At 40.1% G+C, this 72,089-nt stretch overlaps 3 protein-coding genes and 1 long non-coding RNA gene across 4 annotated transcripts in view; 1 reads left to right on the top strand and 3 right to left on the bottom strand.

The window, feature by feature from the left end:
* LOC145867006 (uncharacterized) overlaps positions 1-2,919 on the bottom strand; it is a 6,035-nt gene extending 3,116 nt beyond the window's left edge. The window contains exons 1-2 of the long non-coding RNA XR_014383188.1: positions 216-2,919; positions 1-28 (exon numbers count right to left, since the gene is read on the bottom strand). The exon at positions 1-28 is cut by the window's left edge and continues 3,116 nt beyond it. This is a non-coding gene — a long non-coding RNA (uncharacterized LOC145867006). The remainder of the gene's footprint in view (positions 29-215) is intronic.
* Positions 2,920-26,872: 23,953 nt separating this feature from the next.
* Positions 26,873-28,768, bottom strand: LOC145866975 (uncharacterized). The gene is made up of 3 exons (XM_082971031.1): positions 28,751-28,768; positions 27,699-27,753; positions 26,873-27,663 (listed from the first exon to the last, which is right to left on the bottom strand). The coding sequence occupies exons 1-3, from the start codon at positions 28,766-28,768 to the stop codon at positions 26,939-26,941; spliced, it is 798 nt and encodes a 265-aa protein (XP_082827157.1). The 3' UTR covers positions 26,873-26,938.
* A 21-nt stretch (positions 28,769-28,789) lies between these two features.
* Positions 28,790-39,519, top strand: LOC145866974 (uncharacterized). The gene is made up of 2 exons (XM_082971030.1): positions 28,790-28,817; positions 36,455-39,519. Exons 1-2 carry the CDS (start codon positions 28,790-28,792, stop codon positions 37,948-37,950), a joined length of 1,524 nt encoding a protein of 507 aa, XP_082827156.1. The 3' UTR covers positions 37,951-39,519.
* Positions 39,520-50,867: 11,348 nt separating this feature from the next.
* On the bottom strand, positions 50,868-56,809 carry LOC145866973 (uncharacterized). Its single transcript, XM_082971029.1, has 2 exons — positions 56,785-56,809; positions 50,868-52,310 (listed from the first exon to the last, which is right to left on the bottom strand). The coding sequence occupies exons 1-2, from the start codon at positions 56,807-56,809 to the stop codon at positions 51,427-51,429; spliced, it is 909 nt and encodes a 302-aa protein (XP_082827155.1). The 3' UTR covers positions 50,868-51,426.
* Positions 56,810-72,089: the final 15,280 nt, after the last annotated feature.

Below are 72,089 nucleotides of genomic sequence, written 5' to 3'. Positions count from 1 at the left end.
TCTGCTAGGTACCACCCCATACTCACACCTACATTACATTTTAGTCATTTAGCAGACGCTCTTATCCAGAGCGACTTACAGCAGTGAATGCATACATTTCATACATGGCCCCCCGTGGGAATCAAACCCACAACCCTGGCATTGCAAACACCATGCTCTACCAACTGAGCTACAGTTGGCTCTACCAACTGAGCTACCAACTGAGCTACAGCTACCTCTAGGAGCACACACAGTGATGAACGGTCGGGATAGGAAATCTTCGTTAAGGAGGTAACCCCCGGACCCTGTTGGTACTCGGTTCTTCTCCTAACTCTGTGTGTGATCAGCAGTGCTCATATGTGTACATACCTTCTTGCAGTGGATAATGTGGACCCAAGTGACTCTCTCAGCTTTTCTAATGGCAAAGGCAATGGTTTAACAGCACCTGGTATGGGCCTTCCCAACGGGACTGCTTCCAGTTTTTTTCTCCTCAGGGACTGGATCCACACCCAGTCTCCTGGTTGGATTGAGTGAATCACCTTCTCCTGTAATTCACCTGTTGGACACAAAATCTTGGACATACGGGTTTGGTTAACAAACAGTCTTCTCATGTCTCTGTTAGTATTTCTTCAACTTCTATGTCTACCTGTTCTGGTATCTCTAACTCTGGCATTCTATAGGCTCTACCTGATTAGCTAAAATGTCATCCATCATTTAAAGAGATCCCAGTAAACCAACTCTAGGGATAATATCTTGACTTAATATTTTAGTTACCATAATCATGTCCACCAAGTAAGTTGGGAACGCTTCTACCCATTTGCTATACTTATCTATTATTGTTAAACACCCCTCCTTCCCCTCAAATCTGAATAGTTCACTAAGTCCATTTCCAAATGTTGGAATGGATATTCTACAAAAATGTTTTTGTTTAAGTAATTATCCTTGTTTATCCTAACCTGTTCTATCACCTGCTCTACCATACTCCCCCTATTTATACATGGCTCAAGCCATGTATCAATATTGCTGCATATCTAAACAAATTATCCTTATGTCAGCCCTTCTCTTGTAGGATTGCCCCCTTTCATTTTCCACATGTCCAATTCTCCCTGGGGCATTCACCCTTAGCTACCCTGTAACAATTCTCTGTCAAGTGTCTTATTTAAGATTTATCTGTGCTGCTTTGTATGGTTTTAAATGCCTATGTGCTTGTCTGTGTAAACAGTCATATCTCTTCTTAGCGAATTTACCAAACATAAACTTAAAATCAAAACTAAAATACATGCCAAATGGAGCCGATAGTCTCTCCATGAATTAATATCCTAACTAAGCGAACCAAACTAAATTCTCTTCCTATCTTCTCTTCTTATTATGTATTTTCTGTCTGTCCCAGTATTATTTCTGTCCTCACCTGTTTATAATTGAACTATGCTGGTCCGTTGGCTTAGAATATATCCTAATACTTGACATAAGTCTACCATTATTAAACTTATTCAACAACAAAATATAATAATACTATTATATTAATTCCACAGCCTTGTTGTGTTAAATCTCTTCCACTGAATACAACCACAGCTGACTTCCTAAGGGAAAATAAACGTATCTAGATAATGTAAAAAGTACCCCTAATTATCAAACGATATTCACATAACATAATCAGATCAAAATTATTAATCTAAACTACTCCACAAAGAAAAATTATTGTACCCTTATCGTCATTCTGTCTTCTCATTGGTTCAAATTATCAATTGTGTCTAAGAACTTTAACTCCATCATAATTATCAGTTCTACAAATGTCCTTAAAGTCAGTATCACAAATGACCTTAAATTCACCATCCAAATGGCTTTTCAATGTGGCTGATCAGACCACACAGGGAAGCCACTAGAGGGGTCAAAAGTCATACCACCCTTTCAGAACCGTGTTTCTTACTACATTAGACAAATGAAAGCTAAGAACTTTATCTACATTTTGTATCCCAGGTTCCCAGGACATTCCCTATCAAAAGAATTTCACGTGTTTAATTAAAACTCAGAAAATAAAACTTAAACGATTCCATGGGTGAATAACTTCTAAGATTCCATGTGTGTATACCCATTTAAGATATCCTGTCCCTTGGAATTTGAAACGCTCCTTTTTCCAGAAAATACAACCACTTGGTCAGCATTTCATCCTACTACACCGATTCAAAAACCCAAACGTTGACTACAATAAAGCCTAATGATACTTATAATTCCATTGTACTCCCCCCAATCATTAGTTTTAAACTTAATTGAACATGCGCTACCCTTGGATACAGTATTTACTTCAATCTATGAAACCCCATATTTTAACGTACTACTTGACTAATTTAACCCAAGATTGCTTAAAACCTTAAAACCTGTTAGGGCTAGGGGGCAGTATTTGCACGGCTGGATAAAAAAAATGTACCCGATTTAATCTGGTTACTAATCCTACCCAGTAACTAGAATATGCATATACTTATTATATATGGATAGAAAACACTCTAAAGTTTCTAAAACTGTTTGAATGGTGTCTGTGAGTATAACAGAACTCATTTGGCAGGCAAAACCCTGAGACATTTTCTGACAGGAAGTGGATACCTGATGTGTTGTATTACCTTTAAACCTATCCCATTGAAAAACACAGGGGCTGAGGAATATTTTGGCACTTCCTATTGCTTCCACTAGATGTCACCAGCCTTTACAAAGTGTTTTGAGTCTTCTGGAGGGAGATCTGCCCGAACAAGAGCCATGGAACGATGATGTCCCATTAGACACCTGGCGCGCGAGTTCATGTTGGGTACCCTCGTTCCAATACGTTATAAAAGAGTATGCATTCGTCCACCTTGAATATTATTCATGTTCTGGTTAAAAAAGTCCCTAATGATTTATGCTATACAACGTTTGACATGTTTGAACGAACGTAAATATATTTTTTCCCCTCGTTCATGACGAGAAGTCCGGCTGGCTTAGATCATGTGCTAACAAGACGGAGATTTTTGGACATAAATGATGAGCTTTTTTGAACAAAACTACATTCGTTATGGACCTGTGATACCTGGAAGTGACATCTGATGAAGAGAATCAAAGGTAATGGATTATTTACATAGTATTTTCGATTTTAGATCTCCCCAACATGACGTCTAGTCTGTATCGCAACGCGTATTTTTCTGGGCGCAGTGCTCAGATTATTGCAAAGTGTGATTTCCCAGTAAGGTTATTTTTAAATCTGGCAAGTTTATTGCGTTCAAGAGATGTAAATCTATAATTCTTTAAATGACAATATAATATTTTACCAATGTTTTCTAATTTTAATTATTTAATTTGTGGTGTTGACTTGACTGCCAGTTATTGGAGGGAAACGATTTCCTCAACATCAATGCCATAGTAAAACGCTGTTTTTGGATATAAATATGAACTTGATAGAACTAAAAATGCATGCATTGTCTAACATAATGTCCTAGGGGTGTCATCTGATGGAGATTGTAAAAGGTTAGTGCATCATTTTAGCTGGTTTTATGGTTTTGGTGACCCTGTCTTTGAATTGACAAAACATTACACACAACTCTTGTAAATGTACTGTCCTAACATACTCTAAATTTATGCTTTCGCCGTAAAACCTTTTTGAAATCGTAAAACGTAGTTAGATTAAGGAGATGTTTATCTTTCAAAGGGTGTAAAATAGTTGTATGTTTGAAAAATTTGAATTTTGACATTTATTTGGATTCAAATTTGCCGCTCTTGAAATGCACCTGCTGTTGATGGCGTCCCACCTAGCCCATAGAGGTTAAAGCCCCTTCAGTTTGTCTGCAAACCGGCCCATTCTGTTTGCTCGGAATACCCTGCCATTATACACAACTGTGTTTAATGTGCACCGTCCCTGTAAAAATAAAATTAACTCCACCTTTAATTCACTTTAATGACTTGATATTTTTCCATGCAATGTTCAATTCACCGGTGTTACTAAACAATCAATACCACGACTCAATAACCAGAATTTATCACAAAACTTTTACGATTCCATTATTCAGACCAGAATCGCTTCCAGCCACATACTCATAGGAGTAAAATATTACCTCTTTTCAAACAGCGTTCTGCCTTTCCTCTATCGCAAGATTAATACCAATGTTACAACTGAATCTCTCATTCGGCTTCACACTTATGAAATGTCTATGACCTTAAATGTAACATGTAAATCGCAAAATTTATAAAATACTTACTACAACTTAATACTACTCCCTTCAAACCTATCCGCTCATTATAATTCATTAGATTTCAGTAACTGTCTCTTCAATTTAAACTAAACAAGCCATCAAAACGTTTGGTTTATACCTTAACAACCGTACCTTTCCAGGCAAAACACACCAACAGTTGAATAACAATCAGCACCTACATTTTTTATCCACTGATACATAGGCTGAGAAGCGAACCCGAGTCTCCCGCATGGCAGGCGAGACTTCTACCACAGAACCACCAACGCGCTATTGAACTGATGGACACTCCTCGCAAATAACCTTATTTATCAATGTCTGTAGTCATACAATTAGGCACGTACTATCGATACAATTTCCAGAATATTGCCCTAATGTAAACGTCTAAGCCTTTCCCATGCGACCGTTGACTCTGCCTCTCTCTCCTTCTACACTTGCCTTCTTCTGCGGGCTCCAGACAGCCACACCCTGGCTATGTCTAACCCTCGACATGCTGTTTCCCTGTCTTGTCCCCACATACCTTATGCATCTTTCTTACCATTAGTACCAACTTTTCCACATCCAAACTTCCATCAAATTCATACTTCCTTCTCCACATTGGACCGAAATAAATATTTATTTTATAACATTTAACTCCATGTATCGCTCATCTCCCGTTAATTCCTGCACCTCCTTTAAGGTGTTTGTTTGTTAAATTACTATCGTAGTTATTCTGCTCCTTTTCCCACTCTAGAATTTTTAGAAGGAGTATTCGTATGAATCTTAAATTATATTTTATTCTATGTGTTTTTTTTTAAACTATGATTCAATTACAATCTGTGTGTACTTGCTATTGATCTCTATGTGTGTGCTGTATTTTCCTTTGTCCATGTCCTATTGGTAATTTCCTCTAGGATCCCAGAATAATTTCTTTCATGACTTTTGATAGATCCATTAGGTCTCACATGTATATGGCTTTTGACCCTCTTATCCATCTCACACGCAATTATCCTCTTACCCCTGTGGAAACTTCTCAATGTGTCTATGTGTTGCAATATCTCCTTTATTCTACACCTAATTTGGACATATAATTTTATCTTCAAACTTCTATTATGCTATCCTTCCCTTGCCTTTAAGTTCCTAATTTATTAGCCCCCTTTTATCTCACCTACAACCTCACCTCCTTTCCTAAGAATTACTCCGCCGAACCCAACCGTACCCTTAATGTTACGGATCTTGCCGGTCACCCAGTATTCTAAAATTTCCCGATCCTTGCCGGGGTAATGCCTCGAACCTAATCGTACCCTCGAAGTTACGAATCTTGCCGAAAGATTTCAGTATTCTCCCTGAACCTAACCGCACCTTTGTATTCACAAATCTTTCCAGTGGACCAATACTCTATGGTACCATGGTACTAACAACACATTCACCACAGGTTTGCATGTCACATTTACATTTAAGTCATTTAGCAGACGCTCTTATCCAGAGGGACTTACAAATTGGAATTGGAACTCACAATTATGACTCTATAATATTTCTTATCTACTCATAATAATTCATAATTTGGTTCACTTACATCGAACAGGTGCTTCACAAAATTAATTTGGTTAAAGCCAATATGCAGATCTTTAGTTATTATAACAATAGGTGTCTGCTTACCTGTTTTTAGTTGTCCGGACTCTTTGTGAAGCACACCGTTCCACGATAGCGATGTCCAATTGGCTGATCAATACTCAGCGAAGTCCCTTTACCAGATCACGTCGGGGTCACCATGTTAGGTCGCGTCAATTCGAATCTGGTATCAGAACAAAATAGTCAGCACATAGTAACTTCTGATTTCTTTGTACTTTAATTAATGCAAACACTTGAAGGGTAAATAGGTGGTTCGTATATACGGGCTCCCTGTAACACCTCGCAGGGCAAAACAGAGAACTGAGTTTCACATCCTTTGCTTTTCATTAAATACTCTGACAGAGATAGTTCCCGCTCACTGCTGGCCTGTCAGAGGGAGGATGAGCGTGGTTTAAACTTACTCATCCTATCGTTGGCGTGCAGGTTGGTCCCAACCTCGAGACGCCTCCTGTTGCCGGGCGTAGTTATTATCTTTGGCAGTCGATTTATCTTGTGACTGCACAATGCACAGTTCTCTAAAACCCCGACACCCCTCCGCATATACATTTCACCCATATCCTGCCCTTATCTTTTAACAAGCTCTTCCATATCCCTGATTTACAGCATCTGCATTCTTTCCATATGACTCAACATCCCATGAGCCCCTTCCTCTCACACAGCAGTATGCTCTTATCATATAGAGTATAAACTTAATATTATAGCATAGCTTCTTTGTTATATTATTTAGGTTATGCAAACAAATAGTTGGTCAAACCCTAACACTCACAAGGGGGCATAACGTTACATGTACAATACTATCCCATTTTGGAAACGTTACATGGACAATACTATCCCATTTTGGAAACGTTACATGTACAATACTATCCCATTTTGGAAACGTTACATGGACAATACTATCCCATTTTGGAGACGTTACATGGACAATACTATCCAATTTTGGAAACGTTACATGTACAATACTATCCCATTTTGGAAACGTTACATGTACAATACTATCCCATTTTGGTAACGTTACATGTACAATACTATACCATTTTGGAAACGTTACATGTCCGCCCCCTTGTGGAGGGAAATTAATATCTTAGATGGTAGCTGTAGATGGGATTCAAATGCATAATGGTATTAATACAGTGTCTAGACTACCTCTTTTGTATGAATGCCCTTCAGAATCCAAACACAGTATTGCCACGCAGCAAAATGTTGCATATAATCTTTCAAGTCAGCCTGATAAAATATTGAACAATTTGTGTACAAAGATATCTTGAAATGTGATATTAGGGCTGTATGGCAGTACTGTTACTGTATGGCAGTACTGTATTGGCTAGTGCTTTCTCCAATATGTTCTTCTATTTTACATTACATTGTATGTCGATGACATTTATCTTTAAATATTGATGTAGTACATTTACAATTACGTAATTTAGCAGACGATCTTATCCAGAGCGACTTACAAATTACAAAGTATATATATATAGATATATATATATATATTAATGCTTGTAAGACTATTCTTTGACACATTTTCTCTTCCTTTGAAATTCTTATAGGACAGAACATGGACACAATGCAATTGGGATCAAGAAGAAGGTACAGATATGTTGTAGGACAGCTGCATTTGAAGTGTACATTTAACCTACATAGCAGTCAATACAAACTGAAATCTATTAGCATACAAATGTGTGCAAATGATCTTTTGAGATCTTCTCAGAAATGAATCAAGTCCATGGAATGGATATAGACAAAAAGAGAATTCAAGGACTATCAGAGGTAGAGAGGCGAGGCAGGGGTGAGGACATCATCCTGCTATTTTGACAGTCCCTGAAGGACAATACAGAAGAGGTATCTGCTCTTATTCCTTCCCTTTCTCTAATGAATTTGGTAATAAAATTAGCAAGTGTAGTAAGATCATTGCTTTACTTTACTAGGACTGGAGACCACAGCAGCGATTCTGCTCTTGCCCAACCTCTTCAATGAGGACCCGAGTGGCCTTTATGTCCGTGACAAGGTATGTCTATGCACCAATCATCTGTTTCTTCATAAACATAGGTGTGCATGCTTATATAAAACTACAGCTGAACATTTGTTATGTTCTTTGTTAATTGTATGTGTATTAATCTTTTCTTACTTTTGTTGACACAGATTTCACCGCTCTTCACTCCTTTACTGCACATCGGTGGAAATCCATTTCACCATGAGAGTGAAATCCCGCTGGCCTTTGACGGGGAGAACATCCAGGCCCTCGAGGACGTCCCCATGGGACTTGGAGCTCTGCTACGGCTGGATTTTTTATTTTCCCTTCAATTTCCCAAAAATGTCAGAAAAACACTTATGTTGTTAAGTTACTGTGTTCTGGGGATCAGAGAAGTTGGGGTGAAGTTACCAGGGCCGGTCATAAAGATGGAAAACTTCCTAACATAACTAAGTGGATATGATATACATTTACATTTACATTTAAGTCATTTAGCAGACGCTCTTATCCAGAGCGACTTACAAATTGGTGCATTCACCTTATGATATCCAGTGGAACAACCACTTTACAATAGTGCATCTAAATCTTTTAAGGGGGGGGGGGGGGGGGGGGTTAGAAGGATTACTTTATCCTATCCCAGGTATTCCTTAAAGAGGTGGGGTTTCAGGTGTCTCCAGAAGGTGGTGATTGACTCCGCTGTCCTGGCGTCGTGAGGGAGCTTGTTCCACCATTGGGGTGCCAGAGCAGCGAACAGTTTTGACTGGGCTGAGCGGGAACTGTGCTTCCTCAGAGGTAGGGGGGCCAGCAGGCCAGAGGTGGATGAACGGAGTGCCCTTGTTTGGGTGTAGGGCCTGATCAGAGCCTGAAGGTATGGAGGTGCCGTTCCCTTCACAGCTCCGTAGGCAATCACCATGGTCTTGTAGCGGATGCGAGCTTCAACTGGAAGCCAACTGGAAGCCAGTGGAGAGAGCGGAGGAGCGGGGTGACGTGAGAGAACTTGGGAAGGTTGAACACCAGACGGGCTGCGGCGTTCTGGATGAGTTGTAGGGGTTTAATGGCACAGGCAGGGAGCCCAGCCAACAGCGAGTTGCAGTAATCCAGACGGGAGATGACAAGTGCCTGATTAGGACCTGCGCCGCTTCCTGTGTGAGGCAGAGTCGTACTCTGCGAATGTTGTAGAGCATGAACCTACAGGATCGGGTCACCGCCTTGATGTTAGTGGAGAACGACAGGGTATACACACTAAAGCTGAAAAATCTGTATTTAGCATCAAGTCTACAATACTGTTAGTTTACCTATGATTCATCTTTAATGTTGTTTTTATTGTACATCATTATTTTATATATTTTAAATGTCATGAAAAGCACTATACAAAGAAATGTATTATATATTATGGTCTGACATGTCTGCAGAAATGTTGCAATATTGTAATGTGTTTTGTTTGGTAAATTGTTTTGTAAATATTAATTCATATTTGTGGTGGCACTAAATAAACAATGCATTATTTAAATCCATATTGTCAATATTATTATTATTAAAATATTTCTTATAAGGAGGGAGGGTGGACAGGGAGTTTAAAAAATGAACCCCAAAAGGTTCTTTGAGGAACCATGATAAGGGTTTCTTCAAATAACTTTTAGGGGTTTCCCCACAGTTTCAATTTGAAGAACCCCTAAAGGATACTCCAGAAACCTTTACTTTTTAGAGTGTATATTGATAAAAGTCACCTGGTCCGAGAGACATTTACATAGTTATACATATATAAACCAATTTGGGATGACTATTTTGGGGTGAAATAGCGGCCACAACAGACAGACCTGATATCGACCATAATTCGACGTCTTTGGACGTCATGTGCTGACTGGGTATGACCAAAGTTATAGGGATCCCTGGTGCACCATTTACCCAGGTCGTCAGGAGCGGTCACCAAGTCAAGATTCACATCGCCAAATGTGGTGGTTAATTTCTTTAATATCAAATGAGAAGAGAAACTTATCACACAAGTCAGAGTTATTCTTAAACTAAATCTTTATTCACTTATTAATAAGGGAGCAGATCAATACAACACACATACAAAATGAATCGATTGGGTGCCCTACGATAATGATGGCTGGTCGACGAATCACCCCCAGATGATTCATTGAGAGACATGAGACAAAAGTACCAAGGTCTTTTGCACCCCTTTCAACCTACATGACAAACAACAGATGTATAGAACGGGTCACAAGGTTAAGATTTGTATGAAAGATACTTATAATTCTCAGCAGACAGTATCTGCTGTAAAAACAGTACTCTTTGTGTAGAGACCAGGGTCTGGCCCTGAGGTCATCTCTCCCTGGTACCATATAGAACAGAAACATTAACTCATGTTCTGGAATGCAGTCTCTTTAGGTTTTATCACCCAAAAGACATTGTAAATCTCCTGTCAGTGTTTTCTCCCAGAGGCCCATCCTCAGTAGAACACACAGACACAATAGTTCTAAGAACCCTCTATTCTGTTGCATAAAACAACCATTTGATGCAATAAAAGTATTATAACATGTAGTTTTGCTCACAGTGTCCACTGAAAGTTGACTAGTAACAACAACTGGGACCTAAAAGACACCCACCATGAGACCCACTAAATCTGCCCAAGAAGAGGAAAACAAAAGAAAAACCCACACCAAACTTAAAGACAGGAAGTAAACCAAAAAGGTGGAACAACTAAAGGTGTTGACTCTCCACATGTATCAAGACAACTGGAGCACTGGGCCAGACACTCTTAAATAGAACCTGGACCAGCTCAGGTGAAACACCTTCCCACTAACGAGATGGACAAGCCAGCACAGGTGTAACACATACTGACTAACGAGGTGACACCAATCAGTGCGTCCTACGTGCTAACGGGCTAGACGTGCTAACGAGGTAGACGTGCTACGAGCTAGACGGGCTAACGGGCTAGACGGGCTAACGAGCGAGACGGGCTAACGAGCGAGACGTGCTAACGAGCTAGACGTGCTATCGAGCTAGACGTGCTAACGAGCTAGACGTGCTAAAGTCCAACCTCAAAACATAAATGGAAAAACCAAAGCCTATAACACCTTAAGACAACAAATATATCCTATATTTTTGTTGGAAAAGTTTGCTCACCACCAACAGAAAACAACTTCCATTTCATATTAAAATCAACTACAATGATTCACCTTCACCAATATAAACATGGTGTCTACTGGATGTCAACAATTAAAAACAAGAAAAAAACGTATTTCTAAATAATAATTTACAATAGTATTATTTGTTTCTCCTTTTTCTTTCTATAGAATCCTAAATCCCACTAGCTTCTAGAACTCTCGTCTTCCTAAAACTCACTAGCTTCTAGAACTCTCGTCTTCCTAAAACTCACTAGCTTCTAGAACTCTCGTCTTCCTAAATCCCACTAGCTTCTAGAACTCTCGTCTTCCTAAATCCCACTAGCTTCTAGAACTCTCGTCTTCCTAAAACTCACTAGATTCTAGAACTCTCGTCTTCCTAAAACTCACTAGCTTCTAGAACTCTCGTCTTCCTAAAACTCACTAGCTTCTAGAACTCTCGTCTTCCTAAAACTCACTAGCTTCTAGAACTCTCCTCTTTCTAAAACTCACTAGCTTTTAGAACTCTCGTCCCCTTGGAACGAGCCCAAACAAAACTCATCTCCAATACGGAAAAACGTGCAGTCAAAATAAATAAAGATCCATAGCAACGCACTGGCTAAACGCAAAACACAAATCTTATATCCATTTGGGGGGAAATCAGGTTGAATCTGCTCCTGAAACTAACACAACAAAACAAAAAACACATGGAGATATCTTTTGTGCAGAGAGGAGGGAGATGAGGTTGCACGTCCTGTTAAAACTAACAGCTCAAAAACCACACAGAATCTGGGAATAATGTGTACATCCCTGGTTAGAGGACAATTTGTAGAAAACAGCCAGATACATTTTGATTCAAGTGGGTCACCAACGTAAGTGTAACACAACTCTTTTTTGTTAAATCTCATAAATAGTAACTCTTTCAATTCAGAGCCTGTATTTTTCCATAAGGCTGATATCCATATCATGTTGAAATCAATAGAATAGGGGACAAACGTTTAGGTTTCTACATTGTGACACTATTAAAATATTCCTACTACAATGTTAAAACATTCTACATTGTGACATTAATTCATTGCTATCATGAAACAATTCCTTCATGTATTTTCTGATGTTTGATCAGATAACTTTTATATAAGTATCTCTTCCCACATTGATCACAGCTATAAGATTTCTCTCCTGTGTGTGTTCTCTGGTGTGATACCAGATGGCCAGATTGACAAAAACTCTTCCCACATTGATCACAGCTATAAGGTTTCTCTCCTGTGTGTGTTCTCTGGTGTGATACCAGATGGCCAGATTGACAAAAACTCTTCCCACATTGATCACAGCTATAAGATTTCTCTCTTGTGTGTGTTCTCTGGTGTAGAGTCAGAGTGAAAGATGCCGCAAACCTCTTCCCACATTGACCACAGATATAAGATTTCTCTCCTGTGTGTGTTCTCTGGTGTGCAGTCAGATTTCCAGATAGACCAAAACTCTTCCCACATTGAGTACAGCTATAAGATTTCTCTCCTGTGTGGATTCTCTGATGAATTTTAATGCCTGATGGGGAGGTGAATCTCTTCCCACAGTCAGAGCAGCAGTGAGTTCTCTTCCCTGTGGATCTCTGCAGGTGTTTATTGAGGTGTTCTAATGTGGAGAGGCTCTTCTCTGCCTCTTCAGCATCAAGAGGTTGTTGAGGCGCCCCAGAGGATCCACGATAGTCCCGTATCTCTCCTGTGTGAACAACAAAGTCAGACAGATGATTAAAGGCCCACAACAGCGGTAATCCACTGTAAAAGGTGATGCCAACAGCGGAGCCATGATGTTGGACAACAATTGACATCTGTAATGTCATGTTAAAATTATTTGACATTTGTCTTAAAATGAGCAAGAATAGTCATATTTTGTCTTGTTTTCACATTAGTAGTAACATCGATGATTGTAGGCTAGAAATAAGTTATTCATGTTGTTGAAACTCTAAGCAGTGTGCCAGACGACTTTTGGTCTCCAATATAGGCCCCATTCTGTGTTTGCTAAAATTGTGGCACGAGGGCAATTTGACTTATGAGTTCATTTCACACTACCTTGGATTATAAGCAGGTATATCTCTCTGGTCACCCCTAAAGCCAACTCCTCCTTTGGTCGTCTCTCCTTCCAGTTCTCTGCTGCCAATGACTGGAACGAACTATAAAAATCTCTGAAACTGGAAACACTTATCTCCCTCACTAGCTTTAAGCACCAGCTATCAGAGCAGCTCCCAGATCACTGCACCTGTACATAGCCCATCTATAATTTAGCCCAAACTACTACCTCTTCCCCTACTGTATTTATTTATTTTGCTCCTTTGCACCATATTATTTATATTTTAACTTTGAACTTTCTTCAAATAACATATCTACCATTCCAGTGTTTTACTTGATATATTGTATTTACTTTGCCACCATGGCCTTTTTTGCCTTTACCTCCCTTATCTCACATCATTTGCTCACATTGTATATAGTCTTATTTTTTTGTACTGTATCATTGATTGTATGTTGTTTTACTCCTAGTGTAACTCTGTGTTTTTGTATGTTGTCGAACTGCTTTGCTTTATCTTGGCCAGGTCGCAATTGTAAATGAGAACTTGTTCTCAACTTGCCTACCTGGTTAAATAAAGGTGAAATAAAAATAAATAAAAAAATAAAAAATTGTAAGGATATTTGAATGTCCTGTTTAATATAATGTTTGCTAAAGCATTAAGAATTATGTGTAATTATTGAAGAACTGCGTTAATGACAGTATCCATTTGGGTGTTGTCAATAAAGTTAAGATTTTATTTATTTATAGAAACTAGAATATGCATATAATTATTAGCTTTGGATAGAAAACACTCCAAAGTTTCTAAAACTGTTTGAATGGTGTCTGTGAGTATAACAGAACTCATTTGGCAGGCCAAAACCTGAGAAGATTCTGTACAGGAAGTACCCTGTCTGACCATTTCTTGGCCTTCTTGATCATCTCTATCCAAAACAGGGGATCTCTGCTGTTACGTGACACTTCCTACGGCTCCCATGGGCTCTCAGAAGGCGGCAAAAAGCTGAATGGTGGCTTTGCAGGCCATGGCTGAAAAACATTAGCGCGTTTGGATAGTGGTCGGTCAGAATACTATGAGACTGAGGCGCATGCACGAGTCGACTCCATGTTTACTTTCTCTCTCTTTGAACGAAAACAACCACTCCCGGTCAGAATATTATCGCTTTTTTACGAGAAAAATGGCATAAAAATTGATTTTAAACAGCGGTTGACATGCTTCGAAGTACGGTAATGGAATATTAAATTTTTTTTGTCACGAAACGCGTCGGGCGCGTAACCCTTCGTCACCCTTGGATAGTGTCTTGAACGCACAAACAAAACGCTGCTATTTGGATATAACTATGGATTATTTTGAACCAAACCAACATTTGTTATTGAAGTAGAAGTCCTGGGAGTGCATTCTGACGAAGAACAGCAAAGGTAATAACATTTTTCTTATAGTAAATCTGACTTTGGTGAGGGCTAAACTTGGTGGGTGTCTAAATAGCTAGCCCTGTGATGCCGGGCTATCAACTTAGAATATTGCAAAATGTGCTTTCACCGAAAAGCTATTTTAAAATCGGACATAGCGAGTTCATAGAGGAGTTCTGTATATATAATTCTTAAAATAATTGTTATGTTTTTTGTGAACGTTTATCGTGAGTAATTTAGTAAATTCACCGGAAGTTTTCGGTGGGAATGCTAGTTCTGAACGTCACATGCTAATGTAAAAAGCTGGTTTTTGATATAAATATGAACTTGATTGAACAAAACATGCATGTATTGTTTAACATAATGTCCTAGGAGTGTCATCTGATGAAGATCTTCAAAGGTTAGTGCTGCATTTAGCTGTGGTTTTATTTTTTGTGACCTTATATGCTAGCTTGAAAAATGGGTGTCTGATTATTTCTGGCTGGGTACTCTGCTGACATAATCTAATGTTTTGCTTTCGCTGTAAAGCCTTTTTGAAATCGGACAGTGTGGTTAGATAAAGGAGAGTCTTGTCTTTAAAATGGTGTAAAATAGTCATATGTTTGAAAAATTGAAGTTTTTGTATTTTTGAGGAATTTGTAATTCGCGCCACGCCTATCATTGGATATTGGAGCAGGTGTTCCGCTAGCGGAACGTCTAGATGTAAGAGGTTAACACAGTGTCCAAAGAAGGGCCAGATGTATACAGAATGGTGTCGTCTGAGTAGAGGTGGATCAAGGAATCACCCGCAGCAAGAGCAACATCGTTGGTATATACAGAGAAAAGAGTCGGTGTGAGAATTGAACCCTGTGGTACCCCCACAGAAACTGCCAGAGGTCTGGACAACAGGCCCTCTGATTTGACACACTGAACTCTATCTAAGAAGTAGTTGGTGAACCAGGCGAGTCAGTCATTTGAGAAACCAAGGCTGTTGAGTCTGCCGATAAGAATACAGTGATTGACAGAGTCGAAAGCCTTGGCCAGGTCGATGAAGACGGCTGCACAGTACTGTCTTTTATCGATGGCGGTTATGATATCGTTTAGTACCTTGAGTGTGGCTGAGGTGCACCCGTGTCCAGCTCGGAAACCGGATTGCACAGCGGAGAAGGTACGGTGAGATTCAAAATGGTCAATGATCTGTTTGTTAACTTGGATGTTGAAGACTTTAGAAAGGCAGGGCAGGATGGATATAGGTCTGTAACAGTTTGGGTCTAGAGTGTCACCCCCTTTGAAGAGGGGGATGACCGTGGAAGCGTTACAATCTTTAGGAATCTCGGACGATACGAAAGAGAGGTTGAACAGACTAGTAATAGGGGTTGCCACAATGGCAGTGGAACATTTTAGAAAGAGAGGGTCCAGATTGTCTATCTCAGCTGATTTTTACGGGACCAGGTTTTGCAGCTCTTTCAGAACATCTGCTATCTGGATTTGGGTGAAGGAGAAGCTGGGGAGGCTTGGGGAAGTAGCTTCGGGGGGTGGGGAGCTGTTGGCCGGGGTTGGGGTAGCCAGGAGGAAAGCATGGCCAGCCGTAGAGAAATGCTTATTGAAATTCTCGATTATCGTGGATTTATCGGTGGTGACAGTGTTTCCTAGCCTCAGTGCAGTGGGCAGCTGGGATGAGGTGCTCTTATTCTCCATGGACTTTACAGTGTCCCAAAATTTTTGGAGTTAAAGCTACAGGATGCAAATTTCTGTTTGAAAAAGCTAGCTTTTGCTTTCCTAACTGACTGTGTATTGGTTCCCGACTTCTCTGAAAAGTTGCATATCGCGGGGACTATTCGATGCTAGTGCAGTACGCAACAGGATGTTTTTGTGCTGGTCGAGGGCAGTCAGGTCTGGAGTGAACCAAGGGCTATATCTGTTGTTAGTTTTACCATTTTTGAAAGGGCCGTGCTTATTTAAGCTGGTGAGGAAATTACTTTTAAAGAACAACCAGGTATCCCAGTTTAGGTCACCTAACAGAATGAACTCTGAAGATAGATGGGGGGCAATCAATTCACATATGGTGTCCAGGACACAGCTGGGAGCTGAGTGGGGTCTGTAACAGGCGGCAACAGTGAGAGACTTATTTCTGGAGAGAATCATTTTTTTAATTAGAAGCTCGAACTGTTTGGGCTTAGACCTGGAAAGTATGATAGAACATTGCAGGCCATCTCTGCAGTAGATTGCAATTCCTCCCCCTTTGGCAGTTCTATCTTGACGGAAAATGTTGTAGTTGGGGATGGAAATTTCAGAATTTTTGGTGGCCTTCCAAAGCCAGGATTCAGACACGGCAAGGACATCAAGGTTGGCGGAGTGTGCTAAAGCAGTGAGTAAAACAAACTTAGGGAGGAGGCTTCTGATGTTAACATGCATGAAACCAAGGCTTTTACGGTTACAGAAGTCAACAAATGAGAGCGCCTGGGGACACACAGGGCCTGGCTTAACCTCTACATCACCCGAGGAACAGAGGAGTAGGATGAGGGAATGGTTAAAGGCTATCAGAACTGGTCATCTAGTGCGTTTTGAACAGAGAATAAAAGGAGCAGATTTCTGGGCGTGGTAGGATAGATTCAAGGGATAACGTACAGACGGGTATAGTAGGGTGCGAGTACAGTGGAGGTAAACCTAGGCATTGAGTGACGATAAGAGAGGTTGCATTTCTGGAGGCACCAGTTATGCTAGGTGAGGTGTCAGGGAAATTGCAAGATTATGTTATAATGCTTGTATTGCATTATAATGGTTGTTTTATTTGACAGAATAGAGTATTTTGTTAACTATTGTGTGTGTTTTACTGAGGATGGGCCTCTATGAGATAACACGGACAGAAGATTTACGATGTCTTTGGGTGATAAAACCTAAAGAGCATTCCAGAGAACATGAGTTAATGGTTCTATTCTATACCGTACCAGGAAGAGACGGTTCCAGTTTGGAGTAGGAGGACCAGACACTGGTCTTTACAATGAAAACTGCTGACACAGCAGATGCTGTCTGCTATGTATTATAGATATCTTTCATACAAATGTTAACCTTGTGACCATTCTATGTATCTGTTGTTCGTCATGTAGGTTGAAAGGGGTGTATCTTGGCTATAAAAGATATTTGTACTTTTGTTTTGCCACTCTCAACGGATCATTAGAAAATGGTGAATCGTTGATAAGTCATTGCTATTGTAAAGATCTTATTATTAAAGATTTAGTTTAAGTATAACTCTAACTTGTGTGAAGTTTGTCTCTCCTCATTTGATAGTAAAGAAATTAACCACCACAGAGGTCACCGCATGTGTGGGAGGTGGGACAAAAGAGCTCTCTGAGGCATGTTGAGTGGGACGAGGGGCTCCGCAGTAAAATAAAACAATGATAACTACCCTAAACAACAGTATACAAGGCATATTGACATTAGAGAGACATAAAGCGAGGCAAAAAGCAATCACAAGTGTTTATTGGGAGAGCTAGCTAAGACAACAACGGGTAAGACAACAGTTAATCAGCTAAGACAACAACAACAGGTAAAATGGTGATGAATGGGCAGAGAGGGTCAGTTAACTACACACAGGGCCTGAGTTCGAGGCTGGGGCCGACAGATAAACAAAACAAACAAAATGGAGTACCGTGATTAATGAACAGTCCAGCAGGCATCAGCTATGTAGCCAAGTGATCATAGGGTCCAGTGAACAGGAATATATGAAACAGGGAAGCAGTTAGGTAGTCGTTACTACGCTAGCCGGGAGATGCGCCTGGCTCGAGACTAACTGGAGCTAACTTCGGGACAAGGGCGTCACCGACGTCTGGCAAAGGCCGGTTGAGGGCACATCGGACGGAATTACGTCGGCAGACCAGTCGTGATGGATCGGTGGAGCTCCGTGTTGACAAAGGGTACAGGCCAAGTGGCAAAATAGCTATTGTAGCTGGAGTAATTTTGTTTGCTAGCCGGGAGAAGCACCTGGCTCGAGGCTAACTGGTGCTAGCTTCGGGACAAGGGCGTTAGCCACTATAGCCAATCTGGTGCAAAGGTCCAGAGCTTACGGCAGGAATCCGGTGATGTATTGGCTTCTAGTCGTCTTAGTGAAGAGTCTGGGAGGAATCAGCTGTGTAGCCGAGTGATCATAGGGTCCACTGAGCAGGCTGGGAGATGGGCCTGGCTCAAGGCTAGCTTCGAGGCTGGGCCACTCGGTAGCAGCTAGCTAGCTGCGATTATCCAGTGTAATGGTCGGCTTGTCACCAAAAACACTCACAAACTTTTACAGATGCACAATCGAGAGCATCCTGTCGGGCTGTATCACCGCCTGGTATGGCAGCTGCTCCGCCCATAACCGAAAGGCTCTCCAGAGGGTAGTGAGGTCTGCACAATGCATCACCATCACCAGAAACGTTAGGAGCATAACATCAACATTTACGAAGGCAAGCAGCAGCGGGAGGAGTAGGCTAAGGAAGAGGTTTTTTTCTGATGGTTAGGCTCTTATTTCAGAGGGGTGTCATCAATAGCCCATAATGACAAAGTGAAAACAGGTAAAAAACAAAAATACCTTATTTACTGAAGTATTCAGACCCTTTGCTATGAGACTCAAAATTGCTTTCAGGTGCATCTTGTTTCCACCTGTCTATATAAGGTCCCAGAGTTGACAGTGCATGTCAGAGCAAAAACCAAGCCATGAGGTCGAAGGAATTGTCTGTAGAGCTCCGAGACAGGATTGTGTCGAGGCACAGATCTGGGGATGGGTCCCCAAGAACACAGTGGCCTCCATCATTCTTAAATGGAATACTCTTCCTAGAGCTGGTCACCCGGCCAAACTGAGCAATTAGGGGAGAAGGGCCTCGGTCAGGGAGGTGACCAAAAACCTGATGGTTACTCTGACAGAGCTCCAGAGTTCCTCTGTGGAGATGGGAGAACCTTCCAGAAGGACAACCATCTCTGCAGCACTCCACCAATCAGACCTTTATGGTACAGTGGCCAGACAGAAGCCACTCCTCAGTATAAAGCATATGACAGCCTGCTTGGAGTTTGACAAAAGGCACCTTAACCTCTCTAGGGTATGTGGGACGAAATCGTCCCACCTACTCAACAGCCAGTGGAATCCCGTGGCGCGATATTCAAATACATTAGAAATGCTATTACTTCAATTTCTCAAACATATGACTATTTTACACCATTTTAAAGACAAGACTCTCGTTAATCTAACCACACTGTCCGATTTCAAAAAGGCTTTACAACGAAAGCAAAACATTAGATTATGCCAGCAGAGTACCCAGCCAGAAATAATCAGACACCCATTTTTCATACTAGCATATAATGTCACATAAACCCAAACCACAGCTAAATGCAGCACTAACCTTTCATGATCTTCATCAGATGACACTCCTAGGACATTATGTTATACAATACATGCATGTTTTGTTCAATCAAGTTCATATTTATATCAAAAACCAGCTTTTTACATTAGCATGTGACGTTCAGAACTAGCATACCCACCGCAAACTTCCGGTGAATTTACTAAATTACTCACGATAAACGTTCACAAAAAAACATAACAATTATTTTAAGAATTATAGATACAGAACTCCTTTATGCAATCGCTATGTCCGATTTTAAAATAGCTTTTCGGTGAAAGCACATTTTGCAATATTCTGAGTAGATAGCTCGCCATCACGGGCTAGCTATTTTGACACCCACCAAGTTTAGCCCTCACCAAACTCAGATTTACTATAAGAAAAATTGGATTACCTTTGCTGTTCTTCGTCAGAATGCACTCCCAGGACTTCTACTTCAATAACAAATGTTGGTTTGGTTAAAAATAATCCATAGTTATGTTCAAATATCCTCTGTTTTGTTTGTGCGTTCAAGACACTATCCGAAGGGTGACGAAGGGTGACGCGCCCGACGCGTTTCGTGACAAAAAAAATCGAAATATTCCATTACCGTACTTCGAAGCATGTCAACCGCTGTTTAAAATCAATTTTTATGCCATTTTTCTCGTAAAAAAAGCGATAATATTACGAACGGGAAACCCTGTTTTCGTTCAAAGACGAAAAAATAAAAACATGGTGTCGGCTCGTGCACGCGCCCCCAGTCTCATTGTTCTCAGAGCGACCACTATCCAAATGCGCTAGTGTTTTTCAGCCATGGCCTGCAAAGTCATCATTCAATGTTCTGCCACCTTCCGAGAACCTATGGGAGCCGTAGGAAGTGTCACGTTACAGCAAAGATCCTAAATGTTCAATAAACAGAGCCAAGAAGTCCAAGGAATGGTCAGAGAGGGTACTTCCTGTTTGGAATCTTCTCAGATTTTTGTCTGCCATATGAGTTCTGTTATACTCACAGACACCATTCAAACAGTTTTAGAAACTTTAGGGTGTTTTCTATCCAAATCAAACAATTATATGCATATTCTAGTTTCTGGGCAGTAGTAATAACCAGATTAAATCAGGTACGTTTTTTATCCGGCCGTGCAAATACTGCCCCCTACACTAGAGAGGTTAAGACTCTAAGACCATGAGAAACAAGAGTCTCTGGCTTGATGAAACCAAGATTGAACTCATTGGCCTGACTGCCAAGAGTCACGTCTAGAGGAAACCTGGCACTATCCTTATGGTGAAGCATGGTGGTGGCAGCATCATGCTGTGGGGATGTTTTTCAGCAGCAGGGACTGGGAGACTAGTCCGGAAAGTATTATGTGAAATTATTTTGATGTGATATTTAAATATTGTGTGAAATTATTCTGAATTGATATGAAAGTACATCAATTTATGCTTCTAGAAATGTATCTTAATTGAGAATCGATTCACATTTAGATGGAATAGTTGACTATTTTAGCTACCAGAGCCAGTCTACCTCTGAAAATAACATACAGTCCTTGGACCTTGAGGAGTAACGGGGGCAGCAATCAGCAGTAGAAACAATAACAAAGCGAACTCCCTGCCCGTTTCAGTAAAAAGCTGAGGGATGGGGCTGGAGAAATGTAACCATTCATGATATCAACATTCTAGTTTTAACCATGTTTTGAGGATATACAGTGTTTGTTTATATTTACTGACAAACATTGGAGTGAATAAAAGCTTATATTTTGGGTTCTGATGGGGTATGACAGTTGAACTAAGCTCATGAGGCATTTATAAGTGATTTCTTCAAGAAACAATGGGTACATATCATTAATGTATAAGTCCCAAAATGGATGTAACAACTGCTGATTGCCCCTTTAAGAGAACATCTTGGGCTAATCTAATAGGAGATATTGAGGACTACAGTATTTCAGGCATTGTCATTGGATGCATTTGATCAATTGTTAACGTTTTGTTGATGGTCCACTCTTGATGTTCTACACGTTACAGTGAAGCTTCAGCCATTCCTACAGAACAACATTAAAGTGTAGAACCCCTTTACTGCATATTGGTTCAACGACTGCAGAGACGGTACTTACTGGTGTTAAACAGATCTCCAACCTCCTCTTCTTCCTCCAATGTAACAGTCATCTCCCCCTCCTCCTCTTTCACTCCAAAAACTGCCTCCTCTTTCTCTTCCTCCTCGTCTTTCACTCTGAACGCGTCTTCTTCTTCTTTCACTGTAACAGCCTCACCCTCTACTTCTTGTTTTTGTATTGTAACATCTTTCTCTTCCTCCTCCTCTTTGACGAGAGTTTCTTTCTCCATCCAGCAGACCTCCGCTTCTTTAGCAGGAGGAGAGTAGCTTAGTGAACTCATGGTCGGGGATGTTAGCTAGTTAGCATTAGCGACTAGCTTAGTTCTAAGCTAACTTAGCAAACCAGCTAGCTGACAAACAACGTAAATATATAATTAAATGGGCCAACAAGTACATACGACAGAAGTGTGTTTAATACACAGCGACTAATATACACCAAAACAGTGTAAAGAGCGTGAATGTTGTAGCTATGTTTGCTAGAAAGCTACCGAGGTGTCTGACTAGCTGTTGTTGTTGAAGGAGCGTCCCGTCCACTAGATTATACGTCACACTGGCAGCATCGCCTGAACCTAAAAGACGCACATCGCCATCTGCTGACTGGAGTGGGCAACGCAGTTGAGGAACCAAACGTTTATTTTTCATTTATTTCAGAAAAGTTTAATATTATATTAAGTCGTTCAAAGAGAAGCATGTGTTGATTGATTCGTTTTTAATGAGTGAGAATTTAAAACAAACTTTACACCCACTACATATTTGCATTGAACCATACTTCTGACATGGATCATTTTGACCCCATCTTTTATCATGGCCAAAATGTATTTTATTCAATTCTTCCAATTTTTCATGACTTTGTCAATCAACTGGTTGTTAATAAATCTAAATCATGGTTTAGTGTTTCTGTATCAATATGGACTTTTAACAAATTCAAATCCTTTGGAGTCATTTTGACCCCAGACAAAAGCACCTTTGATAAATAGGACGTTTATTTCAAATCAAAATCACATTTTATTGGTCACATACACGTGTTTAGCAGATATTATTGCAGGTGTAGCAAAATGCCTGTGTTTCTAGCTCCGACAGTGCAGTAATATCTAACAAGTAATATCTAACAATTTCACAACATATACCCAATACACACACATCTAAGTATTTGAATCTAGGTTTCTCTGTAGACATGATCCATCCCACCAGAGGGTGGAGGGGCTCCTGTAACAGTGGTTTTGACCAGATAGACACCTGCAGACACACAGTATAGTGCCTCCCATGTACTCTCCTAAGATTGGGTTTTTCTTTACCATGTCTCACGTGACTGTGTACAAAACTGCCAATGGTAGAAAACTCTGCCAGCGGTATACAGCGCATTTGTAAAGTATTCAGACCCCTTCACTTTTTCCACATTTTGTTATGTTACAGCCTTATTCTAAAATGGATTAAATAGAAAAATGTTGAATAATTTTTAATCCTCATCAATCTTCACACAATACCCCACAATGACAAACCCAAAACAGGTTTTTAGACATTTTTACAAATGTATTTACTTAACTATTCAGAACCTTTGCTATGAGACTCGAAATTGAACTCAGATGCATCCTGATTCCACTAATCACCCTTGAGATGTTTCTACAACTTGATTGGAGTCCACCTCTGGTAAATTCAATTGATTAGACATGATTTGGAAAGGCACACACCTCTCTATATCAGGTCCCACAGTTCAGTGCATGTCAGAGCAAAAACCAAGCCATGAGGTCAAAGGTATTGTCCGTAGAGCTCTGAGACAGGATTGTGTCGAGGCACAGGTACCAAAAAGGTACCAAAAAATGTCTGCAGCATTGAAGGTCCCCAAGAACACAGGAACACAGTGGCCTCCATCATTCTTAAATGGAAGACGTTTGGAACCACCAAGACTCATCTTAGAGCTGGCCGCCCGGCCAAACTGAGAAATCGTGGGAGAAGGGCCTTGGTCAGGGAGGTGAACAAGAACCCGATGGTCACTCTGACAGAGCTTCCAGAAGGACAACCATCTCTGCAGCACTCCATCAATAAGACCTTTATGGTAGAGAGGCCAGACAGAAGCCACTCCTCAGTAAAAGGTATATGGCAGCCCGTTTGGAGTTTGCCAAAAGGCACCTGAAGGACTCTCAGACCAAGATTCTCTGGTCTGATTAAACCAAGACTGAACTCTTTGGCCTGAAATCAAAGTGTCATGTCTGGAGGAAAATTGGCACCATCCTTACAGTGAAGCATGGTGGTGGCAACATCATTACTGTGGAGATGTTTTTCAGCAGCAGTGCAAATTGTCCCCTGATATTGGTGTAATTTATCACCCATTTTGTCTGTATGAAAGTTAATTTCCCCTCAGGCACACATGAGTAATTTGTTATTCTTTGTCATATCTTACGCATATTCAGTGGCCTGACTGCGTCCAGACTACATCAAAGGCCCGTCCTGATAGATCTTAACGTAATGCAGCTTGGAGTGATCGGATGACGGAAGTCACATTTAGGTGCCAGGTGTAACTGAGGCCATAGACTATCCATTACTTTGAGTGTTTTATAGAATATGACTAAATGTGATTCTGTGTTGCAGGGGCATTTATCATTTTCAGCAAATCTACTGGGTTGGTTGAAAAGTGATACTAAATCTACATACCATGCACTATTTTGACATAGTGGAAAATATACTGAATGTATATTGTTTTTCATAGTAAGTTATGTGTTGCTTTTGCACATTTGTTCATTGGTTTGCTTAGTGTTGATTGGTCAGTCATTGGGTTTATTTGTTTTACAACATGTTCAAATCAAGCTTTATTTATACAGCACATTTCAGACATGGATGCAACACAATGGCTTGACAGGAAAAATGAAAAGAAGAGGATTAAAAAAAAGAATAACATCTGAAAGACTAATGAAGATTCTAAGGAAAATCCATTGATTAAAATATTTATTGGATGGATCCAACCCATAATATAAGGTTGTTTTACTCCATTGTTTGTTGTTACGTTCACCAGCAAGAAACCAGAAACGTCCCTTAAATTGAAGAGGGAACTAACAAAGAGTCACTGACAACAACCACAACTAAACAGGTGGGTTTTAGGAGGGGTTCTGAAAGACACTATGGGGGTGTCCACTGGAAGTTGACTAGTAACAACAACTGGGACATAAAAGACACCCACCATGAGACCCACTAAATCTGCCCAAGAAGAGGAAAACAAAAGAAAAACCCACACCAAACTTAAAGACAGGAAGTAAACCAAAAAGGTGGAGCAACTAAAGGTGTTGACTCTCTCATAACGAGATGGACAAGCCAGCACAGGTGTAACACATACTGACTAACGAGGTGACACCAATCAGTGCGTCCTACGTGCTAACGAGCTAGACGGGCTAACGAGCTAGACGTGCTAACGAGCTATACTTGTCAACAATTAAAAACAAGAAAAACACATTTCTAAATAATAATATACAATCAAAATATTTTTTTATCCTTTTTCTTACTATAGAATCCTAAAACTCACTAGCTTCTAGAACTCTCGTGTTCCAAAAACTCACTAGCTTCTAGAACTCTCGTCCCCTTGGAACGAGCCCAAACAAAACTCATCTCCAATACGGAAAAACATGCAGTTATAATAAATTGTGATCCATGGCAACACACTGGCTAAACGCAAAACACAAACATTTTGACTGCCCACCCGTGAGACAATCAGCAAATTGTCCTTAAAACGAACATGTCTGATTTCAAGAGGAAACTCCTGCAATATCCGTAGTAACTTCCCACCTCACAGCTTCTCTCTCTTTTCAGGGTTCACTAGATAGGCATGTTGTTGGATCGGGGCCCAGTCCCCAATGTCATGCTCTAGTACATTTGGTTTGGCACATCTGAGAATGATTCCTGATATTCTAAAAGCAGGGTAACAATGTCAATATAATTGTACCCAAAAATTGTCAGTTGGTTGCATGAATAATTATGATTACTAAATCTTACATGAATATTAAACATGAAATATAAAACCCAAATGTACACCCCTTTGTTAATATGTATTAGCAATAATTCACTTAATGGTGAGGCATAAAATGTATCTTTTGTCAGGCTTAATGTTCGAAATATGAGGTGATTTGAGTCATGCTTCTTCAGTAGTGGAATAAAGACAATTAGTAGTTGAATGTTGTAAATAAATACTGGAGTGATGTAGGATTGTTCATATAATTGATTATTGTACTGTGACTATGTGTATAGGCTGTAAGTATGTTGAAATTAAATTGTTTTCTTTTCAACTTTCACTTTCAACTAAAACCAAACTTATATTGTATGTCGGGCAAAGTCTTATTTTCTACGATATTTTGCTAGGTGAGATATCCCCAATGTCACAGCTTAAACGTGTCCAAATCAGTAGTCCAAATGCAGAAACAGTTTGTGATAAATTGAAAACCTAAACATAAAATGTAATACATACACAAACATCTGTCACAATAATCATATTACTTGTATTATTTAAAACAAGCACCTTATAAAACTGTACAAGCACCAAAAACGCTGTTGTTTTGACAAGTAGCAATAAATCACTAATATCGATTAGGGGGGAAATCAGGTTGTACGTGCTGTTGAAACTAACACAACTAAAAAAACACATGGAATGGGAGATATATTTTACCTCACTGGTTAGAGGACAACCTGCAGAAGACAGTCAGCTACATTTTGGAGTGATGCATTTAAATGTAGGGGTCACTAAATAAAGGAACACAACACTTATTTGTCATCACTCATTAATATCATGTTGAAATCAATTGTACGACAGGAGGGAGATGAGGTTGCACGTCCTGTTAAAACTAACAGCTCAAAAATCACACGGAATCTGGGAATAATGTGTACATCCCTGGTTAGTGGACAACATGTAGAAAACAGCTCGCTACATTTTGAAGTGTTGCATTTTGATTCCAGTGGGTCACCAACGTGGTAAGTGTAACACAGCTCTTTTTGTGTTAGTACTTTTTGTTAAATCACATAAATAGTAACTCTTCCATTTCAGAGCCTGGATTTTCCCCCTGAGGCTAATATCCATATCATGTTGAAATCAATAGAACAGGGGACAAACATTTAGGGTTCTACATTGTGACATCATTAAAATACTCCTACTACAATGTTAAAACATTCTACATTTTATTTCACTGATATCATGAAACAACTCCTTCATGAATTTTCTGATGTTTAATCAGAGATCTTTTATCAGAGTATCTCTTCCCACATTGATTACAGCTATGAGATTTCTCTCCTGTGTGTGTTCTCTGATGTGATACCAGGCTGTTTGACTGAGTAAAACTCTTCCCACATTCACCACAGCTATAAAATTTCTCTCCTGTGTGTGTTCTCTGATGTGATACCAGGTTGGTTGACTGAGTAAAAGTCTTCCCACATTGATTACAGCTATAAGATTTCTCTCCTGTGTGTATTCTCTGGTGTTTAGTCAGATAGAAAGATGTAGTAAAACTCTTCCCACATTGATCACAGCTATAAGGTTTCTCTCCTGTGTGTCTTCTCTGGTGCACTGTCAGCACTCCAGATCGACAAAAACTCTTCCCACATTGATCACAGCTATAAGATTTCTCTCCTGTGTGTTTTCTCTGGTGTAGTGTCAGAGTTCTAGTTGCAGCAAAACTCTTCCCACATTGATCACAGCTATAAGATTTCTCTCCTGTGTGTATTCTCTGGTGAGCTGTCAGCTCTCCAGATCGAGCAAAACTCTTCACACATTGACCACAGATATAAGATTTCTCTCCTGTGTGTGTTCTCTGATGTAGAGTCAGACTGGTAGATGCAGCAAACCTCTTCCCACATTGACCACAGCTATAAGGTTTCTCTCCTGTGTGTATTCTCTGGTGTTTCGTCAGACCACTAGAGTCAGTAAAACTCTCTGATGAATTTTAATGCCTGATGAGGTGAATCTCTTCCCACAGTCAGAGCAGCAGTGAGTTCTCTTCCCTGTGGATCTCTGCAGGTGTTTATTGAGGTGTTCTGATCTGGAGAGACTCTTCTCTGCCTCTTCAGCATCATGAGGTTGTTGAGGCTCCCCAGAGGATCCACGATAGTCACGTCTCTCTCCTGTGTGAACAACAAAGTCAGACAGATGATTAAAGGCCCACAACAGCGGTAATCCACTGTAAAAGGTGATGCCTACAGCGGAGCCATGATGTCTGACAACAATTGACGTCTGTAATGAATGTTACAATTATTTGAAATTTGCCTTAAAATGAGCAATAATAGTCATATTTTGTCTTGTTTTCACATTAGTAGTAACATCGATGATTGTAGGCTAGAAATAAGTTATTCATGTTGTTGAAACTCTAAGCAGTGTGCCAGACGAATTTTGGTCTCCAATATAGGCCCCTTTCTATGTTTGCTAAAATTGTGGCACGAGGGCAATTTGATTGCAGAAACTCCTCCCTGCTAATGAGGAAACCGATAGTTATGGATGTACTATATCGGCCTGGAGCAAAAATGGTGAGCAAAGATTTTAGTTTTTCACAATGTATTCTGAATATTATCTTTGCTACTTCCAGACACAAATGAGACTCTGACCATTTTACTCGCCCTAGCAGAGCTGTTAGGCAGTTTTCATGTTATCCAGGGTGACTGTAACTGTGCTGCTGGAAAACATTTATTTACGGTTTTTGTTGCCTACGTTTACTGACACCTGGACATATTGAACGGGTGTTGAGCGCTAGTAAATTCATTATTCTGCTCTCTGGTACTCAGACGAGAGTGCTCAGAAATCAGAGTAGATAGTCAATCAGAGTGAATTTATGAAAGCACCCGAATGTCCATTGAGAAAGCACAACGACTATACCATTTAGCTAAGCTAAGAATGACGGGAATAATCAAGTCAATAAACGTTGGGTAGTTAGTTAGATAGAATATAGTTCATATACTGGCAAGTTTGATGTATAAGTAGCCAACTAACGTTAGGTAGCTAGTTAACATACCGGTACATACTGCTGTAATAACATGCTAGCAAATAGTCAGCCAAAATGACGTGTAAAGTAACTTATTTGAAAAGTAATTATTTTATTACATTGCTCAACATTTTCTTAACATTTGTCATAATTAGTTAAAGCAATGAATTTGATTCGGCTCTTGTTGGACTTCGGCTGCATATTTTCTGCAATTTTCTTCAAATCTGAAAACGATGTGAAGCCACGCCCATTTCCTGAAGAATTGCATTATGGGCCCTAACGTACTGCGTGTTTACGTCATATTATGGCGAATTTAGTACGACATCCGGGAGGTTTTGGCATACTAACTATATCATACTATGACCAATAAGCACACTATATACTCAATTAACATCACAAATAGTACGGTTAGTATGAGTATTCTAACACAGCTAATGACTTATCAACAGCTCTAACAATTTGACCCCCACAGGAAAATCTACACTGGCAGTTATAGAAAGACCCATTTACTATATAACCATTGATTCTTGAAGAATATAACTTAGAAATGCCTCAAATGTTTCAACTGTATTACCCCATCAGAAACCAAAACATAAGCTTGAAAAACGCCACTGTTTGTAAACAAGCACTGTATAGCCTTGAAATCTGGTTAAAACTATAATTTTGACCTTATGGCCAGCCAGTCCTTGTATTCAGAGTGTAGTGAATTCAGGGGGTAGTCCTGAGCTGAACTCAAACCTGGGTCCAGCGACTGTCAAGTCAACAGCTTATAACTGTTACACCAAGATGTCTGAACTTCTTGACGAGGTCGCTAGGTGTTGGGTTACGGTTGCTACAATAGCTTTCTCTATGAATTTCAGAGTGGTTACACTTCTCCTTCCCCCATCCCTCAGCTGTTTACCAAACCAAGTCTCTGGGCAGCCATTTTGTTTCTGTTTAAAAACTAGGTTGTCCCTTTAAACAAGCCACACAATCAACCAATTAATCTGCAGTTCAAACAATAACAAAGCTGTAATTCCACCACTGATTTGGTAATAAGATGATGATGGGGCTGGAGAAATGTAACTACTCTCAAATTCATAGACGGACCTATGGATACAAGGACTGACCATCCATGATATCAACATAGTTTTAACCATGTTTTGAGTGTGAGTGTTTACAGTGTTTGTTTATCATTTAAATTGTTTCTAAACATTGGAGTATAAAAAGCTTATTTGGGGTTCTGATGGGGTACAACAGTTGAACTAAGCTCATGAGGCATGTGTTATATTCTTCAAGACTCAATGGCCATAAATAACTAATTTAAAAGTAACAATATGGATGTAGCTATTGAATATTTCCCCTCTAACACCACACATCAGTTCAACAACAACATCATCTTTATCAGGAGGAGAGTAGCTTAGTGAACTCATGGTCGGAGATGTTAGCTAGCTAGGCTAATGCTAACTTAACCAGCCCGCTAGCTGACTAATAACAACAACACCGCAAATATGAAATTAAATCTGATAACTAACTAGACGACAGTGGTGGGTTTAAAACACAGTGGCTAATATACACGAAAGCGTCTAAAGAGCTTTATTGGTTCGGCTATTTTGTCTAGCAAGCTACCGAGGTGGCTGAATAACTGTTGCTACTGTTGAAAGAAGCGTTCCGTCCACTACATTATACGTCACACCAACAGCATTACCTTAAATTCCCACACCGCCATCTGCTGACTGGAGTGGGTAACGCAGTTGAGTAAAATGTTTATTTTAATTTTCAGACAAAAGGTTAAAGTATAGGAAGCATTCATTTTTACTCGCTAGTGTAACAACACAGTGTGGTTAAAGACGTAGTAAGCTAGTTGTAGTCACGATATGGTTCCCTATAAGTACAAACAGTTATGTTTTTGCGTTGTTACATATTTCTTGACTTATTTCCGGATATCTTCTAAACTACCCACAATGCACTATGTGCTACAGAGTTTGAGCTAGCTCGGTATTTAGCTCCAGCTTGTAAACGTCAGCCACACCTCATGCTTTCATATACTGTGTGGTTGTGATATCTAGTGGGAACGCATTAGCACGGTAGACTCTGCTGCCTTGTTGTCAGTAGGGATGTTACTTTTGATACCGGAGCTACGACGCCTGCGTCCAAATCGCTAAGCAGTAAACTTCAAAGCAGTGTACCGATGCCTGTATCACTTTATCAGCAGCACGTCATCAATGGCGTCTGAAGCTTCATTTCATCAAACAACCACCTGATTGGTTTGGTATTGGGCTTGAAGATCCCACCCAATGTGTTCTCTAATCTCATAAAACATTTCAGTGTCTTTATTCTCCCAAGGGGAAGGTGCTGGAGTATTGAAAACATGGGTGGCAATAATTCAGACCCCTACCTTTTGAGAATTACATGTTAAACTAAATATCTTTCTCTGAGCTATTGTATTAGTATAAAATCATTTCCCTGTATTTTTGACACAATATAGCTCAGTATTTGAATTTTTTTTATAGAGTCGTTTTTGCTCATCTTTATCAAGAGTGTCAACAATTTTGTCCCCCACTGTACCTCCATACTGCTGCTACATGGTGTAACAATACATCATGTAGATGTATATAATGAACAGACTAGGTCCATACTGCTCCTACATGGTGTAACAATACATCATGTAGATGTATATAATGAACAGACTAGGTCTATACTGCTGCTACATGGTGTAACAATACATCATGTAGATGTATATAATGAACAGACTAGGTCTATACTGCTCCTACACGGTGTAACAATACATCGTGTAGATGTATATAATGAACAGACTAGGTCTATACTGCTCCTACATGGTGTAACAATACATCATGTAGATGTCTATAATGAACAGACTAGGTCTATACTGCTCCTACATGGTGTAACAATACATCATGTAGATGTATATAATGAACAGACTAGGTCTATACTGCTCCTACATGGTGTAACAATACATCATGTAGATGTATATAATGAACAGACTAGGTCTATACTGCTCCTACATGGTGTAACAATACATCATGTGGGGCTTTAAGGCGATGCTAGTGTGACGTATAATGTAGTGGACGGAACGCTTCTTTCAACAGCAGCAACAGGGAATTTGTAGATCAGTCAATCGGCAGTCGCTTGCAATGTCGAACAAGCCATTCCTCCATACAGAATCTCTCCAGGTCCTTGATTTATTTAGTCTGTCTTATGGACTGCCCTGATCAATTCAAACCACAGGTTTTCAATGGAGTTCAAGTCCGAAGACTGAGATGGCCATTGAAAATGTTGATTTTGTGCCCAATTAACCATTTCTTCATGGATGTTGATGTGTCTTGCTGGAAGATCCACTTATGGCCAAGTTTCAGCCTCCTAGCAGAGAGGTAACCAGGTTTTGGGCTAAAATATCCTGGTAGTGGGTAAAGTTTATTTATTTATTTTATACAGTAATTTTTGCTCGTCTTTATCAAGGGTATCAATAACTAGGTGCTTATTTTGATATCTAGTTATTTGACCGAATCAGAAATACAGATGTGGAGTAGATGTAGAGTTTGTTTTAAATTCTCATAAAAAAAATCTGAACTAATCAAACAACACTTGTTGCTCTTTGTACGTGTTGATATAATATTCATATTTAATAGAGAGAAAAAAACGTTTCCCTAAACTGCTTTATAATATTATAATTCAATGAAAGAATAAAAATAGTTTTCCCTCCTCAACTGCGTTTCCTCCCTCCAGACAGCAGATGGCGATATGTGTCTTTCAGGCGATGTTTCTAGTGTGACGTATAATCTAGTGGACGGAACGCTTCTTCAACAACTGCAGCCACCTCGGTAGCTCGCTAGCCGACAAAGTCGGAACATTCAAGTTCTTTAGACAATTTCGTGGTTTAATCGCCACTGTGATTTAAACATAGTACTCCATTTTATGTAATATTTACGTTGTAAGTCAACTAGCTGTCTGGTCAAGTTAGCACTAGTCTAGTCGCTAATGCTAACTAGCTATTATCTCCGACCATGAGTTCACTAAGCTACTCTCCTCCTGTTAAAGAAGAGGAGGTCTGCTGGACGGAGAAAGAAGCTCTGGTGAAAGAGGAGGAGGAAGAGGAGGCTGTTACAATACAAAAACAAGTAGAGGGTGAGGCTGTTACAGTGAAAGAAGAAGAGAAAGACGTTTCAGTGAAAGAAGAGGAAGCGTTCAGAGTGAAAGAAGAGGAGGAAGCAGTTTTTGTAGTGGAGGATGAAGTGAAAGAAGATGAAGACGTTTTTGGAATGAAGGATGAAGAGGGGGAGATTACTGTCACATTAGAGGAGGACGAAGAAGAGAAGACTGGAGAACTGATTAACACCAGTAAATACAGTGAGTACTATCTAATAAAACAGGGACATTGATCTGATTAACACCAGTAAATACAGTGAGTACTATCTAATAAAACAGGGACATTGATCTGATTAACACCAGTAAATACAGTGAGTACTATCTAATAAAACAGGGACATTGATCTAATTAACACCAGTAAATACAGTGAGTACCATCTTATAAAACAGGGACATTGATCTGGTTAACACCAGTAAATACAGTGAGTACTATCTAATAAAACAGGGACATTGATCTAATTAACACCAGTAAATACAGTTGAGTACTATCTAATAAAACAGGGACATTGATCTGATTAACACCAGTAAATACAGTGAGTACTATCTAATAAAACAGGGACATTGATCTGATTAACACCAGTAAATACAGTGAGTACTATCTAATAAAACAGGGACATTGATCTGATTAACACCAGTAAATACAGTGAGTACTATCTTATAAAACAGGGACACAAACTCTGCAGTTGTTGAACTAATGTGTGATTTTAAAAGGGCATTCTACACTTGAATATGTTTTTGTACTGTCGGAATTGTTCATGACGTCCTTTCCTGTTGAAAAGTGATATATAAATACAGTAAAGTATAAACACACTAATGGGAAACAAATAAATGTTTTGAGCAAAATAGTGTTTTTTTAGACAACTGCAAACTAGACGGAGTGAGTGATGTCATAGTAAGGCCTTCAAGGAGTTGGCTTGATGGGAAGTCGTGATGTCATCCAATAGGAGACTGATATTCATGTGAATATTCATTATTCTTTTTAAAATCCTTCCTGTTCTGTCAAGTTGGTTGTTGATCATTGCTAGAAAGCCATTTTCTCGTCTTGCATTGACTTTCAAGATGATTTAAGTCCGAACTGTAACTAGGCCACTCAGGAACATTCAATGTCATCTTGGTAAGCTCCTCCAGTGTAGATTTGGCCTTGTGGTTTAGGTTATTGATCTGAATCTGAATCCTACAGTAGGTCTATGTTGTTGTTAGGTGAAGTTATGGGTCCTACAGTAGGTCTATGTTGTTGTTAGGTGAAGTTATGGGTCCTACAGTAGGTCTATGTTATTGTTAGGTGAAGTTATGGGTCCTACAGTAGGTCTATGTTGTTGTTAGAAGTTATGGGTCCTACAGTAGGTCTATGTTGTTGTTAGGTGAAGTTATGGGTCCTACAGTAGGTCTATGTTATTGTTAGGTGAAGTTATGGGCCAATTTGTTAAACACTTAGTGTACAAAGCCTCATTGTCAGGCTGATGTTAAAGCTAGCCAAAGAGCATTTTACTGGTTGAAGTGTTTTTTAAGTGTAAAGCAGTTGATTTGCGACAATAACACAAACATATTAAGCAGGAGGTTCAAACGAGCTTTACAATTATAATCCAAAAGTAATGTGAAATGCACTCATATGCAACCTGTAAATGGAGGCTATTTTTGCTGTCAGCCTATGAGAACTCTCCTGAGTTTTCCCCCACAGTGCTGAATTAGTGAATAGACAGAACTTAATGTGAGTTTACTTGAGTAGCACTCCTGATCTTGTCCTGATAGTGCGCTGTAATATTCAGAATACATTGTGAAAAACGATCATCTTCGCTCACCATTTTTGCTCCAGGCAGATATACTACATCCATAACTAGTGGTTTCCTCATTACCAGATATACTACATCCATAACTAGTGGTTTCCTCATTACCAGATATACTACATCCACAACTAGTGGTTTCCTCATTACCAGATATACTACATCCATAACTAGTGGTTTCCTCATTAGCAGATATACTACATCCATAACTAGTGGTTTCCTCATTACCAGATATACTACATCCATAACTAGTGGTTTCCTCATTAGCAGATATACTACATCCATAACTAGTGGTTTCCTCATTACCAGATATACTACATCCATAACTAGTGGTTTCCACATTACCAGATATACTACATCCATAACTAGTGGTTATTTACCAGATATACTACATCCATAACTAGTGGTTTCCTCATTACCAGATATACTACATCCATAACTAGTGGTTTCCTCGTTACCAGATATACTACATCCATAACTAGTGGTTTCGTCATTACCAGATATACTACATCCATAACTAGCGGTTTCCTCATTACCAGATATACTACATCCATAACTAGTGGTTTCCTCATTACCAGATATACTACATCCATAACTAGTGGTTTCCTCATTACCAGATATACTACATCCATAACTAGTGGTTTCCTCATTACCAGATATACTACATCCATAACTAGTGGTTTCCTCATTACCAGATATACTACATCCATAACTAGTGGTTTCCTCATTACCAGATATACTACATCCATAACTAGTGGTTTCCTCATTAGCAGATATACTACATCCATAACTAGTGGTTTCCTCATTACCAGATATACTACATCCATAACTAGTGGTTTCCTCATTACCAGATATACTACATCCATAACTAGTGGTTTCCTCATTACCAGATATACTACATCCATAACTAGTGTTTTCCTCATTACCAGATATACTACATCCATAACTAGCGGTTTCCTCATTACCAGATATACTACATCCATAACTAGTGGTTTCCTCATTACCAGATATACTACATCCATAACTAGTGGTTTCCTCATTACCAGATATACTACATCTATAACTAGTGGTTTCCTCATTACCAGATATACTACATCCATAACTAGTGGTTTCCTCATTAGCAGATATACTACATCCATAACTAGTGGTTTCCTCATTAGCAGATATACTACATCCATAACTAGTGGTTTCCTCATTACCAGATATACTACATCCATAACTAGTGGTTTCCTCATTACCAGATATACTACATCCATAACTAGTGGTTTCCTCATTACCAGATATACTACATCCATAACTAGTGGTTTCCTCATTACCAGATATACTACATCCATAACTAGTGGTTTCCTCATGACCAGATATACTACATCCATAACTAGTTGTTTCCTCATTACCAGATATACTACATCCATAACTAGTGGTTTCCTCATTACCAGATATACTACATCCATAACTAGTGGTTTCCTTATTAGCAGGGAGGAGTTTCTGCAACCAAATTGTGTCGCCCTTATAGTCCAAACACAGAAAGGGGCAGAATATTGGAGACCAAAAGTCGTCCGGCACACTGCTTAGAGGTTCAACAACATGAATAACTTATTTCTAGCCTACAATCATCGATGTTACTACTTATGTGAAAACAAGACAAAATATGACTATTCTTGCTCATTTTAAGACAATTGTCAAATCATTTTTACATTCATTACAGATGTCAATTGTTGTACAACATCATGGCTACGCTGTTGGCATCACCTTTTACAGTGGATTTCTGCTGTTGTGGGCCTTTAATCATCTGTCTAACTTTGTTGTTCACACAGGAGAGAGACGGGACTATCGTGGGTCCTCTGGGGAGCCTCAACAACCTCATGATGCTGAAGAGGCAGAGAAGAGTCTCTCCAGATCAGAACACCTCAATAAACACCTGCAGAGATCCACAGGGAAGAGAACTCACTGCTGCTCTGACTGTGGGAAGAGTTTTGTTAATTCTGGGAAGCTGACTGTACACAGGAGAATACACACAGGAGAGAAACCCTATTGCTGTGATCAATGTGGGAAGAGTTTTACAAGATCTAGCGAACTGACATTACACCAGAGAATACACACAGGAGAGAAACCTTTTAGCTGTGATCAATGTGGGAAGAGTTTTTCTGCATCTAGCAATCTGACTCTACACCAGAGAATACACACAGGAGAGAAACCTTATAGCTGTGATCAATGTGGGAAGAGTTTTACAGGATCTGGCAATCTGACAAGACACCAGAGAATACACACAGGAGAGAAACCTTATAGCTGTGATCAATGTGGGAAGAGTTTTACAGGATCTGGCCAGCTGACTTTACACCAGAGAACACACACAGGAGAGAAACCTTATAGCTGTGATCAATGTGGGAAGAGTTTTACAGGATCTGGCAATCTGACAAGACACCAGAGAATACACACAGGAGAGAAATCGTATAGCTGTGATCAATGTGGGAAGAGTTTTACAGGATCTGGCCAGCTGACTTTACACCAGAGAACACACACAGGAGAGAAATCTTATAGCTGTGATCAATGTGGGAAGAATTTTGTTCATTCTGGGAGTCTGACTGTACACAGGAGAATACACACAGGGGAGAAGCCTTATACATGTGATCAGTGTGGGAAGACTTTTGTTCGATCTGACCAGCTGACATTACACCAGAGAACACACACAGGTGAGAAACCTTATAGCTGTGGTCAATGTGGGAAGACATTTGTTCAATCTCGCCAGCTGACATTACACCAGAGAACTCACACAGGAGAGAAACCTTTTAGCTGTGATCAATGTTGGAAGAGTTTTGCTGCATCTAGCAATCTGACTCTACACCAGAGAACACACACAGGAGAGAAACCCTATTGCTGTGATCAATGTGGGAAGAGTTTTGGTCAATTTGGGCAGCTGACTGTGCACCAGAGAACACACACAGGAGAGAAATCTTATAGCTGTGATCAATGTGGGAAGAGTTTTTCAGGATCTGGCCAGCTGACTTTACACCAGAGAACACACACAGGAGAGAAACCTTATAGCTGTGATCAATGTGGGAAGAATTTTGTTCATTCTGGGAGTCTGACTGTACACAGGAGAATACACACAGGGGAGAAGCCTTATACATGTGATCAGTGTGGGAAGACTTTTGTTAGATCTGACCAGCTGACATTACACCAGAGAACACACACAGGTGAGAAACCTTATAGCTGTGATCAATGTGGGAAGAGTTTTGCTGCATCTCGCAATCTGACTGTACACAAGAGAACACACACAGGAAAGAAACCTTTTAGCTCTGACCAGAGATAATCTGATAAAAGATCTCTGATCAAATATCAGAAAATACATGGAGTTGTTTCATGATATCAATAAATTAATTTCACAATGTAGAATGTTAACACATTGTAGTAGGACAATGTAGAACCCTAAACGTTTGCCCCTTCATCAACATGATATGGATATTAGCCTCAGGCTCTGAAAGGGTCGTTACACTTACCACGTTGGTGACCCACTTGAATCAAAATGCAACACTTCAAATGTATCTGTATCTGGCTGTTTTCTACAAATTGTCCTCTAACCAGGGATGTACACATTATTCCCAGATTCCGTGTGGTTTTTGAGCTGTTAGTTTAACAGGATGTGCAACCTCATCTCCCTCCTGTCACACAAATGATTTTAGCGATGAGTTATGACAAATAAGTGTTGTGTTCCTTTGTTTAGTGACCCCTACATTTAAATGCATCACTCCCAAATGTAGCAGACTGTCTTCTGCAGGTTGTCCTCTAATCAGTGAGGTAAAATATATCTCCCATTTCCATGTGTTTGTTTAGTTGTGTTAGTTTCAACATCACGTTCAACCTGATTTCCCCCCTAATCGATATCAGTGATTTATTGCTACTTGTCAAAACAAGTGTTTCTGGTGCTTGTACAGTTTATAAGGTGCTTGTTTAATAAAAATACAAGTAATATGATTATTGTGGCAGATGTTTGTGTATATAGCACATGTTATGTTTAGGTTTTCAATACATCACAAACTGTTTCTGCTTATTGGTTATTGATTTGGACAGCCCACCAGACATTATTTCCTAAAGGACTTAATGATGAAATGCCTATGTATTTTATGTTGTGATTCTGAACTTGAATTATTTCCCTATTTAAGATAATTCTGATGCTTTTCGTACGATGTACCCAATGATTAATGAAAACTTGTCCTCATTGTGGTTTTATTTAATGCGTCTTATTTATACACTGTAGTGTTTGTGAAATGCTTGTTATGTTTGGTAGCACTTATTTATTTGTCCTTTGCCTCCAACCCCTTTCCATGCATGGAAAATATCCCACCTAGCAAAATTTAATTGAAAAGATGTTGAAAATAAGACTATGCCCAACATCCAATACACATTCAGTTTTAGTTGAAAGTGAAAGTTGAGAAGATGTCGTTTTTTCATTGACTTGAAAACAACTTAAATTCAACGTACTTGCAGCCTATACACATGGACTCAGTATAATAAATTGGTCTATAATCAATTGTATTAACAATCCTACATCACTCCAGCATTTATTGACAACATTCAAGTGCTAATTGTCTTTATTCCACTACTGAAGAAGCATGACTCAAATCACCTCATATTTCAAACATTCAGCCTGACAAAAGATACATGTTTTATTATTTTATGCCTCACCATTAAGTTAATTATTGCCAATACATATTAACAAAGGGGTGTACATTTGGTTTGATATTTCATATTTACAATTAATGTAGCATTTAGTAATCAATGATTTATGCAACCAACTGACCATTTTTGGGTACAATTATATTGACGTAATATCAGGGATCATTTTATAATGTCATTTTAGAATATCTGTGTTCATTCTCAGATGTGCCAACCTAAATGTACTAGAGCATGACATTGGGGACTGGGCCCCGATCCAACAACATGCCTATCTAGTGAACCCTGAAAAGGGAGAGAAGCTGAGGTGGAAAGTTACTACGGATATTGCCAGAGTTTCCTCTTGAAATCAGAAATGTCCGTTTTCAGGGCAACTTGGTTGCTGATTGTCTCAGGGGTGGGCAGTCAAAAATGTTTTGTGTTTAGCCATTGCGTTGCCATGGATCCCAATTTATTTTGACTGCACGTTTTTCCGTATTGGAGATGAGTTTTGTTTGGGCTCGTTCCAAGTGGACGAGAGTTCTAGAAGCCAGTGAGTTTTAGGAAGACGAGAGTTCTAGAAGCTAGTGGGTTTTAGGAAGACGAGAGTTCTAGAAGCTAGTGAGTTTTAGGAAGACGAGAGTTCTAGAAGCTAGTGGGTTTTAGGAAGACGACAGTTCTAGAAGCTAGTGGGTTTTAGGAAGACGAGAGTTCTAGAAGCTAGTGAGTTTTAGGAAGACGAGAGTTCTAGAAGCTAGTGGGTTTTAGGAAGACGAGAGTTCTAGAAGCTAGTGGGTTTTAGGAAGACGAGAGTTCTAGAAGCTAGTGAGTTTTAGGAAGACGAGAGTTCTAGAAGCTAGAATTTTAGGATTCTATAGAAAGAAAAAGGATAAAAAAATTATACGTGTAATAAATAATTATTATTTTGCTTTCTTGTTTTTATTTGTTGATTGTATATTATTATTTAGAAATGTGTTTTTTCTTGTTTTTAATTGTTGACAGCCAGTAGACACCATGTTTATATTCGTGAAGGTGAAGCTTTGTAGATGATTATAATGTGAAATGGAAGTTGTAGAGATACTCTGAATGATTGGCTATGAAAAGCCAACTGACATTTACTCCTGAGGTACTTGTTGCACCCTCGACAACCACTGTGATTATTATTATTTGACCCTGCTGGTCATCTATGAACATTTAAACATCTTGGCCATGTTCTGTTATAATCTCCACCCTGCACAGCCAGAAGAGGACTGGCCACCCCTCATAGCCTGGTTCCTCTCTAGGTTTCTTCCTAGGTTTTGGCCTTTCTAGGGAGTTTTTCCTAGGGAGTTTTTCCTAGCCACCGTGCTTCTACACCTGCATTGTTTGTTGTTTGGGGTTTTAGGCTGGGTTTCTGTACAGTACTTTGAGATATCAGCTGATGTAAGAAGGGCTATATAAATACATTTGATCTGAATTGATTGATTGTACAACTGAATGCATTCAACTGAAATGTGTCTTGGGTACATATTGGTGTCGCCTGGTTAGTCAGTATGTGTTACACCTGTGCTGGCTTGTCCATCTCGTTAGTGGGAAGGTGTTTCACCTGAGCTGGTCCAGGTTCTATTTAAGAGTGTCTGGCCCAGTGCTCCAGTTGTCTTGATACATGTGGAGAGTCAACACCTTTAGTTGCTCCACCTTTTTGGTTTGCTTCCTGTCTTTAAGTTTGGTGTGGGTTTTTCTTTTGTTTTCCTCTTCTTGGGTAGATTTAGTGGGTCTCATGGTGGGTGTCTTTTAGGTCCCAGTTGTTGTTACTAGTCAACTTTCAGTGGACACTGAGAGCAAAACTACAAGATTATGTTATAATACTTTTATTGCATCAAATGGTTGTTTTATGCAACAGAATAGAGGGTTCTTAGAACTATTGTCTCTGTGTTCTACTGAGGATGGGCCTCTGGGAGAAAACACTGACAGGAGATTTACAATGTCTTTTGGGTGATAAAACCTAGAGAGACTGCATTCCAGAACATGAGTTAATGTTTCTGTTCTATATGGTACCAGGGAGAGATGACCCCAGGGCCAGACCCTGGTCTCGACACAGAGTACTGTTTTTACAGCAGATACTGTCTGCTGAGAATTATAAGTATCTTTCATACAAATCTTAACCTTGTGACCCGTTCTATACATCTGTTGTTGGTCATGTAGTTGAAAGGGGTGCATCTTGGCTTTAAAAGACCTTTGTACTTTTGTCTCATGGCTCTCAACGAATCATCTCTCAACGAATCATCTGGGGGTGATTCATCTCTCAACGAATCATCTGGGGGTGATTCATCTCTCAATGAATCATCTGGGGGTGATTCATCTCTCAATGAATCATCTGGGGGTGATTCATCTCTCAATGAATCATCTGGGGGTGATTCGTCTACCAGCCATCATCGTAGAACACTCAATCGATTCACTTTGTATGTGTGTGTTGTATTGACCTGCTGCCTTATAAGTGAATAAAGATTTAGTTTTAGAGTAACTCTGACTTGTGTGATAAGTTTGTCTCCTCATTTGATATTAAAGAAATTAACCACCACATTTGGCGATGGGGATGTGAATCTTCACTTGGTGACCGCTCCTGATGACCTGGGTAAATGGTGCACCAGGGATCCCTCTAACTTGGGATCTCAGGGAGACCACACTTCAGGAACAGAACAAATGGACCCACCTTTGATCTGAGAGGCAGCGAGCCGAGTGGATACCACATCTCGAACGTAGTTTTAAAAAAATAAAGAGGTGAGCAAAACACGTTAAGTGGAGTTTTTAGAAAATCCTCGTAGGCTCTGAGTGTGTATTCCTGTGTAGAGGTGTAAACAGGGCCCAGTCAGGAGGCTCTGAGTGTGTATTCCTGTGTGGAGGTGTAAACAGGGCCCAGTCAGTAGGCTCTGAGTGTGTATTCCTGTGTGGAGGTGTAAACAGGGCCCAGTCAGTAGGCTCTGAGTGTGTATTCCTGTGTGAGGGGGCACCTTGGAGGCGTAAACAGGGCCGAGTCAGTGGAGGATGATCTGAGAGTCAGTCGACTCAGACACCTATCATTGGTCGGTTGCGGGCGACCTAGAGCTGTCCTGACACTGAATTGATCACAGTGGGGATTGGTCTGTAGGGGTGAGGGGCCAGGGTGACTGTGGGTTCTGTGTGAAACACGGTACCTGGTTAAACTCTATTGGAAGAAGGACCTCATTCTGAAAAGTGTCTGTGTGACTCTCAGAAGTGGTGAATTCCAATGATTTTAAACGTGCTGCCAGGTATGCCCTGGGTTCGGTCATTTAGCGTTAAATATCTAGAATCTGTGTGAACGAGATGACAACTAGAATCTGTGTGAACGAGATGACAACTAGAATCTGTGTGAACGAGATGACAACTAGAATCTGTGTGAACGAGATGACAACTAGAATCTGTGTGAACGAGATGACAACTAGAATCTGTGTGAACGAGATGACAACTAGAATCTGTGTGAACGAGATGACAACTAGAATCTGTGTGAACGAGATGACAACTAGAATCTGTGTGAACGAGATGACAACTAGAATCTGTGTGAACGAGATGACAACTAGAATCTGTGTGAACGAGATGACAACTAGAATCTGTGTGAACGAGATGACAACTAGAATCTGTGTGAACGAGATGACAACTAGAATCTGTGTGAACGAGATGACAACTAGAATCTCTGTTTACTAGTTAAGACCATTTATAATATAGTACAAGATAGTAAGGTGCACCTGTAATTGTTTTAAACATGTAATTATTTTAAACCTGGACCCCATTTCATATTTTCTGATATGAGAGTTGTGTGACTGTGATATGAGAGTTGTGTGACTGTGGTATGAGAGTTGTGTGACTGTGGTATGAGAGTTGTGTGACTGTGGTATGAGAGTTGTGTGACTGAGTCATAATCTGATGTTTGGATAATAACAGAGATCTATAGTTCCTCCTAGAGATCTATAGTTCCTCCTAGAGATCTATAGTTCCTCATAGAGGTCTATAGTTCCTCCTAGAGATCTATAGTTCCTCATAGAGGTCTATAGTTCCTCCTAGAGATCTATAGTTCCTCCTAGAGATCTATAGTTCCTCCTAGAGGTCTATAGTTCCTCCTAGAGATCTATAGTTCCTCCTAGAGGTCTATAGTTCCTCCTAGAGATCTATAGTTCCTCACAGAGATCTATAGTTCCTCCTAGAGATCTATAGTTCCTCCTAGAGATCTATAGTTCCTCCTAGAGATCTATAGTTCCTCCTAGAGATCTATAGTTCCTCCTAGAGATCTATAGTTCCTCACAGAGATCTATAGTTCCTCACAGAGGTCTATAGTTCCTCCTAGAGATCTATAGTTCCTCCTAGAGGTCTATAGTTCCTCCTAGAGATCTATAGTTCCTCACAGAGATCTATAGTTCCTCCTAGAGATCTATAGTTCCTCCTAGAGATCTATAGTTCCTCATATAGAAATATGCTTAATCAGATGATTGACATGTGGATAATAAGCTTTATTATAACGTTATCTTGGGGTTCCGTTCCTTCACTGCCCATCATAGAAGATCACGGGGTGGTATTGAGAGGGGGATGATATTTTAGAAAGCAGCGGAAGGTCTATAGTTCCTGGGAGGCTTGATTTTGCCGTGGTCTCTGGGAGGTTAGAGAACCGTTGAGGATCCCATGGTCATTGTCATGGAAACTAAAGTTTATTTTTGGTTCTGCTGGGAGGATGTTTGGAGAGCTGCTTCGTTGCTATGGAGAGTCCCTGAAAAAGCAAATGGAATGGTTGTCGTGACTACCTGAGAATTTCTTACGTTTTATATGGATTCTGTGAATATATGAAAATATGATGAATTGTATGTGTGTATAATGATTACTAGAGATTTGATGAAGTAATACTGGGAATATAATTAGAAACAATTTAAACAACCCATATGTAGACGAACGTAGGTTTTGAGTTGGTATCTTTAATGGATCATTTGATAAAGATGAGGTTTAAGCATTATTAAACTCTCTACAAAGTCTGGGCAGTTGTCTCAGAAACTGGAGTGAATCACAGGTAAACTAACAATATTGTAGACTTGATGCTAAATACAGATTTTTCAGCTTTAGTGTGTATATCGTATCCACTTAGTTATGTTAGGAAGTTTTCCATCTTTACGACCGGCCCTGGTAACTTCACCCCAACTTCTCTGATCTCTAGAACACAGTAACTTAACAACATAAGTGTTTTACTGACATTTTTGGGAAATTTAAGGGAAAATAAAAAATCCAGCCGTAGCAGAGCCCCAAGTCCCATGGGGACGTCCTCGAGGGCCTGGATGTTCTCCCCATCAAAGGCCAGCGGGATTTCACTCTCATGGTGGAATGGATTTCCACCGATGTGCAGTAAAGAAGTGAAGAGAGGTGAAATCTGTGTCAACAAAAGTAAGGAAAGATTAATACACATACAATTAACAAAGAACATAACAAATGTTCAGCTGTAGTTTTATATAAGCATGCACACCTATGTTTATGAAGAAACAGATGATTGGTGCATAGACATACCTTGTCACGGACATAAAGGCCACTCGGGTCCTCATTGAAGAGGTAGGGCAAGAGCAGAATCGCTGCTGTGGTCTCCATTTACATTATTTACATTATAGTCATTTAGCAGACGCTCTTATCCAGAGCGACTTACAGTAGTGAATGCATACATTTCATACAATTTCATACATTTTTTTTTATTTTATTTTTTATTTTTTTTCTGTGCTGGCCCCCCGTGGGAATCGAACCCACAACCCTGGCGAACCCACAACCCTGGCGTTGCAAACACCATGCTCTACCAACTGAGCTACAGGGAAGGCTAAATGTCTCCAGTCCTAGTAAAGTAAAGCAATGATCTTACTACACTTGCTAATTTTACTACAAAATTCATTAGAGAAAGGGAAGGAATAAGAGCAAATCCCTCTTCTGTATTGTCCTTCAAGGACTGTCAAAATAGCAGGATGATGTCCTCACCCCTGCCTCGCCTCTCTACCTCTGATAGTCCTTGAATTCTCTTATTGTCTATATCCATTCCATGGACTTGATTCATTTCTGAGAAGATCTGAAAAGATCATTTGCACACATTTGTATGCTAATAGATTTCAGTTTGTATTGACTGCTATGTAGGTTAAATGTACACTTCAAATGCAGCTGTCCTACAACATATCTGTACCTTCTTCTTGATCCCAATTGCATTGTGTCCATGTTCTGTCCTATAAGAGTTTCAAAGGAAGAGAAAATGTGTCAAAGAATAGTCTTTAAAAAAAACAAATATATATATTAAGTAAATATTGAAAGATAAATGACATCGACATACAATTGAATGTAAAATAGAATAACATATTGGAGAAAGCACTAGCCAATACAGTACTGCCATACAGTAACAGTACTGCCATACAGGCATAATATCACATTTCAAGATATCTTTGTACACAAATTGTTCAATATTTTATCAGGCTGACTTGAAAGATTATACGCAACATTTTGCTGCATGGCAATACTGTGTTTGGATTCTGAAGGGCATTTATACAAAAGAGGTAGTCTAGACACTATTAATACCATTATGCATTTGAATCCCATCTACAGCTACCATCAAGATATTAATTTCCCTCCACAAGGGGGCGGACATGTAACGTTTCCAAAATGGGATAGTATTGTACATGTAACGTTTCCAAAATGGGATAGTATTGTACATGTAACGTTTCCAAAATGGGGTAGTATTGGACATGTAACGTTTTCAAAATGGGATAGTATTGTACATGTAACGTTTCCAAAATAGGATAGTATTGTACATGTAACGTTTCCAAAATGGGATAGTATTGTCCATGTAACGTTTCCAAAATGGTATAGTATTGTACATGTAACGTTTCCAAAATGGGATAGTATTGTACATGTAACGTTTCCAAAATGGTATAGTATTGTACATGTAACGTTTCCAAAATGGGATAGTATTGTACATGTAACGTTTCCAAAATGGGATAGTATTGTACATGTAACGTTTCCAAAATGGGATAGTGTTGTACATGTAACGTTTCCAAAATGGGATAGTATTGTACATGTAACGTTTCCAAAATGGGATAGTATTGTCCATGTAACGTTTCCAAAATGGTATAGTATTGTACATGTAACGTTTCAAAAATGGGATAGTATTGTACATGTAATGTTTCCAAAATGGGATAGTATTGTACATGTAACGTTTCCAAAATGGGATAGTATTGTACATGTAATGTTTCCAAAATGGGATATTATTGTACATGTAACATTTCCAAAATGGGATAGTATTGTACATGTAACGTTTCCAAAATGGTATAGTATTGTACATGTAACGTTTCCAAAATGGGATAGTATTATCCATGTAACGTTTCCAAAATGGGATAGTATTGTACATGTAACGTTATGCCCCCTTGTGAGTTAATAGTATTGCATGCTGTAGCAGGCTATATAAAGAGGAAGACCTCCATTGACGATTCAGTTCGTTGTAACATCTCGTCTGGACAGGTCACCGTCCTTAGTTAGTTAGTTAACGAAGCTAACGTTAGTAGAAGCTGCTGCAGCTCCAATACAGTATGAGTTGAGACGGTGAACTGATGTTGAATTACACCTCTGTTGCTAGGCAGAACTTTAGTCACATGAGTTCTTCCTCACTTGACCTGACCTGACCTCAGCCTAAATTCCTCACTCCTCCCCACCTCACGGCTGTCCTGTTGACTTGTTCCAGACTGTGGTCCTTCTCCTCCCCACCTCACGGCTGTCCTGTTGACTTGTTCCAGACTGTGGCCCTTCTCCTCCCCACCTCACGGCTGTCCTGTTGACTTGTTCCAGACTGTGGCCCTTCTCCTCCCCACCTCACGGCTGTCCTGTTGACTTGTTCCAGACTGTGGCCCTTCTCCTCCCCACCTCACGGCTGTCCTGTTGACTTGTTCCAGACTGTGGTCCTTCTCCTCCCCACCTCACGGCTGTCCTGTTGACTTGTTCCAGACTGTGGTCCTTCTCCTCCCCACCTCACGGCTGTCCTGTTGACTTGTTCCAGACTGTGGTCCTTCTCCTCCCCACCTCACGGCTGTCCTGTTGACTTGTTCCAGACTGTGGCCCTTCTCCTCCCCACCTCACGGCTGTCCTGTTGACTTGTTCCAGACTGTGGCCCTTCTCCTCCCCACCTCACGGCTGTCCTGTTGACTTGTTCCAGACTGTGGTCCTTCTCCTCCCCACCTCACGGCTGTCCTGTTGACTTGTTCCAGACTGTGGCCCTTCTCCTCCCCACCTCACGGCTGTCCTGTTGACTTGTTCCAGACTGTGGCCCTTCTCCTCCCCACCTCACGGCTGTCCTGTTGACTTGTTCCAGACTGTGGTCCTTCTCCTCCTCACCTCACGGCTGTCCTGTTGACTTGTTCCAGACTGTGGCCCTTCTCCTCCCCACCTCACGGCTGTCCTGTTGACTTGTTCCAGACTGTGGCCCTTCTTCTTCCATAGGATCCCTGACGTCTAACAATAACACATTCTGACAGAATATAAACGTTCTACATTCCCTTCTCTCAAACAGTGACATGAATAAGGATATTTCATATTTTCAAGTTCAGAACTCATCACCTGCTATGTAAAAGAGACAGAAGAATGCACAATGGTCAATGCTATCTGGGATCCTTGGGACATCCCTACCCTAAACCCTAACCTTAACCCCTACCTTAACCATTTTAAATGTCAACTTCAACAGGCTAGGGACGTCCCAAGGATGTATCTCTACCTGAAAATACATGATCTAAGTGATTGATAGTTGGTATTCAGCAGTCATAAAGCCTTATTTACTTTAATGAACTACTAAAAATAGTGATTTTGTCAGACAGCAGCTCTACACTTTATTGACTGACTGATCCTTCCATCCCTCCTCAGCCTTCCTCTCCTCTGAAGACCCAGTGAGGGTGAAGCTCAGTCAGAGAGCTGTTGAGGGACTGGTTAGGAAGAACACTTCTACAGCCAGAGAGGTGACACATGGTTTATATCGTAAATATTTATGTCCCCTTAGTGGTTCATCACGTCAGCTAAAGGGAATATGTTCCATCATCTATGTTTATTTACATTAGTGCAAATTGTCCACTGATATTGGTGTAATTTCTCACCCCTTTTGGCTGTATGAAGTTAATTTCCCCTCAGACACACACATTTGTTCTTTGATATAATGAAGGTCATTTGTGTCAAATGTATTTTTCCCCACTCATTCACCCCATCTCTTTACATTGCTTATGCATATTCAGTGGCCTGACTGTGTCAAAGGCTCATCCTGATAGATCTGAACCTAATGCAGCTTGGAGTGATCAGATGACAGATGTCACATTTTAGTGCCAGGTGTAACTGAGGCCATAGATGCTCCATATCCATTACTTTGAATGTTTTATATATTACTAAGTGTTCATTTCTGTGTTGCAGGGGCAGTCAATGTTTACCACTCCACCACACCTTCAGCAGGCTTCAAAAGTGGGATTGATACTGTTTTCATACTAAGAGTCTGTTGATTGGTCAGTCATTGGGTTAATGTGTTGAAATCAAATCAAGCTTTATTTATACAGCACCTTTCAGACATGGATGCAACACAATGGTTTCACAGAAAAAAAACTAATTAAAAAAATGAAAATAAACAGAAATATTTAGTACACAACAAACAGAAGATTAACAACTGAAAGACTAATGAACATTCTAAGGAATTGCCATTGATTTAAATATTAATTGGATGCAATATCCAACCCAAAATATAAACTTGTTTTTTAGGAGGGGCTCTGAAAGACACTATGGGGTGTCCACTGGAAGTTGACTAGTAACAATAACTGGGACCTAAAAGACACCCACCATGAGACCCACTAAATCTGCCCAAGAAGAGGAAAACAAAAGAAAATCCCACACCAAACTTAAAGACAGGAAGCAAACCAAAAAGGTGGCGCAACTAAAGGTGTTGACTCTCCACATGTATCAAGACAACTGGAGCACTGGGCCAGACACTCTTAAATAGAACCTGGACCAGCTCAGGTGAAACACCTTCCCACTAACGAGATGGACAAGCCAGCACAGGTGTAACACATACAGACTAACGAGGTGACACCAATCAGTGCGTCCTACGTGCTAACGAGCTAGACGTGCTGACGAGCTAGACGGGCTGACGGAGCTATACCTGCTAACGAGCTAGACGTGCTAACGAGCTAGACGTGCTAACGAGCTGGACGTGCTAACGAGCTGGACGGGCTAACGAGCTATACGTGCTAACGAGCTAGACGTGCTAAAGTCCAACCTCAAAACATAAATGGAAAAACCAAAGCCTGTAATACCTTAAGACAACAAATATATCCTATATTTTTGTTGGACAAGTTTGCTCACCACCAACAGAAAACAACTTCCATTTCATATTATAATCAACTAAAATGCTTCACCTCCTGTCAACAATTAAAAACAAGAAAAACACACTTATTACTAAATAATAATATACAATAGAAATATTTTTTTCTCCTTTTTCTCTTCTTTCTATAGAATCCTAAAACTCACTAGCTTCTAGAACTCTCGTCTTCCTAAAACTCACTAGCTTCTAGAACTCTCGTCTTCCTAAAACTCACTAGCTTCTAGAACTCTCGTCTTCCTAAAACTCACTAGCTTCTAGAACTCTCGTCTTCCTAAAACTCACTAGCTTCTAGAACTCTCGTCTTCCTAAAACTCACTAGCTTCTAGAACTCTGGTCCACTTGGAACGAGCCCAAACAAAACTCATCTCCAATACGGAAAAAGTCAAAATAAATTGTGATCAAATGTACACCCCTTGGTTAATATGTATTGGCAATAATTAACTTAATGGTGAGGCATGGAATAATAAAACATGTATATTTTGTTTGAAATATGAGATGATGTGAGACATGCTTCTTCAGTAGTGGAATAAAGACAATTAACGCTTGAATGTTGTGAAGAAATACTGGAGTGATGTAGGATTGTTAATAAAATTGATTACAGACCAAATTATTATACTGCGTCCATGTGTATTTATTTCTTTATTTTAACCTTCATTTAACAGTAACCGAAAGGTTGCTGGATTGAATCGCGAGCTGACAAGGTAAATCTGTCGTTCTGCACCTGAACATGGCAGTTAACCCTCTGTTCCCCGGTAGGCAATAATTGTCAATAAGTCAGTTATGAACAAATTCTGATTTACAATGACGGCCCAACGCTCTAACCACTAGGCTACCTGCAACTAAAGTTGAAATGAAGTTTTTTTCAAGTCACTGAAAAAACGGGGCATAGTCTTCTTTTCAATTACATGTTGCTAGGTGGGATAGCCCGATGTCAAAACACAGTTTTAACGTGTCCAAATCAATAACCAATAAGCAGAAACAGTTTGGGATAAATTGAAAACCTAAACATAACATGTGCTATATACACAAACATCTGCCACAATAATCATATTACTTGTAATTTTTAAAACAAGCACCTTATAAACTGCACAAGCACCAGAAACGCTGTTGTTTTGACAAGTAGCAATAAATCACTGATATCCATTAGGGGGAAATCAGGTTGTACGTGCTGTTGAAACTAAAAAAACACATGGAAATGGGAGATATATTTTACCTCACTGATTAGAGGACAACCTGCAGAAGACAGTCAGCTACATTTTGGACTGATACATTTAAATGTAGGGGTCACTGAACAAAGGAACACAACACTTATTTGTCATAACTCATCGATATCATGTTGAAATCAATTATGCAAGAGGAGGGACATGAGGTTGCACATCCTGTTAAAACGAACAGCTGAAAAACCACATGGAATCTGGGAGTAATGTGTACATCCCTGGTTAGAGGACAACTTGTAGAAAGCTGCTAGCTACATTTTGAAGTGTTGCATTTTGATTCAAGTGGGTCACCAATATGGTAAGTGTAACAGAACTATTTTTTTGTTACTCACTTTTTGTTAAATCTCATATATAGTAACTCTTCCATTTCAGAGCCTGGATTTTCCCCCTGAGGCTAATATCCATATCATGTTGAAATCAATAGAACAGGGGACAAACGTTTAGGGTTCTACATTGTGACATCATTAAAATACTCCTACTACAATGTTAAAACATTCTACATTGAGAGATTATATCATTGATATCATGAAACAACTCCATGTATTTTCTGATGTTTAATCAGAGATCTTTTACTAGAGTATCTCTTCTCACATTGATTACAGCTATAAGGTTTCTCTCCTGTGTGTGTTCTATGGTGTCTAGTCAGCATGCTAGAACAAGTAAAACTCTTCCCACATTGATCACAGCTATAAGGTTTCTCTCCTGTGTGTGTTCTATGGTGTCTAGTCAGCATGCTAGAACAAGTAAAACTCTTCCCACATTGAGCACAGCTATAAGGTTTCTCTACCGTGTGTGTTTTCTGGTGGTATATCAGGCTGCTTAGCAGAGTAAAACTCTTCCCACATTGATTACAGCCAAAAGGTTTCTCTCCTGTGTGTGTTCTCTGGTGTGCTGTCAGGCCGCCAGGTGAAGCAAAACTCTTCCCACATTCATCACAGCTACATGGTTTCTTTCCTGTGTGTGTTCTCTGGTGTGATATCAGAGCGATTAAAATAGGAAAACTCCTCCCACATTGATCACAACTGTAAGTTCTCTCTCTTGTGTGTGTTCTCTGGTGTGATATCAGGCTGGTTGACAGAGGAAAACTCTTCCCACAGTCAGAGCAGAAGTAAGGTTTCTCTTTTGTGTGATTTCTCAGGTGTATTTTGAGTTCTGATGAAGATTTAAAACATTTCCCACAATCAGAGCAGCAGTGAGAATTATCCCTTGTGTGAATTCTCCGGTGTGATATAATGCCTGATGAGGTGCATCTTTTCCCACAGTCAAAGCAGCGGTGAGATCTTTTCCCTGTGGTTCTCCGCTGGCGTTTCTTGAGGTGTTCTGATGTGGAGAGATTCTTCTCTGCCTTGTCAGCATCATGAGGTTGTTGAGGCTCCCCAGAGGATCCACGATAGTCCCGTCTCTCTCCTGTGTGAACAACAAAGTCAGACAGATGATTAAAGGCCCACAACAGCGAAAATCCACTGTAAAAGGTGATGCCAACAGCGGAGCCATGATGTTGGACAACAAAAACAAATGTTTCTTCACCTCAAACAGCAACTGCACCTCAGTGACGCTCAAGGTCCTAAACGATATCTTAACCGCCATCGATAAGAAACAATACTGTGCAGCCGTATTCATTGACCTGGCCAAGGCTTTCGACTCTGTCAATCACCACATCCTCATCGGCAGACTCAATAACATTGGTTTCTCAAATGATTGCCTCGCCTGGTTCACCAACTACTTCTCTGATAGAGTTCAGTGTGTCAAATCGGAGGGCCTGTTGTCCCGACCTCTGGCAGTCTCTATGGGGGTGCCACAGGGTTCAATTCTTGGGCCGACTCTCTTCTCTGTATACATCAATGATGTCGCTCTTGCTGCTGGTGAGTCTCTGATCCACCTCTACGCAGACGACACCATTCTGTATACTAATGGCCCTTCTTTGGACACTGTGTTAACAACCCTCCAGACGAGCTTCAATGCCATACAACTCTCCTTCCGTGGCCACCAACTGCTCTTAAATACAAGTAAAACTAAATGCATGCTCTTCAACCGATCGCTACCTGCACCTGCCCGCCTGTCCAGCATCACTACTCTGGACGGTTCTGACTTAGAATATGTGGACAACTACAAATACCTAGGTGTCTGGTTAGACTGTAAACTCTCCTTCCAGACTCACTATAAGCATCTCCAATCCAAAGTTAAATCTAGAACTGGCTTCCTATTTCGCAACAAAGCATCCTTCACTCATGCTGCCAAACATACCTTCATAAAACTGACCATCCTACCGATCCTCGACTTCGGCGATGTCATTTACAAAATAGCCTCCAATACCCTACTCAATAAATTGGATGCAGTCTATCACAGTGCCATCCGTTTTGTCACCAAAGCCCCATATACTACCCACCACTGTGACCTGTACACTCTCGTTGGCTGGCCCTCGCTTCATACTCGTCGCCAAACCCACTGGCTCCAGGTCATCTACAAGACCCTGCTAGGTAAAGTCCCCCCTTATCTCCGCTCACTGGTCACCATAGCAGCACCCACCTGTAGCACGCGCTCCAGCAGGTATATCTCTGGTCACCCCCAAAGCCAATTCCCCCTTCGGCCGCCTCTCCTTCCAGTTCTCTGCTGCCAATGACGGGAACGAACTACAAAAATCTCTGAAACTGGAAACACTTATCTCCCTCACTAGCTTTAAGCACCAGCTGTCAGAGCAGCTCACAGATTACTGCACCTGTACATAGCCCATCTATAATTTAGCCCAAACAAATGCCTCTTCCCCTACTGTATGTATTTATTTATTTTGCTCCTTTGCACCCCATTATTTCTATTTCTACTTTGCACTTTCTTCTACTTCAAATCTACCATTCCAGTGTTTTACTTGCTATATTGTATTTACTTTGCCACCACGGCCTTTTTGTCATTACCTTCCTTATCTCACCTCATTTGCTCACATTGTATATAGACTTATTTTTCTACTGTATTATTGACTGTATGTTTGTTTTACTCCATGTGTAACTCTGTGTTGTTGTATGTTGTCGAACTGCTTTGCTTTATCTTGGCCAGGTCGCAATTGTAAATGAGAACTTGTTCTCAACTTGCCTACCTGGTTAAATAAAGGTAAAAAAAATAAAATAAAATATCAATGTCCCTGTTTTATTAGATAGTACTCACTGTATTTACTGGTGTTAATCAGATCAATGTCCCTGTTTTATAAGATAGTACTCATTGTATTTACTGGTGTTAATCAGATCAATGTCCCTGTTTTATTAGATAGTACTCACTGTATTTACTGGTGTTAATCAGATCAATGTCCCTGTTTTATAAGATATTACTCACTGTATTTACTGGTGTTAATCAGATCAATGTCCCTGTTTTATTAGATAGTAGTCACTGTATTTACTGGTGTTAATCAGATCAATGTCCCTGTTTTATTAGATAGTACTCACTGTATTTACTGGTGTTAATCAGATCAATGTCCCTGTTTTATTAGATAGTACTCACTGTATTTACTGGTGTTAATCAGATCAATGTCCCTGTTTTATTAGATAGTACTCACTGTATTTACTGGTGTTAATCAGTTCTCCAGTCTTCTCTTCTTCGTCCTCCTCTAATGTGACAGTAATCTCCCCCTCTTCATCCTTCATTCCAAAAACGTTTTCATTTTCTTTCACTTCCTCCTCTTCTTTCACAGTAACATCCTCCTCCTCTTTCACTCTGAACGCGTCTTCCTCTTCTTTCACTGAAACGTCTTTCTCTTCTTCTTTCACGGTAACAGCCTCACCCTCTACTTCTTGTTGTATTGTGACATCCTCCTCTTCCTTCTCCTCTTTCACGACAACGTTCAGCCCCAGAGCTTCTTTCTCCGTCCAACAGACCTCCTCTTTAGCAGGAGGAGAATAGCTTAGTGAGCGCATGGTCGGGGATGTTAGCTAGCTAGGCTAGTGCTAACTTAACCAGCCAGATAGTTGCAACGTAAATATTAAATTAAATGGGGTAGCTAGTTGTTTACACATAAGTATGTTTAAATCACAGTTGCAATTAAACCTGGAAAGTGTCTAAAGAACTTGAATGTTCAGACTTTGTTGGCTAGCGAGCTACCGAGGTGGCTGCATTTGTTGAAGAAGCGTTCCGTCCACTAGATTATACGTCACACTAGAAACATCGCCTGAAAGACACATATCGCCATCTGCTGTCTGGAGGAAGGAAACGCAGTTAAGGAGGGAAAACTATTTTTATTCTTCATTGAATTATAATATTATAAAGCAGTTTAGGGAAACGTTTTGTTCTCTCCATTAAATATGAATATTATATCAACACGTACAAAGAGCAACAAGTGTTGTTTGATTAGTTCAGATTTTTTTATGAGAATTTAAAACAAACTCTACATCTACTCCACATCTGTATTTCTGATTCAGTCAAATAACTAGATATCAAAATAAGCACCTAGTTATTGATACCCTTGATAAAGATGAGCTAAAATTACTGTATGAAATAAATAAATAAACTTTACCCACTACCAGGATATTTTAGCCCAAAACCTGGTTACCTCTCTGCTAGGAGGCTGAAACTTGGCCATAAGTGGATCTTCCAGCAAGACACATCAACATCCACGAAGAAATGGTTAATTGGGCACAAAATCAACATTTTTAATGGCCATCTCAGTCTTCGGACTTGAACTCCATTGAAAACCTGTGGTTTGAATTGAACAGGGCAGTCCATAAGACAGACTAAATAAATCAAGGACATGGAGAGATTCTGTATGGAGGAATGGTCTAAGATCCCACCCAATGTGTTCTCTAATCTCATAAAACATTTCAGTGTCGTTATCCTCCCAAGGGGAGGGTGCTGGAGTATTGAAAACATGGGAGGCAATAATTCAGACCCCAACCTTTTGAGAATTACATTTTAAACTAAATCTCTTTCTCTGAGCAATTGTATTAGTATAAAATAATATAATTTCCTTTTTTTGTGTTGGTGTAACAATACATCATGTAGATGTATATAATGAACAGACTAGGTCTATACTGCTCCTACATGGTGTAACAATTCATCATGTAGATGTATATAATGAACAGACTAGGTCTATACTGCTCCTACATGGTGTAACAATACATCATGTAGATGTATATAATGAACAGACTAGGTCTATACTGCTCCTACATGGTGTAACAATACATCATGTAGATGTATATAATGAACAGACTAGGTCTATACTGCTCCTACATGGTGTAACAATACATCATGTAGAAGTATATAATGAACAGACTAGGTTCTATCCTATTCTGCTGTATCTGTCTATGTATTACTCATCACATATGTATATACTGTATTCTATCCTATTCTACTGTATCTCTCTATGCATTACTCATCTCATATGTATATACTGTATTCTATCCTATTCTACTGTATCTGTCTATGTATTACTCATCTCATATGTATATACTGTATTCTATACTATTCTACTGTATTTTAGTCTATGCCACTCTGACATTGCTCGTCCAAATATTTATATATTCTTAATTCCATTCCTTTACTTTAGATGTGTGTATTTGTTGTGAAGTTGTTACATATTATTGCACTGTTGTCCTTGAGTGGTCCAGCCAGAGCCCGGACTTGAACCCGATCAAACATCTCTGGAGAGACCTGAAAATAGTTGTGCAGCGATGCTCCCCATCCAACCTGACAGAGCTTGAGAGGATCTGCAGAGAAGAATGGAAGAAACTACCCAAATACAGTTGTGCCAAGCTTCTAGTGTCATACCCAAGAAGACTCAAGGCTGTAATCGCTGCCAAAGGTGTTTCAACAAAGTACTGAGTTAAGGGTCTGAACACTTATGTAAATGTAGGATTGGGCCGTTGTCATCAAACTTCCATGATTAGTAAGAGATCTAAGATACCACCCAATGTGTTCTCTAATCTCATGGTGTTTGGTTTACATGTGTAGTAGAGGGATATTTCCAGTGCAGTACATGTGTAAAGGGTGTTGAGGGATAATCCCAGTGCAGTACATGTGTAAAGGGTGTAGAGGGATAATCCCAGTGCAGTACATGTGTAAAGGGTGTTGAGGGATAATCCCAGTGCAGTACATGTGTAAAGGGTGTAGAGGGATTATTCCAGTGCAGTACATGTGTAAAGGGTGTAGAGGGATAGTTCCAGTGCAGTACATGTGTAGAAGGATAATTCCAGTGCAGTACATGTGTAAAGGGTGTAGAGGGATAATCCCAGTGCAGTATATGTGTAAAGGGTGTTGAGGGATAATCCCAGTGCAGTACATGTGTAAAGGGTGTAGAGGGATTATTCCAGTGCAGTACATGTGTAAAGGGTGTAGAGGGATAGTTCCAGTGCAGTACATGTGTAGAAGGATAATCCCAGTGCAGTACATGTGTAAAGGGTGTAGAGGGATTATTCCAGTGCAGTACATGTGTAAAGGGTGTAGAGGGATAGTTCCAGTGCAGTACATGTGTAGAAGGATAATTCCAGTGCAGTACATGTGTAAAGGGTGTAGAGGGATAATCCCAGTGCAGTACATGTGTAAAGGGTGTAGAGGGATTATTCCAGTGCAGTACATGTGTAAAGGGATAATCCCAGTGCAGTACATGTGTAGAGGGATAATCCCAGTGCAGTACATGTGTAAAGGGATAATCCCAGTGCAGTACATGTGTAAAGGGTGTAGAGGGATAATTCCAGTGCAGTACATGTGTAAAGGGATAATCCCAGTGCAGTACATGTGTAAAGGGTGTAGAGGGATTATTCCAGTGCAGTACATGTGTAAAGGGTGTTGAGGGATAATTCCAGTGCAGTACATGTGTAAAGGGTGTTGAGGGATAATCCCAGTGCAGTACATGTGTAAAGGGTGTTGAGGGATAATTCCAGTGCAGTACATGTGTAAAGGGTGTAGAGGGATAATCCCAGTGCAGTACATGTGTAAAGGGTGTTGAGGGATAATCCCAGTGCAGTACATGTGTAAAGGGTGTAGAGGGATAATTCCAGTGCAGTACATGTGTAAAGGGTGTTGAGGGATAATCCCAGTGCAGTACATGTGTAAAGGGTGTAGAGGGATAATCCCAGTGCAGTACATGTGTAAAGGGTGTTGAGGGATAATTCCAGTGTACCGGTTATTGACTGCAGACTTAAAATGCTGAAAACAGGTCCCTAGTGGAATGACAACAACATGGCTGCTTGTTAAAGAAGAGATGGAGAGAGAGACAGAGATAACCATATACATTGCACATGGACCGTAAGAAATCCTGAAGGTATTGAAATGCCTGGGCTCGCAGGGGATGTGTTAATTCATAACCCATCATTTATACCTGTTAATTCATAACCCATCATTTATACCTGTTAATTCATAACCCATCATTTATACCTGTTAATTCATAACTCATTCTCCTTCAGAGAGCCTATTGGAACCTTAGAAATTGTCACGTTACAGCAGAGATGCTGTATTTTCAATAGAGATGCCACAGAAGCAGAAGAATGCCATTTATGGGCCAGACAGGGCACTTCCTGTATGGAATCTTCTCAGGTTTTGGCCTGCCATATGAGTTCTGTTATACTCACAGACACCATTCAAACAATTTTACAAACTTTGGAGTGTTTTATATCCGAATATACTGGAAAAGAGTAGTAACCAGTTTAAATCGGGTACGTTTTTTATCCGGCCGTGAAAATACTGCCCCCTAGCCCAGACAGGTTAAAGAAGAGGAGGGGCATTTGTAAGGAGTATGACATATGTTATGACCAAATGTTAGGTATAAAAGGCTGTGTACATTGTATGATATTAAGAGCTCTCTCAATAAAGAACTAACCTTTTGCTGACTTCTGGGACTTTGTCGAATTCTTCTATTAACCGGGGCCTTACAATCCCCGGGGAATTGGTCAAAGCATATAGTGAGTTTTGAGTTAATAACATTGGGATGAAAATTCTCGTGACAACTTGGTCCTTCGAGCCGGATCTCAATACCTGCCTCTGTCGTCCCAAGGAACTGCTGGAAACCGTGCACGGGTGGATCCAGGATCCGTAAGACTAAGACCTGACCTCTGAATTGAGGGTTTATTTCAGGCCAGTGGTGAACTGGTACACGACAGAGGTGGTGTGTCACGTCCTGGCCAGTATAAGGTTAATTGTTTTTGTAGTTTGGTCAGGACGTGGCAGAGGGTATTTGTTTTATGTGGTTCGGGGTGGTGTGTTTGTGTAAAGGGTGTTTGATTTAGTATTTCCGGGTTTTTGGTTGATGGTCTATGTGTTTGTATTCTATGGTTAGTCTGGTGTGTGTGTTTCTATGTTTGGTTAATTGGGGTTGGGACTCTCAGTTGAAGGCAGGTGTTGTCTATCTGCCTTTGATTGAGAGTCCCATATATGAGGGTGTGTTTGTGTGTGTGATTGGTGGGTGATTGTTCTGTGTATAGCCTTGTGCCGTACCAGACTGTCAGTTTGTCGATTGTTCGTTCTTTGTACGTTCATTTTTGAAGATAATTAAAAATCAAGATGAGCATTCACATACCTGCGTTTTGGTCCTCCATCACCGACGACAAGCGTGACAAAATCACATGACTTCTAGTTAGAGAAAAGGATTCCTGTTAACACGGCCTGCTACAAGCAGGAAACAAGTTATGGACAAACCAGAAATGTCACATGTCTGTTTGACAGTAACCCTGGATGATGAATGTGTGAACTATCTTGTCATCTTTTTGGGTAACCACAATGGAACATTCTAGTCTTTAAGGACATGAACTGGCAGAACAGGTTTCAGCAAAGTATGGAGTCATTGTTTTCAGGAAGGTGCAACCATGGAGATAGGAGGGACAGGAGGCAGACTAAGGTACAAGGGAAGCCAACTACTGCCCTACAAAGACAAACAGCATCTACACAAACAGCCACCTGAACTACTGCCCTAGAAAAGACAAGGAGCAGTCTACACAAACAGCCACCTGAACTACTGCCCTAGAAAAGACAAGGAGCAGTCTACACAAACAGCCACCTGAACTACTGCCCTAGAAAAGACAAGGAGCAGTCTACACAAACAGCCACCTGAACTACTGCCCTAGAAAAGACAAGGAGCAGTCTACACACACAGCCACCTGAACTACTGCCCTAGAAAAGACAAGGAGCAGTCTACACAAACAGCCACCTGAACTACTGCCCTAGAAAAGACAAGGAGCAGTCTACACAAACAGCCACCTGAACTACTGCCCTAGAAAAGACAAGGAGCAGTCTACACAAACAGCCACCTGAACTACTGCCCTAGAAAGACAAGGAGCAGTCTACACAAACAGCCACCTGAACTACTGCCCTAGAAAAGACAAGGAGCAGTCTACACAAACAGCCACCTGAACTACTGCACTAGAAAAGACAAGGGGCATCTACACAAACAGTGAATCTGAGAAAAATGGTTTCAAGTTTGTTTTTTAGTCCATGCATAACAACCATGACCACTGATCTGACCTATGACCCCTAAAACGCAAAAGAAAAGTGTAACATCTAGAAATCTGAATGTGTTTATCCAGCTTTCTAGTTGTTTTTCTGTTTGATGGAACTAGTTGAGAGTTCTGTGTTATTTCTTATTTTATGTACCTTTACTTAACCAGAGGCAACGAGAAAACACCTGCCTCCAATTGAGGATTCAACCCCCAATTAACTAAACATAGAAATACAAATAACTAGACTGAACATAGAAATACATAAACATAGAACAGTGCCCAAAACCCGGGAATACTAAATCAAACACCCTACAACTAACACAACCAACCTGAACCACATAAAACAAATACCCCCTGCCACGTCCTGACCAAACTACAATAACAAATAACAACCCCTATTACTGGCCAGGATGTGACACTATGACCCCTAAAACGCTAAAGAAAAGTGCAATATCTAGAAATCTGAATGTGTTTATCCAGCTTTCTTGTTGTTTTTCTGTTTGATGGAACTAGTTGAGAGTTCTGTGTTATTTCTTATTTTATGTACCTTTATTTAACCAGGTAGGCCAGTTGAGAACAAGTTCTCATTTATAACTGCGACCTGGCCAAGATAAAGCAAAGCAGTGTGACACAAACAACACAGAGTTACACATGGGATAAATGTCACGTCCTGACCAGTAAAAGGGGTTATTTGTTATTGTAGTTTGGTCAGGGCGTGGCAGGGGGGTGTTTGTTTTGTGTGTTTCGAGGTTTTGATGTATGTTCTATATTTTCTATTTCTATGTTTATTCTAGGTTTCTCTTTCTATGTTGTGTTTTTTCAATGACCTCCAATTAGAGGCAGCTGGTGGTTGTTGTCTCTAATTGGAGGCCATATTTAGTGTGTTCATTTTCACTTGTGTTTGTGGGTGGTTGTTTCCGGTTTAGTCTGTGCACCTTACTGGACTGTTATCGTCGTTATTTTGTTTGAGTCTGTTTACCTTCAATAAATACGAAGATGAGCAATATACCCGCTGCATATTGGTCCGATGATTTCTCCTCTTCAGACGATGAAGTTTATGACAATTAACAAACGTACAGTCAATAACACAATAGAAAAGTCTATATACAGTGTGTGCAAATGTAGTAAGATTAGGGAGGTAAGGCAATAAATAGGCCAGAGTGGAGAAATAATTACAATTTAGCAACTAAACACTGGAGTGATAGATGTGCAGAAGATGAATGTGCAAGTAGAGATACTGGGGTGCAAAGGATAAAGGAAATTACAAAATGGGGATGAGGTAGTTGGTTGGGCAATGTACAGATGGGCTATGTACAGGTGCAATGATCGGTAAGCTGCTCTGATAGCTGATGCTTAAAGTTAATGAGGGAGATATAAGACTCCAGCTTCAGTGATTTTTGCAGTTCGTTCCAGTCATTGGCAGCAGGGAACTGGAAGGAAAGGTGGACAAATGAGGAATTGGCTTTGGGGGTGACCAGTGAAATATAACTGCTGGAGTGCATGCTACGAGTGGGTGCTGCTATGGTGACCAGTGAGCTGAGATAAGGCAGGGCTTTACCTAGCAAAGGCTTATAGATGACCTGGAGCCAGTGGGTTTGGCGATGAATATGAAGTGAGGGCCAGCCAACGAGAGCATACAGGTCGCAGTGATGGGTAGTATATCGCGCTTTGGTGACAAAACGGATGGCACTGTGATAGACTGCATCCAATTTGCTGAGTAGAGTGTTGGAGGCTATTTTGTAAATGACATCGCCGAAGTCAAGGATCGGTAGGATAGTCAGTTTTACAAGGGTATGTTTGGCAGCATGAGTGAAGGAGGCTTTGTTGTGAAATAGGACGCTAATTCTAGATTTAACTTTGGATTGGAGATGCTTAATGTGAGTCTGGAAGGAGAGTTTACTGTCTAACCAGACACCTAGGTATTTATAGTTGTCCACATATTCTAAGTCAGAACCATCCAGAGTAGTGATGCTTGATGGGCGGGCAGGTGCAGGCAGCGATCGGTTGAAGAGCATGCGTTTAGTTTTACTTACATTTAAGAGCAGTTGGAGGCCTCAGAAGGAGAGTTGTATGGCATTGAAGCTCATCTGGAGGGTTGTTAACACAGTGTCCAAAGAAGGGCCAGAAGTATACAGAATGGTGTCGTCTGCGTAGAGGTGGATCAGAGAATCACCAGCAGCAAGAGCGACATCATTGATGTATACAGAGAAAAGAGTCGGCCCGAGAATTGAACCCTGTGGCACCCCCATAGAGACTGCCAGAGGCCCGGACAACAGGCCCTCCGATTTCACACACTGAACTCTATCTGAAAAGTAGTTGGTGAACCAGGCGAGGCAATCATTTGAGAAACCAAGGCTGTTGAGTCTGCTGATAAGAATACGGTGATTGACAGAGTCGAAAGCCTTGGCCAGGTCGATGAAGATGGCTGCACAGTATTGTCTTTTATCAATGGCGATTATGATATCGTTGAGGACCTTGAGCGTTGCTGAGGTGCACCCATGATCAGCTCTGAAACCAGATTGCATAGCGGAGAAGGTACGGTGGAATTCTAGATGGTCGGTGATCTGTTTATTAACTTGGCTTTCGAAGACTTTAGAAAGGCAAGGTCGGATAGATATAGGTCTGTAACAGTTTGGGTCTAGAGTGTCACCGCGGCAGCTTTCCAGTCTTTAGCAATCTCAGACGATACGAAAGAGAGGTTGGACAGGCTAGTTATGTAGTTGTGTTTTCATGTTTTGAATGTTGTATTGTAGTAGGCCTAACCCTCACCAATTATTCTGGTGATGGAGAGAGACACCAGACAAGACACAGAGACAGCAACAGACGACACAGAGAAAGTGATGGAGAGAGGCAGAGGAGGGGAGTGTACAGTAGACTGTATTACTTATAGCTGCTATAGGGGTTCTAATTACTGCACTGTTTGTGAGTCGGTGTGTGTGTGTGTGTGTGTGTGTGTGTGTGTGTGTGTGTGTGTGTGTGTGTGTGTGTGTGTGTGTGTGTGTGTGTGTGTGTGTGTGTGTGTGTGTGTGTGTGTGTGAGAGAGAGAGAGAGAGTGAGAGGGTGTTTTGGTACTGTAGGATTCTTTAATTAGTGTGGCTCATTGGACAGGTCAGAGTCTCAACACAATTGAAAACTTACCATCAATTAAACACCAAATGATGTAATTTATTGTGGAAGAATGGTGTCACATCCCTCCAATAGAGTTCCAGACAGTTGTAGAATGTTTGCCAAGGCTCATTGTAAGAGCTGTAAAGAGAGAGGGACTCGGAGAGAGAACAGGTAGAACCTGATATGTAAATGAGCAGAGCAAACGAAAGTAACTTTCAACGACCGAATGATCATTCAGACTCTGTTTCTATTGAGAGATAAAAGGTAAGATGACGATTGTTATGTGTATTAATATAGTTGATGATATTGTTATGTGTATTAATATAGTTGATGATATTGTTGTGTGTATTAATATAGTTGATGATATTGTCATGTGTATTAATATAGTTGATGATATTGTTGTGTGTATTAATATAGTTGATGGTATTGTTATGTGTATTCATATAGTTGGTGATATTGTTGTGTGTATTAATATAGTTGATGATATTGTTGTGTGTATTCATATAGTTGATGATATTGTTATGTGTATTAATATAGTTGATGATATTGTTGTGTGTATTAATATAGTTGATGATATTGTTGTGTGTATTCATATAGTTGGTGATATTGTTATGTGTATTCATATAGTTAATTATGTTTTTGGTGGACAGTTTTATAATAGTCCTATTCTCCATAAAATGTATTTGATATAAATTAGATGCGTGGGGTGAATTCGTTCTGTGCCCATCTGTGTGCCCCAGGGTGATCGCTCCTACACTATCTACAATCTAAAAGGGTTCTTTGGCTGTCCCCATAGTAGAACCCTTTGTAGAATCCTTTTTTTGGTACTAGGTAGAACACTTTTGGGTTCCGTGAAGAACCCTTTCCACAGAGGGTTTTACATGGAAGCCAGACGGGTTCTACCTGGAACCCAAAAGCGTTCTCCTATGGGGACGGCCGGAGGACCCGTTTGGAACCCTTTATTCTAAGAGTGTACTGTATCATAGGTCTATAGACTTGTCTTCTCAAAACAGGCTTAAAACACAACAAGCAACAAACAAACATGTTCTCTTTATAATCTACAGTTAACTCTTTTCACTCAGGAAGGTATGTTGTGTGAAAGAGAGACAAAAATATTGTGGAGAGACTAACAACAACTTACACTTCCTCAAAACAGTTTGTGTGTATTCATTAGTGCCCACCGTAGCAAAACGTTTCGGCAACAGAAACCATTTAGGTCACATTGTACAGCGTTTAGAGTAAACGGTTTATGTTTTCTTTAACATCTTAAAACTGTTGGCTGTGGAGTAAACTAATGAATACAACCCAGGTTGTTGCCTACGACTCGGCATGTTGATACCTGCCTCTTGCTGAAACCTGAACGTAGCCTGAGGGGTATACTATGATACAGGCTTGATATACTGGTTTTCTAAAGCTAGCCAGCTTCAGTTAGCTTCACATTCCAGCTCAGGCCTCACCCATCAGAATATACAGAACAGAACAGAAAATAATCGCAATGAAGTCAGGTTACAAGGTGAGAATCCTGCCAGGGATTATTGTAAAGTGTGTAGATAAATTAAATGTAATGTTAGTATAGTGAATGACAGTAAAACACTCCCAACAGTCTACTACTACTGAGACAGGTTGGTGTAATGTTAGTATAGTGAATGACAGTAAAACACTCCTAACAGTCTACTACTACTGAGACAGGTTGGTGTAATGTTAGTATAGTGAATGACAGTAAAACATTCCTAACAGTCTACTACTACTGAGACAGGTTGGTGTAATGTTAGTATAGTGAATGACAGTAAAACACTCCTAACAGTCTACTACTACTGAGACAGGTTGGTGTAATGTTAGTATAGTGAATGACAGTAAAACACTCCTAACAGTCTACTACTACTGAGACAGAAAACTCAAGTCTGAAATTTCTAAGTGGAAATTACAAGCTTCAGAAGCCTTTTTAAACCTCAAATACACTACAAGTTTTACATTTCCTGCATTGCTGGAAAGTTCTTCTGCAGTGGGGGGTGATCAAATTAAGATCCTACATCTGTACACATAATTGTACATGGGGATATGCATGGGGGTCTATAACATCCAATCACAGAGGTTTACATCAGCTGACAGTTGCAATGTTATTGCTAATAACTCAAACTGCCCTTTTCAGATAAAGACATAAACTCTGTACAGATGTAGGATCTTAATTTGATCACCCTGTTGCAGAAAAACTAAACTTGTAGTGTATTTGAGTGTAATTAAACTTTAGAAAAGGTTTCTGAAGATGATAAATTCCACTTTTCCATTTTAAAACTGTTCATTAATTATAATCCACACAATAATTCAAATGTCCTGTTTCTGCAGGATTATTTTCCTGGTGTAGCAAACTGGCTCAAATTAAGATCCAACATCTGCAGCAATATACCTCTCTCTAATGTAGATGGCTCTATTGAGATTCACTTTTGACCATTTGACATCTTGTATTTACTGTTGTTTAGGCTGGTTGAATGAGTTGCCTGTGAAAGCTACTTCATCTGCAAGAAAACAGGCGGCTGCACCAGTGACTGTCAGAAGTTTTGTGATTTCCTCACATGAACGTGAAAGTAAGTGTGTTGTCTACGCAGTTACAAAAATGGCTGTTGAAACTGTGGCACATATTTCTCGGTAACATTGAATAAATGTGTTGGTATGTAGGAAAGACGGGCAGACTCTCGTACTGTTGGTCTAGACTACCTACAAACTATTATAAGGCTATGATCACTTATCATGCCGACAAACCTGATGTTCTCTGTGAACTGATCTGAACAGGTTTAGACTGGTCATCTATGATATGTAGGTTATATACAGTACATTCTCTGTCCTGCTACTGGTAGGACTATAACATTATGTTGATCTGAACAGGTTTAGACTGGTCATCTATGATATGTAGGTTATATACAGTACATTCTCTGTCCTGCTACTGGTAGGACTATAACATTATGTTGATCTGAACAGGTTTAGGCTGGTCATCTATGATATGTAGGTTATATACAGTACATTCTCTGTCCTGCTACTGGTAGGACTATAACATTATGTTGATCTGAACAGGTTTAGACTGGTCATCTATGATATGTAGGTTATATACAGTACATTCTCTGTCCTGCTACTGGTAGGACTATAACATTATGTTGATCTGAACAGGTTTAGACTGGTCATCTATGATATGTAGGCTATAGCCGAGGTATAGACCTTGATCTGCATATCACTAACAAACTGCTATTATACATTATAACCTAGTCTACTTTACATAATATAACATCTCTCACTTGATGCAAAAAAAAAAACTTCCAGAATGGATCAACAATTTCCTCCTCGGATCAATCATGTCCGTTTTAGCCCTTCTGTCTACATTCTCAGATACGTTTAGAAAAGAACAGATTGAAAGACAATAAATAGTCTACTGTTAGTGAATACAAATACGTGTGAGACAGGGCCTTGTGTTGCTGTTCTGTCTATAACTACCTTAACAAACAGAGACTAATTATTATTATTATTACTATTATTATTATTATTATTATTATTGTTATTATTGTTGCTGTACTGTCTATAACTACCTTAACAAACAGTGACTTATTATTATTATTATTATTATTATTATTATTATTATTATTGTTATTGTTCTGTCTATAACTACTTTAACAAACAGTGACTTATTATTATTATTATTGACAGTTACCATGGAGATGAAATGTCACAACTACATGTTCATGTGATGCTTTAAATCACCTGACTGTTTCCATGTGTCTGTTAGTAAATGTTTCATAAGAGATAATTAATAAATGACAACAATTGACATTAAAGAATGACTGTGTTAACCACAACCAACATCCTGGATCTCTGTTTAGTTGTCACTGTGTTAACCACAACCAACATGCTGGATCTCTGTTTAGTTGTCACTGTGTTAACCACAACCAACATGTTGGATCTCTGTTTAGGGGTCAGTGCTCTAAAATGAGTCTCTCTGGGGAGAGAGAGGAGGGACCTGCCTCTAAAATGAGACTCTCTGGGGAGAGAGTGGAGGGGGGCCCTGCCTCTAAAATGAGACTCTCTAGGGAACATGACACCAAAGCCAAGAGGTGAGATGACAATTTTTGAAATAATTATTAAGAGTTTATTTCCAAAATCATTTCCAAAATCACATTCGTTTTTTCATCAGAAATGGTTGCTTATGGGTACCTTCAATATTACTGTTCTCAGATTTTCAATGAATAGATTTTTGATGGGTATATCTTTTTTAAATTATTATTACTATTATTTCTGCATGTCCTCTTTTTCAAGATGTGGCCGATTTAAACAACAGAATACTCTTTAAAATTAGATTTTTTATTTTTTTACGACATCTTGTTTTTAAATGGCTGCTGGAAATTAGATCGAAAGCATCGAAATCTTCATTCAAAGGCATCAAATTGAGTGAATGCTGCGCAGGTTCACTGAGTTGCAAACCAAATGGATTACTGCAACTCGCTGTTGGCTGGGCTCCCTGCCTGTGCCATTAAACCCCTACAACTCATCCAGAACGCCGCAGCCCGTCTGGTGTTCAACCTTCCCAAGTTCTCTCACGTCACCCCGCTCCTCCGCACACTCCACTGGCTTCCAGTTGAAGCTCGCATCTGCTACAAGACCATGGTGCTTGCCTACGGAGTTGTGAGGGGAACGGCACCTCCGTACCTTCAGGCTCTGATCAGGCCCTACACCCAAACAAGGGCACTGCGTTCATCCACCTCTGGCCTGCTGGCCCCCCTACCTCTGAGGAAGCACAGTTCCCGCTCAGCCCAGTCAAAACTGTTCGCTGCTCTGGCACCCCAATGGTGGAACAAGCTCCATCACGACGCCAGGACAGCGGAGTCAATCACCACCTTCCGGAGACACCTGAAACCCCACCTCTTTAAGGAATACCTAGGATAGGATAAAGTAATCCTTCTAACCCCCCCCCCCCCCCCCCCCCCCCCCCTTAAAAGATTTGTGGTTGTTCCACTGGATATCATAAGGTGAATGCACCAATTTGTAAGTCGCTCTGGATAAGAGCGTCTGCTAAATGACTTAAATGTAAATGTAAAATGTCTAGCTCATTGATTTGTAGATCTGACACAGTTGCTACCTCAGATTATGAGCCTAGCAGGTGTCGTGAATGTGGTATGTAGTACCCACAGAAGGCCACAGGGAGGAGCAAGAGAGATATAAACCCATACAGTTTATCTCTTTAAATACCCTGAACCTAATCAATCTAATGTATTTATGAAGCCCTTTTTACATCAGCAGATGTCACAACGTGATGTGCAGAAACTCTTAACACTACGTATTACCTGTTTTAGCCTGAACCCTAATTCCAGGGTAGGGTAGCGTAGAACAGTTCTAGAAACTATTTTAGTACTAAATAGCATTTTGATTATTTTGTTAACCAAAATCTATCTAAGCATTTTGCTTTTATTGTTTTGTTATTTTATTACATTTACTATTTGTAAGGCAGAACACTTGATTAACAAGACACACTAGTTTAATTTTCAAAATGTATTTTGAACTTGGTGACCTGGTGACCTCTATGTGAAAGTCCAGCAATTGGCGTGGGATAGATGGGGCAGGTTTGAGACTGATCTAAGGAATTAATGGGAAAAATACACTTTATTTCTCAGCTACCTCACCATGTCTGTATGTGAATGAATAGCTTTTAATTGCTAAATATTTCCAATAGATGGAAGCATAAGACCACAAAGCATCAGTTATAGGCTACAAGCAGCAATATGATTGACATAAAATAGCATGCAACCACAGACTATATGTCCCATGATTCTCTAAAATGGTCACTCATTACTTTAGTTAGCTATATATCTCGTGTTAGGGCTGTGTTACTTTTGGGAGAGCAACAAAAATAGTGACCAAAAAGGTATTGAACCCCAAGTAAATTATCACTAGTCAGAACCTCAACCTTAGTATAACATTACATGCATGATAAAAAAATCTTAATATCTGATATTGTGAGTAAACAACCTCGGAATAGAAAAGACAAGAGTGCATCTTCCAGCCCTCCAATAAATTACATCATTCAACCCTCCCGGTTAGTAAATTTACCACAACATGCCCCTTGGCTTTTCAAATAAAAACAGGTAATAATAAACATGAATCATCATTATATTACTAAACAGTAATCTTTTAAATGCTTTTGCAGTCTTCCTCTTGCATTAGCAGTGTGGAAAGGACAGACAGAAGCCCACACAGGAGTTTTCCTATGAGGGGGAGTGGTGGTGCATCCAGGGAGAAAACTAAACTGATCTTCTGAATTGTCATTGTGGTCTTATGCTGCCATCTATTGGAATTATGTAGCAACTGCAGTACTACTGAATAATGTGTAATTCCTTACTAATGAAGTAATTACTCAGAATTCCAAAATATACAATCTTCTAGTTAATTTTATCACTTACAACCATAACCACTTATACCATAACAAACAATTAAACTGACATAAACCAAAAACACCATACATTTAGTAAATTTAGTTAATTACCAAATTGAGCCGGTCGGTCACATTTGAGAGTGTGTCAGGTTCGTCGTAAGGATGGGATCAAACTGCAGCGGGAATGTGAATCATCTTCTTGAATGTATTAAAGAAATGAACACTGACCAAAAGCACGACGAAAAACAGTCCTGTAAGGTACATAGAAACGGAAAAACTACCCACAAACCCATGGAAAAACACCCCCAACTAAATAGGACCCTCAATTAGAGGCAACGAGGAACAGCTGCCTCCAATTGAAGGTCAACCCAATAAACTACACATAGAAATATAAGAACTAGAACAAACAGAAATATATTAACATAGAACATAACCCCCCAAAAAAACGAAACACACAAAACAAACACACCACTGCCACGTCCTGAGCAACTGCAATAACAAAATGACCCCTTTTCTGGTCAGGACGTGACAGAGTGAGGCAGATATATTTTTGTCTGAAATGAAACCATCAAGTGATAGATTTTAAACAAATACCTGTTTGTGAGATATGTAATATTTGTCTCTGTTGTGTTGAAGCCCAATCAAGCAGGAGAGACCAGCCTCCCCTGTATCCAGCTGTGTGTCCATGAAGAGTGATGACTCTATGGAACCTCCTATAAACTTTAGAGAGGGAGACTTTTCTACTGAACAAAGGTAAGAAGAACTCATGGGTCATGGTCAGTGAGTTTAACAACACTGTCTCTAGTCATTTCTCCTCTCACATTTTCCCATTTATTTTGGTTGTTTTCATAATCCATAGGCTAATCCTTTTATCCATTTTCATAGTCCTAAAACAATATTAAACAAACACAACGTTCCCTCCCTTTGTGTGTGTGTGTGTGTGTGTGTGTGTGTGTGTGTGTGTGTGTGTGTGTGTGTGTGTGTGTGTGTGTGTGTACGCCCTGGATGAAGAGATATAATCTCTATCCTGATAGCCTAGTCAGTTTTACCCCTACCTACATGTACATATTACCTCAATTACCTAAACTACCTGGTACCCCTGGACATTGACTCAGTACTGGTACTCCTTATAGTCTCATTATTACCTCAACTACCTGGTACCCCTGCACATTGACTCAGTACTGGTACTCCTTATAGTCTCATTATTACCTAAACTACCTGGTACCCCTGCACATTGACTCAGTACTGGTACTCCTTATAGTCTCATTATTACCTCAACTACCTGGTACCCCTGCACATTGACTCAGTACTGGTACTCCTTATAGTCTCATTATTACCTAAACTACCTGGTACCCCGGCACATTGACTCAGTACTGGTACTCCTTATAGTCTCATTATTACCTCAACTACCTGGCACCCCTGGACATTGACTCAGTACTGGTACTCCTTATAGTCTCATTATTACCTCAACTACCTGGTACCCCTGGACATTGACTCAGTACTGGTACTCCTTATAGTCTCATTATTACCTCAACTACCTGGTACCCCTGCACATTGACTCAGTACTGGTACTCCTTATAGCCTCATTATTACCTCAACTACCTGGTACCCCTGCATATTGACTCAGTACTGGTACTCCTTATAGCCTCATTATTGTTATTTTGTGTTACTATTTCCTTTTTTTTATTTACAAGGTATAAGGCCAACGTAGCAAGTCTGGTGAACAGGTCAGAGTTCATATCCTCAGTCAGACCAGTAGAAACTGTATCAGCAGCACTACAAGGTATCATGTCTGGTGGACAGGTCAGAGTTCATATCCTCAGTCAGACCAGCAGAAACTGGATCAGCAGCACAACAAGGTATCACGTCTGGTGGACAGGTCAGAGTTCATATCCTCAGACCAGTAGAAACTGGATCAGCAGCACAACAAGGTATCATGTCTGGTGGACAGGTCAGAGTTCATATCCTCAGTCAGACCAGTAGAAACTGGATCAGCAGCACTACAAGGTATCACGTCTGATGGACAGGTCAGAGTTCATATCCTCAGTCAGACCAGTAGAAACTGGATCAGCAGCACTACAAGGTATCACGTCTGGTGGAGCATGTATCAATACTGATAGGATGGAAAGAAAGGGAGCTCTACTCTCAGATCAGTTTCTCCATTCAAATCTTTCCTTAACATTATAATTAGTTCACATACTGACCACGGATCAGCTTCTATTATCACCTATGGCTGCAAGTATTAAGGAGGCTTATTCTAATGCTTAC

This window comes from Salmo salar, unplaced genomic scaffold (assembly GCF_965601325.2).
Source record: "Salmo salar unplaced genomic scaffold, fSalSal1 ptg000152l, whole genome shotgun sequence".
In the NCBI taxonomy this organism is placed as follows: domain Eukaryota; kingdom Metazoa; phylum Chordata; class Actinopteri; order Salmoniformes; family Salmonidae; genus Salmo; species Salmo salar.
This window is presented reverse-complemented; position numbering and strand designations above follow the sequence as displayed.

Bases quoted from the DNA above. Each gene is read 5' to 3' on its own strand.
- LOC145866974 (XM_082971030.1), top strand. From the start codon at position 28,790: ATGACGTGTAAAGTAACTTATTTGAAAA. The intron at 28,818-36,454 runs GTAATTATTTTA...TTGTTCACACAG, and splicing joins TAAAGTAACTTATTTGAAAA to GAGAGAGACGGGACTATCGT.
- LOC145866973 (XM_082971029.1), bottom strand. From the start codon at position 56,809: ATGAGATTAGAGAACACATTGGGTG. The intron at 52,311-56,784 runs GTATCTTAGATC...TTGTTCACACAG, and splicing joins ATTAGAGAACACATTGGGTG to GAGAGAGACGGGACTATCGT.
- LOC145866975 (XM_082971031.1), bottom strand. The intron at 27,664-27,698 runs CATCAGGCATTA...AGAGTTTTACTG, and splicing joins CTGTGGGAAGAGATTCACCT to ACTCTAGTGGTCTGACGAAA.